Below are 55,037 nucleotides of genomic sequence, written 5' to 3'. Positions count from 1 at the left end.
GTAAAAGTGATATGCATCAGTTATAGTAAGTCACACCAAAATTATGACAAATTAATTAAGTTGTTGCAAAAAAGAAGTTATGATTGCGGAACAACTCTCCATGAAATCGTTTATAGTACTCCTTCGGTTGCATCATCAAGATTAACTTCAAGTCTTGAAGACAAATCTCACTTTGAAAAATTCGATTATTGTAAAGCTTGATAAATAGAGCTAATCCTTCTGGTGAAGTATGTGAGTTATTAGGCATCCCGGATTTTTTGTTAGTTTATTTTGCTGAACAATGGGACAAAAAATTAAGCACGGTATTACCAATATCCCATTCATAATAATCTCCAAACTGAAAAGAGTAACCCCGAAATATTGGGACAAGAAATTGCATAAAAAAAGACTAAAGAGAAGACTCTGTTTATTCTAAAAATTAGTTTGGTCAAGTGTATGGAAAATTCTTAAGTACTCCCAGAGTATGGATAAATAATGCTTTCTCCTCTCACATTTATGATGGACCTCACTATAAATTTAATGAGTAGACCCCACTATAAATGTGAGAAAAGTGAGCACTATTCTCCATGCTTCTAGAGTACCTAAGTATTAGTAAAAGTGGCTAATATAGTTAGCATTATTCATGATGGATCCCACTATAAATTTAATGAGTGGATCCCGTTATAAATGTGAGAGGAGTAAGCACTATTCTCTATACTTAAGAAATTATTTATGAGAAAAAAAAAAAAAAACAACTAATGTTTTGACAACTTTTTCTATTTTATATAAAAATAATATTAAAACATTCCTAAAACTATTTATTAACAATTATCTTAAAGCACCGTTAACATAATCCTATTTAAAATTACTAAATCTAGATCCTAATTATTGACCGTAAGCCGTGTAAAAATGCGGTCCTGTACTTTGAAAGTTGTGAAAAAAAAAAAAATATTCATCGCAAAATTCAAAAGGATTGAGAACTGTAGCAAAGAATAAAAAAATGGAGGCCACGTTATTATACAGGTGTCTGGAGTTTGGATAAAACTATTCCCAATTAATAAGAGATGATCAACACATGCAAAAGCAAGATCTTGTTTAATTGTTCTTAAAAGATTGGAAAGAAGATCACTTTAGGATTTGTCACATGAAGATCAAAGGAAAAAAAGAAAGAAAGAGGGAGAATTTGTAGCTAGGAAAAGGGTCCTCTTCACTTCTCTTCTCTTTAGTTGATCGGTTGTTACTTTTCCAATTAAAAGAATTAATTATATGTTGCTTTTCATAAGTCTTTTGGCTAAAAATTACAAAAAACAGAGTTTATTGTTGTTATAGGTACTGTTCAAAGTTTTTAGGTAAAATGAGGAGAGAGACTGAATTTCAACAACGGTGTTGCCGAAATTGCAAAAAAAATTACAATGTGTAAGGGGAGAGAGAAAATTGAATTTCGGTAATGAGATTACCGAAATTCTTGTCCTACCCGTACTGCCTTGGAAACCAATTGTGGGAGAAAAAAAAAAAAAAAAAGAATTGTGGCAACTAAGTTGCCGAAAATGAAGGAAAAAAAAAATGAGATGCTACATTCACAACATTTTTCACAATAAATTACAAGTGGTTAGTTGTTATTGGTTCAAATTTGAACCTGAACACTAAGATTACTTTTTTGCTCCAATAATAACAATCAGTAACAACCTGTCACTTAGAATTTGTTGTAAAAATGTTGTGAACGTATCATTTCTTAAAAAAAATTATGGTGCCGAAAGAGAAGGAAAAAAAAAAAAGTGGCAAATTGTTTTGTAGCAATGGCATTGCCGAAATAGAGGGAAAAAAAAAAAAACAATTTGCCACCTTTTTTTTTTTTCCCTTCTATTTCGGCATCACAATTTTTTTTTTAGAAATGATACGTCCACAACATTTTTACAACAAATCCTAAATGGCAGGTTATTACTGATTATTATTATTGGGGCAAAAAAGTAATCTTAGTGTTGATTCAAATTTGAACTAATAAAAACTAATCACCTGTAATTTGTTATGAAAAATGTTGTGAACGTAGCATCTTTTTTTTTTTTTTTTTTCCTCCATTTTCAGCAACTTAGTTGCCACAATTCTTTTTTTTCTCCCATTTTCGGCAATGTCATTGCCACAATTGGTTTCTATTTCGGGCAGGACAAGAATTTCGGTAATCTCATTACTGAAATTCAATTTTCTCTCTCTCCTGACACATTTTACTTTTTCTTGTAATTTTGGCAACACTGTTGTCAAAATTCAGTCTCTCTCCTCATTTTGCCAAATAACTTTGAACAGTACCTATAACAACAATAAACTCCGTTTTTTGAAATTTTTAACCAAAAGACTCACTTTTCGGTCTTAACAAAAGTTTTAGTCTTTTCATAAATAATAATAACTAGCATGTAATTAGATGTATTAAAAATTAAACATAATTTTCATTATAAAAATATAAATAATTAGTTAAATTATTTAAAAAATGGCATGTAACACATACATATATATAAATATATTTAAAATTAAACACAACTTTATAATCAAAATATAAATAATTAGTCAAATTATTTTTTTTAAAAAGTAAACACAATTAGTTACATATTAAAATTCTTACCTATATTCAATACTACTTATGATCATTTTTTTCTTCTAATTTAATAAGATAGAATGTGTAGTGGCATTTGTTGTGTGGAGATTTTTATTGAGTATATGTGATTGACTTTTTTTTTTTTTTTGTTAATTTTATAGTTTATTAATATTAAATTCTTAGTATTTTGCACTTATTAACTCACTTGGCACAAAAATTTAAAAACTAAAGTGGACATATGGCACAAACTTAAGTGGATAGTTATAGTGTGATCTCCACATAAATTTAAATTAGAGTCTAATTTCAAATTCTAATTGAACATTCTCTAAATTTTGTCTAATAATAATAATAATAATAATAATAATAATAATAATAATGGCATGAGAGTAGTTGTAATTTCGAATTAGGATAATTATATTTTTACATTGTACTATCAATGTAAGACTTAGATTGTAAACTAAACAAATGTGTACAATATTATCTCCTTTATTTACAATCATCACTACTAAATTGTCAAAGTTCTTCTAATTAAGCCAAATCCTATTCTATCTAGTGTGTAAAGTTGTGATTTACAACTATATTTTATGTTAGCTTTATTCCATGATAAAAAATGTTGTAAGTGCATTAAATTATGTCCTTGTATTTTGTGGGATTTTATTATTTTAGGTTTAGTATTAAGTTGGTGAAGAATCGAGCATGAAATGAAGAATCAGTGCAGTTTCACGACTAGCTCGCGAGTAGCTCGTGAGAAGGGTTCCCGCAAAAAGGGCATGTGAGACGCACATGACTGGAAGCTGAAGAGTCGTGTCAGGCTGTCAATTTCATGACTATCTCGCGAGAAGAGCCAACCCACGAGGTACCAGCGAAACTCTCTGCTTGGAGGATTTTAAGTGTAACTTTCTTACCCTTCACCCATACTATATATACCCTCATTACCCACAAAAGTATGAGAGGTTATTCAGAGAGAAAAACACTAGATATTGATAGGCCAAAAATATATTGACCCATTGTGATGAATTAACCAATTAATTAGCCAAGTTAATTAATAAATCTGATTAACATGCAATACGTGTGATAGCACAAACAAATCACCAACTAAATTAATATGCAGTGGAAAATAAATTTGACATGGTAATTTGTTTAAGAATGGGAAAAACTTTCAAGGCAAAAACCTCACTGGGTAATTTTAAGGTCACCATTCCCGAGAATCTACTATTTTCACAACAAGCGGTTACAAGTAAAGGAATCCCAGTACCTTATACCAACCTACAGTTAAACCCTTACCCCAATACCCAATTGGACTTGATCTGTAGTGACAGTCTCTCTTTTTAATGCATGGCTTTCAGTACGTTACTAACCAATTGATGCACGGATCCAAGTATGTGATTAACAACCAACTTGAGAAGGATGTTGGCTGCAAAGTTCTTCAGTTCATCAACACGATAAAGATCACGAAGTTCCTTGGTTACAAAACCCTACGGCGTGCAAACGTAGCAGCTTCTTAAAGAGAAAGATGAACTAGGGCAAATTGTCTTCGGTCACAATATGCTTGTGAAAAACCTTTGCATCAAGTTGAACTCACTTGCATTAACTGTGACGGCTCCTAAAATAATCCTTATATATGTTTAGGGTTGTGAGAAAAGAAAACCTAAACATGTATATACGGATTGGAGTGAAATTAGAATTGAAAATCTAATTCTCTTAAATCTCAATAGATAGGGTATCTATCGAGCAACTGAGCTTTAAAATCCAGCATTTCTTCACTTGATTTTAGGACAAATTTGCATGGCTTTAACACTTGGACTTAAAACCTTATTCCTTGAAGTATTAAACACATCTTAGATCTACCCAATTACAAGTAAAGCGTGTTTTGTCAAAGGATTAGCCAATTCTATATTGACATATGTTCCTAACATGATTCACATATGTCTTAAAAATCTCCCCTTTTGGCAATTTGTGACAAAACCACAATAAACAAATGAACATATGAGAGAAGTCATAAATCACTCAACTCATACTCACTTGTTGAATATAATAAAATCTATCATAACACAAACTCTTGAAAAACTTTACAAGAAGATAGTTCATGGCATGAAAGACTTTGACAACCTGTATTTCTGAAACACTTTAAACAAAACTCATCACGGCATCTTAATGTGAAACAGAAATAAAAGATTGCATACAATATATAAGAAGCATGTGCATAAAGAGAGAAAAGAAACAACACATGAAGAGATAGGTGAAACTGTAATAACAACCTCAATATTTATATATATCAACATAAGTACAAGGTTTGCTATCACAATATAAGAACAATGTATCTGAATAGTAAAGAAAAGAAAAGATGCAAAAAGTCCTCACTACATCCCTAAAAAAAAAAACACTCCCCCTAAAAAAATATATATATCTCCTATATTAATTCACCCCCTAAGAATATGACTACTCTCATACCCAAAATTACTCCCCATTTTTGTCACGAATGACAAAGGGCAAGTAACTCAAGTAGTCATCTCATTGTCACCGGAAGAGCTAGCATCGTTATCTTTATCCTTATCATCATCATTGTCATCAGAGCCACCATCTTCGTCCTCGTCCTCAGATGCATCTGGAGAAGGAGAGGGAGACGCCACGAAACCATCAGGGCAAGCTTGCCGTCGGGCAATACGACCAACACGGGTGTTCATTTAACACAACTCAACACTAAGTGTCTCAAGGCGAGCATCTATGCACTGAATTTGCGCCATGACCACCTCGAGGGTCACACCACTTGCCGATGAAGGAGCGGATGTAGAAGGAGCGGAAGAAGCCGAAGGAGTTGCTGTCTCAGTCTGTGGCCGCTTCGGTCAAAGCTGGGCCTCGCTCCGTCTAACAATAGCAACATCTATGGCACACATAGTAGAAAAGTGTGTAGACTCAGGATAGGAGACAGAAAAATAGCGGAGAATCCGCGTGATAGCCGAAGAGAAAATGAGCTTATCATAGGTCGCCGTATCCCTATAGACATCTATAAAGGAGAGTATGAAATGAGAAGGAAAATCAATGGTAAGTCCCTCAAGAAGGGATAACAAAAATCGAGCACGAGGCTCAGTGATAGAGTTATAGTGAGACAAAGGATAAAGAACAAATGTCATCACCATGTTAAGGAACCTCGGACCTTTTGCAAAGCCCGAGCAAAGGGTGTTTTGACGGTCACCTCAAGATGAAGGTGTCTCATAGAAGTGAGACGAGAGTTCGTCTTTGGACACAGTCCTAAGACACTCACAGCCGGGGTAGTTAGCAAACTCTACCCTCGATACATGTAGCACCTCGGATATAAGATCCGAAGTGACTACAAAGTGCGTACCTCGAACGCAAGTGATAAACTGAGGTACAGAATAGTAGAATCTGTGCATGCTTGGCAGAAGGAGAAGAAGAAGATGCTCTGGAACGAATAGGGTTCCGGGACGGAGTAGATTTTCGTTTAGGTGCCATAGAGCAACTAACCAAAAGAAAGAGAAAGAGAGAGGGACAAATAGAAAAGTACCAACACATTTAATATCAATAAGATAAAAAAATGGTACGTATGCATGAACCTGTGACATGCAAAAGTAAAAATATCATGAGCTCAGCCTAATCCAATCCTACCAGCACACATCTAAAATGCATGAATCATTATTAAAAATGCAAATGTGATGCAATGCAAGAACATTTAAACAAAACTCAACCCAAAAATTTTGCAAAAATTTCATCAATTTTGAAAAATCCCAAAATTTTTTCAAAAACCCCAAAAAGTTAGGTGAAAAAGATGAAATGCATGATTAAATGAGAGGAATAGAATCATACCGGAGGAGGAAAAATATCTTGAGGCCAAAAAATGAGTGAGGAAGATGAAGAGTGTTATTTGGAAGTGTTTGGGAAAGGGAGAGATAGTTTTCTATCGAGAGAGATCGGTGATAAATGAAGAAAAATCGCGCGGGCACTACATATAAAAAATACGAAGCTCGATGGATCGAGAGGTGTTGAGCTTTAAATTTTCACCAGATGGAGCTATAAAGGAACTATCGAGAGGTTTCCATAGTAATTTGACCTCGATGGATTGAGAAGCTATCGAGAATCTATCGAGCATACATAAACTTCCTCGATGGATCGAGAAACTGTCGAGCAGCTATCGAGACCAGTTTTCAAAAACCTCGATGGATTGAAATTACGATAACAGCTATCGAGGAAGGAAGCTCAAGAGGCTTGATAGATAGCCTAGCTGTCGAGAGGTGTCCAACAGCTGTCGAGATTGCTCAAAAACAGTCAAAGAAGCGAAAAACACAGACATGAACGCAATCAAGCATGTTACTCAACCAAAGATTCAAATAACATTTTAAGTTATCAAAATCATCTCTCAACAAAAAAAACGTCAAGCATTAGATCCAAAACACACACACACACACACACATATTAAACAAGTCTAAGCAATTTTATATTTCAAAAACAAGTTAAGATAGTTTAGTAAGTATACATTAACACATGTATTCCTTGTGATGGCCAAATTACATTGTACCTGCACATGTATCAAGAGTAGAAAAGAATATTGCGTGTTGTGTGTGAAAAACATTGCAAAATTGCATAAGTGTCTTCATGTTATGATGATTTGAGATATGAGAAAATCATTTTACTTACACACAATCATAAACTACTTGATGAGGACTATCACCTTCAAAGTACATCCTAGAAGACACGCTTGCAATCATATATAAAGCATTTTGATTCTTTTTACTTTTATTTTTCTTTGCATATTTTTCTTCTAAGCAAATCATGCATGGACATATAAGAGAGTGAAAAGAAATACTCAATTATGTTAAGCTTTTGACATTGCACTTTTGCTATGCCGAAGTATACAGATGTCATTTTATGATTGACGGGCAACAGTGGTGAGATGGTTATTTATGCCTTTCTCTTAGAATTTTCTAGTCCTTCCTATCAAAAAGAGTGATACGGGTGTTAAGTACAATAGATTACTTAATCTTACTCATCACAAACACAAGCTACAAAACTCACTTGCTTAGTTGTGCATAGAGATACTCATCTAAGCTGCAAATGATACAAAGTTTAGAAAACTTTGTTTCAATGGCCATCCAAAGTGCACAAGTACCAATGTATACCAAAACACACATTGTTTTTGTATTTTTCTTATTTTTCAATTTTTTTATTTTTATGAAAATCAAAATAAAGCAAAACTGAAAATAAACAAACAAAAACATGTTAAACAAAACAAAGCATAAAACTAGATGCAAATGCATGAGGAAGGAGGAGAAGAAGAGGAGATCAATCTATGGAGATAACACCAATGTTTTAGCGAAGGAATTCAAACCATTTGTTATCAAGAGGTTTGGTGAACAAATCAGCCTTCTGATCATCAGTGTGAATGAACTCAAGAGTGAGAGTACCATCTTCAACAAGCTCCTGAATGAAGTGATGGCGAATCTCTATGTATTTAATTCGAGAATGTTGAACAGGATTCTTAGAGATGTTTATGGTATTGGTATTGTCACAATAGATAGTAAGATGTTCTTGACGAATACCATAATCAAGGAAGAGTTTTTACATCTATAGAAGTTGAGTGCAGCAGCTATTGGCAGCTATGTATTTAGCCTCTGCAGTGGATAAAGAGATGAAATTCTGCTTTTTGCTCATCTAGGAGACAAGATTATTACCCACATAGAAACAACCCCCCGATGTACTCTTTCTATCATCAGCATTCCCAGCCCAGTCTGCATCAGAATACCTAGTTAAGACATCATTTTTGTCCTTGCTGTACCACACACCAAAGTCGGTAGTGGTTTTGACATATTTTATGATTCTTTTCAATGTAATCATATGAGACTTTTTAGGATTAGCTTGATATCTAGTACATACTTCCACACTGTAATTAATGTCAGGTCTACTAGCAGTAAGGTAAAAAAGACAACCTATCATGCTTCTATGTAGAGATGAATCAACACTTTTACCTAGCAAGTCAATAGTGAGTTTAACATTTGGGCTCATAGGGGTTCTAACAGAACTAGCAAATTCCAAACCAAACTTTTCACAAGATTTCTAGCATATTTAGATTGAGATAGGAATATACCTGACTCTTGTTGATGGATTTGCAATCCAAGAAAATGATTCAACTCTCCAATCATGCTCATCTCGAACTCGGCTTGCATAAGTTTGGAGAAACTATGAGCAAGTTCATCCTTAGTCGACCTGAAGATGGAGCAACTATCAACTCGCCGTCTTCCCTTTTGATGAAGAGAGTTTGATCAACTTTTCCTCTTGTGAACCCATGTGACACTAAATATTGTGTGAGTTGATCATACCAAGCTCTGGGCACTTGCTTTAAACCATAGAGTGCCTTCTTGAAGTATAACACCTGATTTGGAAAGTGTGGATCAATGAACCCTTTTGGTTGAGCCATATAGACATCTTCTTTCAGGAACTCATTCAAAAAATTAGTCTTTACATTCATTTGGTAAAACTTGAACTTTAAGTGACATGCCAGGGCTAGGAGAATCTTGATGGACTCCATACAGGCTACCGGAGCAAATGTCTCATCATACTCTACTCCTTCCATTTGAGAGTATCCTTGAGCCACAAGACGAGCCTTGTTGCAGATTACATTACCCTCCTCATCAATCTTGTTACAAAAGATCCACTTTGTGCCAATGACGTGCTCACCTTCCGGTATAGGTACTAGAGTCCAGACATCATTCCTTTGAAATTAAAGCAGTTCATCATGCATAGCCTCAACCTAGCTTTCGTCCTGAAGAGCTTCTTCAACCTTGGTGGGTTCAACCTGTGACAAATAACAAGAATATGACACAAAGTTACTAACACATTTATCAACTGTATGCTTTCTTAGTGTAAGTTCATTCATGTTTACCACAATAACTTCAGGAGGATGATTCAATTTAATCTTGAAGGAAGGTCCTTTCTCTTCATGGGATTCAGACTCAGGTGATAAATCAGTAGGAATGATGTTTTCTCTCATTTGACATTTATGAACAAAACTTTTAACTTTCACTATTCTCAGACGAACTCCTCTGCATAATTTCATTTTAAGACAGTCTAGTTTCTTCTTTGTCAAGCTAAGATCTTTTCCAATAATCATCATGATAGAATTCAAATAATTTTTAGACTTGCATTTTCTGATACACTCAAACAAGTAGAGATTAGAAAAACAAGATGTATTTAAAAATAAAGATCTTTTCATGTCGGTTGCAGCCATGACAACAGGGGTCAATGGATCACACAGTAAAGATTAACCCTAATTTGATTGTGCCTGCTCTGATACCACTTGATAGGCCAAGAATGTATTGACCCATTGTGATGAATTAACCAATTAGTTAGTCAAGTTAATTAATTAATTTGATTAACATGCAATACGCGTGGTAGCACCAACAAATCACCAACTAAGTTAATATACAACGGAAAATAAAGTTGACACGGTGATTTGTTTACGAATAGAGAAAACCTCCAAGAAAAAAACCTCACAGGGTGATTTTAAGGTCACCACTCCTGAGAATCCACTATTATCACAACAAGCGGTTACAAGTAAAGGAATACCAGTACCTTATACTAGCCTACAGTTGAACTCTTACCCTAATACCCAATTGGACTTGTTCTATAGTGACAATCTCTCATTTTAATGCACGTCTCCCAATACGTGACTAACCAATTGATGCATGGATCCAAGTACATGACTAACCACCAACTTGAGAAGGATATTGGCTATAAAGTTCTTCAGTTCATCAACACGATAAAGATCATGAAACTCCTTGGTTACAAAACCCCTATGGCATACAAATGCAACAACTTCTTGAAGAGAAAGATGAACTAGGGAAAATTGTCTTCAATCACAATATACTTGTGAAAAACCTCTGCATCAAGTTGCACTCACTTGCATCAACTGTGACGGCCTTTAAAATAATCCTTATATATGTTTAGGGTTGTGAGAAAAAAAAAGCCTAAACATATATACACGGATTGGAGTGAAATCAGAATTGAAAATTTGATTCTCTTAAATCTCGATAGATAGGGTATCTATCGAGCAGTTATCGATTATTGGGAAAAAAATTGCCTTTTAAACCTTGATAGATGCTATCTATGGAGCTTTGAAATCTAGCATTTCTTCACTTGATTCTTGGATAGATTTGCATGGTTTTAACACTTGGACTTGAACCTTGTTTCTTGAAGTATTAAACACATCTTAGATTTACCTAATTACAAGTAAAGTGCGTTTTGTCAAAAGATTAGCTAATTCTACATTGACATATGTTTCTAACATGATTCACATATGTCCTAACAAATATGTTTTCTACAACACAACACACCCATCTTTTAGAGAGAGAGCTACTCATCCTGAGTGAGAAATTATTGTAACCTCTTCTCATTCCCTCTCCCATTGTCATACTTTGAGAGGAGATTTGTACCCAAACACAACACATACCTATTCAGAGTGTAGAGAGTGTTTTGAAACTTGGGAAGCTTTGGGAATTTGGCAAAAGAAGCTGGTGAGGCTTGGCAGATACAATCGAGCGTATTGCGGGATCTGAAAATCTAGAAAAGACATGACTTCGAGAAGTTTGTATAGCAGAAGCTTGGAGGGCTTAAGTACATTGGGTAGACTAAGCTTGAAGGGTCTTTTGTTATTTGTGTACTCCAACTTTATTCTCTAATGAATCAATTTCCTTCTTAAAGTTTCTTCTCAAAACATAAATAAACAAATACTTCTTAAAGTTTTCCTCTAATTTTGATCAAAGAATCTTTTATTTGTAGTACCGATTCATTAAATCATCTAAGGATGAGGTTATTTGGTTTTTAGCTTATTTTTATTTTTGTACTATTCATGGGTCTCATTGTATTATTCAACTAACTTAAATTTATTTTTTTTTCTACATTTTTAGCAAAAAGTTTTCAATTTTTAGCTAAATAAGCTGTTCTCAAACGGACCCTAAATAGCTCAGTAAATTATGCAACTAAAATAATATGTGAATAGTCTTTTAAATTGTCATACAAAAGGTTGGAGGAACTTCCTACTAAATTAATTTGAAAAAAAAAAATTGTCTAAAGAAAATTTTGGTAAAATAAGCAAAATATGAATATTAAACATGTCAAAACACCCAAAGTTGCACATGTATGGTTCTACTAATCCAACTGTCAACCTAATTAAGAAATAATGCTATCAATAAAAGCGGGACCCAAGATGCAAAGAATATTTAAAAAAAAAAAAACATTTTATTTCACATTCCAACTCAAACAATTAATTTAAAGTTTTAAACCTCAACAAATCTGTTAGATTTCAATTAATTTAACTGGTAATTTTTAATTTATTTATTTTGTTAATCAAGATCTAAGTTAGAATCTTGCCTATAATTAAGAATAATCATCGTTTGTATTAATAAACGTGATAAATTTTAAATCATTTTCCAATTAAAATAAAAGCAACAAATCTGTGTAAAACGATCAAAAACTCAGTCATGGCTCCTGCAATGAGTGCCATATGTTGTCTGCATTTGCGCAACACACCAATTATGATTAATGACTTCAAAACAGACCTCACCTTGGAAATCCAATTTATGTAAAGCATGATAAATAGAAAAGCAATGCTACTTACCTTTTTAAAATTAAAAAAAAAAAAAAAAAAAAATCCGTAACATTTTTCATAATAATTGAGTTGACAATTTTTTACTAGTTCTTATTTGAACTTTTACTGATGTCATCTTTTTACTTACTAATTACTACTTCTAATAAACTGTTACATTAATTAGGTATGAAATTTTTTGTATCTATAAACTTTCTCTAATAAAACCTGTAAGTAGATCCCACCATTTCTCCACAATTATATTCTTCACGAAATTCATCATATGAAGCAATGAAAAACCAATCCTTTTCATTAAAAATAAATATAGTAGTAGTAAATCCGTGGCAAGATTCAGACATAAAAATTCACCCAAGTGAATTGTTGTGGAAACCAAGTGAATTGATTCCATTAAATAGTTGGGAATTTTTCAGAGGCTCTGACAGGTTTTTATTTTTATGTTTATGTATTTGTTTATTTAAGTTATGGTAAGCATAAGTCCCTAAAAAAAATAAAAAAGTAAATAAGAGAAACAACTTTGTAGCTAAACCCCAACAAAAAGAAATAGATGTCACTATGACCTTACTGATTGGAGAAGTGAACCCGAAGAATGGGTCAAGAAATGGCTAGAGAGAGAATTAGACCCATCATCAAGTTAGGCCTCGTCAATGGGCCGGGCCGGGCTGGCCTGACCCGTTTTTACTTGGCCCATGGGTCTAATGGGCTGGGCTTAACAGGCTGTTGACTAGTCAATGGGCTAGGTCGGGCCGAGCTGGATGGAAAAACCCTAGCCCATGGCCCTACCCATGGGCAATGCCCATTTGGGTTTTAGCGGGCTGGGCTAGTGAAGTGGGTTTAATGGGCTACCCATGGGCATTTTTAACAGGTCTTCAATGGGGTTATAAAAATTTAACCAAAAAAATTATAATTATATATTATTACAAACTATCAAATTGAACAATTAAATCTACTAAAAAGATTCTATTAAAAAAAATACTAAGACATACCTCTTAAAAAGGTACTAAATAAGATTAATTAACTTCTATTGATAAGAATAAATAAGTACATTGAATTAAATATCAACTCTTAAAGGAAATATTTGAAGAATAAAATATCAATTCTTAAAGGAAACATATGAAGAATCAAATATCAACTCATTAAGGAAAGAATTCTTCCAACCAACAGTAAGCCTTTTATTTTTTTTTTTTAAGGAATTTCTTCTATAATTGTAACTTGTAAGGAAAAAATTGGAATTTATCAAAGGAAAGAATGACTTTCTTTCCAGAGGCACAGAGGTAGGGCAACAGTCATCTTAGTAACTTTGTTTTAAAAATCAAAGCTACTAGACTAATACCAAAATATATATTTATTATGCATATTGTATCACAATCATTCCAAGTATTTAGTGGTTAGGTGTGTGGTCTCAAAGTTTTTATAATGTCTAAAGTTCAATCTCTCACCCACCCAACCCCCAAATTATTTTGTTATAAATTTTGGGCAATGAGTCAGGCTAACGGGTTATGCTACTGGGCTGGGCTAATGGGCCGGCCCACCGGGCGCCCATGGGTAAAGAAACCAACCCATAGCCTGTCCCATTGGGCTACTGGGCTACCCACGGGCTTCAATATTACTGGGCCGGACTGCCCATTAGCCTGGTGGGCTAGCGGGCTACTGGGCCAGCCCATGGGTCATGGGCTATTTAATGACTCTTACATCAAGTAAAGAGGTCAGTCAACAAAGTGACAAACAATTTACTGAGCATCGGCATCTGGAGATACTAAAGTGTCTATTATATATATATATATATATATGCTCAAAACTTATTTTATCTATTTTATATTCTTATTTTTCAACTCGCCGTCAGTTTCTATTTTTACATACAACTTATTAAAATAATATAAACTATACCAACAAATAATATAAACAAATCAATTTTCTCTCTTCTCTCCCATCTCTCTCTTCCTCTTTCACTCCATTAAAATATTAGTTTTTACTTTTACAACCCATGAACAATTGTATACATATAACCTTACTGTTTACAGATGCTAAAAAAATTTACATACCCATACTCAGGTGATGCTCTATTTTAGTGTCTTGGTTGCTAAAATAGCAATTGGGAGTTTTTACACCCCCAATACTGATACTTATGAGCTCAATATTGTTGGGTTCCTCTTTGTTAAGGGCATTTTTAGGGCTACAAAATTAAAATAAGCCAACGGCCCATAAGCTCCAAATACCGGCAAGATCAAGCTTAAATTGTGGAGAAGGCCCTTGCTAATTAGCTTGCGAGCTTAGCTCAAAATGGGTTATAACCAATGCCCAACTCATGACTCTTGGATTCAGCCCATTCGACTAATCAAATCAGCACACAAAGTTGGCATCTTACCAGAAAATTGCTGCTTGGAGCTTATGAGTTCAAACATAAGCTAAGAGCTGCTTAAAATTTCAAAAATGCTTCTAAGACATCTTTATTGGCATTTCATATGTTGTGGGCTAGCATATTATTATTGTGTATTTTGTTTGGTTACATAACAACCCTTAATGGGACGGATTTGCATTTTGTATTGACATAGTGGAAAGGTTCCTACCTCTCTTAACTGTTGAAAGATCATTTCAATTTTATATCAGATACATGTGTGAACTATCAAATGGATTTAAAGAACATATACGATAAAGAAAAAAATGTTCGGGAAAGCAATATGTCGAAAACAAAAAGCCAAACAACGACTCACAGGTTCTCAGGTATAAATACTAAGGATTAAGTGTAAACAAAAAGACACAAGTAAAAGAGCTTAACAGCAGGCCAAGCATGTTGATCCTTAGCAGTTTTTCATAATACATCAAAATCAAAGTCCAGTTCAAATATTACAGATTAAGTGTTAATCATCACTACTCTTCTTACCGCAGCTGGTATTGTCACTATCATCAAGAGAATTAATTTGGGATTCAGATCCTCTAGATTTCCTAGGGTACTCTATCAAATAGATTTTCTTAAATCTTAACTACTCTTTAATGATTTAATGTATTAGATTCTGCCATGTCAGCATTCCACTAACAATAATCTTAATTGTTTTGTTTGCAACATTATTTTATTATTTTAAGAATATTGTTAATGGAATACTGACTTGGCAGAATCTAGATTATTAAATTATTAAAGAGTGGTTAGAATTTAAGGAAATCTATTAGTAGATTACCCTAGGAAATCTAGAGGATCTGAATCCATTAATTTGAAAACAAAACCAATTAGCTCTAGTTCAATCACACTTTCTCACCTCCCTTGATAAGAGGATGGAGGATAAGGTTGTGGGGGTGTGGACCCACTAAGGATGAGTTTGGTTCAGCTTTTTCAAGTTGAGTTTTTTGAAAAAGTTGAGTTTTCAAAAAGTGCATAATGAAAAAATGATTTTTCAAAAAACTGAGTATTTGGTAAAAATTGTTAAAAAATGCTTTTTGAAAAAACTGAGTGTTTGGCTAGCACTTATAAAAGTGGCAGTTTGAGAGATAAATTACCAAAAATGACAATGTATATATAAGGAAGTTTATTTTATACTTAAATCAATATTGTGAAATTATTTTTTTCTCACTAATATTAGCTAATAATAACTTACCACTTAAGATTTATTGTGAAAGTATTGTGATAAATTATACTGATTTTAATTTGAACGTACTATTAAAATTATTTTTTTCTCACCAATAATAGCTAATAATAACCTACCACTTAAGATTTATTGTGAAAGTATTGTGAAAATATTGTGATAAAAATTGATACTGATTTTAATTTGAACGTACTATTAAAATTATTTTTTTCTCTTTCTAAAAAAATTATTTTTCTCTCACCAATATTAGCTAATAATAACCTACCACTTAAAATTTATTGTGAAAATATTGAGATAAAAATTGATACTGATTTTAATTTGAACGTACTATTAAAATTATTTTTTTCTTTCTAAAAAAATTATTTTTTTCACCAATATTAGCTAATAATAACCTACCACTTAAAATTTATTATGAAAATATTGTGATACCATTTCCTTCTTCTTCTTTTTTCTTCTTTTTTTCCCCTCTTTTTTCATCCTCCACACACCACATTTTTTTCTTCTTTTTTTTCCCCTCTTTTTTTCTCCTCCACACACGTACCCTTACACTTTTCTTTTTTTACTTCTTTCCTCTTTTTATCCATACCACTTCCTCCAAACTCCAAAACGTTCCAGCTCTCCTTCTTCTTCTTTTTTATTTTTATTTTTATTTATTTTTTCCTAAGCACTTCGTCTACAACACCCATGCAATTCTTCACCCTGATCTTCTTGATTCTTTTCTTTTTCTCTAAATTCAACTACTTACAAACGGGATGATTCAGATTGGGAAGATTGGATCAGAGCAGAGCAAACGCAGATGGGTACAAACTCCATTTGAAAGATTTTGCTATATTCTGATGTTTTTTTGTTTTGCATTTTGAGGAATCCTAATTTGCAAGGGATTGATTTTTTTTTTTTTCCTTAGCTGATTTGGGAATTTGTTATAGATTTTTTTTGTATTTGGATTTGGAAATTTGTTATTGAGAGGAATATTTTGATGTTTTTTTTTGTTTTGCATTTTAAGGAATCCTAATTTGCAAGAGATTGATTTTTTTTTTTCCTTAGCTGATTTGGGAATTTGCTATAGATTTTTTTGTGTTTGGTTTTGGAAATTTGTTATTGAGAGGAATGAGGAACTGTGCGTGAGATGAAGACATGAGCATCATCCTTTATTCTTCGAGTTAATTTGGTAATTGCTACAGTGCACATCTATAGATAGATGAGCACTGTAGCTTGAAGCTAAAAATTAAAAAAATTAAAAAAATTTATTCAGCCGGTACAACTTGCTTCTTTTTTTATTCATTCTCTCGTTCACTCCGGTCTCATTCACTCCCTCTTCATTCACTGAAGCTCAAGTCTTAAGCTCACTCTGACCGCTGCCGGCCTGACCATCATCAACGTTGCCGTCACCGATCGTCAATGTCACCGCCATCCACCATCCACCTCCCAAGCCGCCGATCAGCTCAGACCCGATCGTCACCATCGATCGTCAACTTCAACATCTGTTTCAACGCTGTCCTAAGCCGCCGATGAGCTTAGACCCACGCCGCCATTCGCCTCAGACCCATGCCATCGATCGGAGTGCTTGCTCGTGGTTGTGCTTGTTTGTGATTGGTGATTTTTTATATTGTTTGTGATTGGTGATTTTGCTTGGTCTGGGTTGAGGAAAAAGATTGGAGATTTGAGTTTTTTTTTTTCCCCTACTGTGGACTGGTGGTGGTGGTTGGTGCTGTGGATTTTTTTGGGAGTGAGATATATTATTTTATTGTAATGGTTATATTATTTTATTGTGATGTTTATATTATTTTATTATGTTAAAAGCTAAAATAGATTCACTGATGCAGTATGTGTGTTGGTAAAATAGATAAAGTAACTTTTGGTGGAACTAAAAAGCTAAATTTTTAACTCCACTGCTTTTGATGTTCTAAGTGGTTTATTCCATTTGAATATAGCTTATTTCAATGTGAATGATATATGTGAGTTTGGCGGGGGAATGGGTAGACTAGCAGTGTTAGGGGTAACTGTGTAGTAAGTTAGACAACGTTCCAAAGTTTTAAGAAAAATAGCATCTCGAGTTTTAGAAACTCGAGATCCATATTGAAACCCGAGTCCCAGAAACTCGCTTTGCGAGTATTTGGTTGGACGATTTGGACTGAAAATGCCACATAGATCTCGAGTATTTAAGACTTGAGTTCCATGCAAAAAAAATTTCCCCTATAGTGGTGTTTTTAAGTCCTATAGTGACGTTTTTAAGTCCTATAGTGGCGTTTTACTGCAACTTTTTTTTTTTTATAAGTGTGATCACCCCATACCAGGTTTAGGGAGCCCTATAGTGGCGTTTTTAAGCCTCATAGTGATGTTTTAAAGCCCTATAGCGGCATTTTCCTGCAAATTTTTTTTTATAAGTGTGATCACCCCATACCAGGTTCTGGGAACCCTATAATGACGTTTTTAAGCCCTATAGTGGCGTTTTTAAGCCCTATAGCGGCATTTTTCTGCAATTCATAGAAATTGAGTCTTTAAAACTCGATTTCCACGTGGATTTTTTTCCACATTAGACCCATCCACTAACAAATCGAGACTTAAAAACTCGAGTTTTATCTTGAAACTTGAGTTTTAGACACTCAAGATGCTAGTTTTCAGCATTGTTTTGAAATGTGATAACAAACTAAATTTTTTGATATTTATTGTTATTTGGAAAGGGTGTTCTGAGTTTGGCTCCAATTTTTCATTTTTCCAAAATTAAAATCTTTTGGATTTCTGATTAAAAAAAAAAAAAAAAAAAAAAAAAAAACCCTCAGATCCTCAAATTTCTCTCTCTATAACCCAGTCTCTCACCATCTCTCTCACTCTCTCCCACCCCTCACCCTCTCTTCGATCTAAAGAAGGCACAGCCTCCTAGCTCTGTCGTGAATCCCAGCCGCCACCACCACGATGGTGGTTCCCAACCTCTCATCCTTTCTCTCTCTAAACCCGAGCCAAACACTTCATATTTATCCGATCTGTCTCTCTCTAAAACCTAGAACTCAACTTCTCGATCTACTACCTAGGAGAGCCCCAAACGGCGCGTGGAACATGAATCGGTGTTGTGGAGGTTCGGGTCTGCAATCACATCCTTCCTATTGCCTTGTTCAGCTTCCAACACTGATTGTTGACCCTATTGCCGAGTTCCAAGAGCGTTCCTTGTGTTTAGTGAATAATTGAATTTTTTTTTTTTTTTTTGTGAGTAAAATTTGTTAAATAGAAAAGTAAAAAAGAAACCATTTTCTGTGGAATTTGGTGTAGTTAAAGAATTGCTACGCCAAATTTGAAATATAATTGGGTGTGTACCTTTGTAGATTGACTCAGTTGATTGCATTAGTTTGTTTTGGTGTCTAGCCACAATTTTTGGTTCTTGGTAGGACTTGAATAAGGTTTTCGTTTTGATAGATTAGACTGTCATTGGTGAAAGTTTGAAATTCTGTTTACCCTGTTCGTTTAATTAAGTAGAAGAAAGATAAACTTTTCTTTTCTCGTTAAGAATATAAAGAAAAGCAGACTAAATTTTGAGGAATTTGTCTTAGTCAATGAGTTATTTTGATGATATTCTTAGTGTTAATGCATAATATGTATTGGTTGTGGGTGCATGTTTGTAAATACGATCCAGTTGGTTGCACTAAGATGCGGTGGTATGGAAGTGTAGAGTTATTTATTCATTTGAGGGAGAAGAGTTTGGTGGTGGAAGTCACATTGACATAGCCGAATGAAGATGTCTGATATTCCATCTGGAGCATGATCATTCTGATTAATACATAATGGGTGATTAGACGTGAGCACAGCACTAACTTGGAAATTGGAAATTATCTGGCAAATTGGGGAGCATCCGTGATAGATGTTCCAAAAATTATGTCATTTTACCACATCAAATGCCTACTTTATTATTTTACAACATCTCATTTATCAGATATTTTATAATTCAATTCTATACATTAAAATAATATTTACTACACATTAAAATAATATTTACTACACATCAACACAATAAACAAACAATAAATAATATACCACACATCTTCCATACCGTGGCAAATTTGTCATGGTACTATTCAATGTTGCAAAAAATATACCATATCCCACATCTGCTAAATGGGCTCAAATTGGGTTTGGTGTGGGATATGTGCCAAATATTTAGCATTTGGCACATATCCCACATCTACTGTGGGTGCTCCAGTATTCATTGCTTTATAGTCCTTGCTAAATGTTCTCCTCTGAATGACTACTATTAAAACATAATTTTTTAATTAAAATTAGAAGTCCCCTTTTATTTTAGACTTCAGGATGTCTATCAGATATAGCAGTGTCCTTAATGGGCTGAATCTGTAGTGTTAGTGGCCAAGTAGTGTGGCATATTGATGAAAAAAGAGATTTTATTGCCATCATCTCATCATATGTTTTCATTTGGATATAGAGTTCTTCCATTGCATTGGAAAAGTTCTCATTTTCAATTATTTTTTCTTCTCTTTGCAGGCATGACAGGAATTGTGGATTATGCACACTGTGATGACATGAAGTATGCTGTAAGTTACTAAACTATTATTAATTGTGGATTAGAAATATATATTTTTTAGATTTCAATCATAATCTTTTAGCTTTAATAGTTGGTTCTCTCCTTTTTTGTTTTTGAAATTGTATATATGAGATTACTGTAATTAATTGTAATTGATTATTTTTTGGGTGGAACCATATAATTTTAATAATAAGATCCTCTCATCAACATGTTAAGAAATCTACTATGTTCATAGAAACACATTTTCATTATAAGAAGATGGTTACATAACATTGAAACTAAATACATTAATCAATTAAAGTGATAACAATAAACACCCACGTTCAAAACATAAGTTCAAACATCGCAAGCACAACTTCAAATATCACAAACAACAATAAGCATTTTTCTTAATTAATTCTAGAGAATGTCCACTTAGCCAGAAAAGCTTCACTTGAGCCAATGCTTTCTTTATTTACATATTAAAAAAGGTAACACGGCCTTAAATTTTCTTTAACTGCAACATCTACTCAACCTACAAAATCACACACAAAAATATCTGCCATAAGAAATATAGAGCAAATGTGTTTTAAAAATAAGTAAGTATGCATCTCACAAGTGTTGGTTTGGGCCGGTTACGAGTACATAGATACGACATTTCTTGAAAAATTAGAGCACAAACAAGTTGGAAATACAACAATTAATTAATAATATTTATTTTTAAGTAAATTTTATGTATTTTTTAAACATAATTTATGTTTATTTTAAATTTTAAAATTAAGTAACAACAATAAAATGTTAAAACTCACCTTTATTATTATTTTTTGATAGTCTATGTAAATGCAAATCCCTATCTAGCTCTATATATTGGCATAACTGGCTCAACAATATATTGCCTGCAAGCATTATTATAACCAATTTTTTTTTTTTTTTAAAGACTGATACATAGTCAAATAATGTCTATAACTCAACCCAAAAAAAAAAAAAAAAAAAAAGTGTATAAGAAAGAAAAACAGAGAGTCAAGTTGAGAGTGGAAGAGAACAAAAGCAAAACACAAACAAGAAAGAGAACACATCACAAATAAGAAAATCATCACATATACCCTGTGGTTGGCCTGCTTCTTGTTATTGTGGAGGTTGAGGTTGGGGTGGGTGATATTGTTGGTTGTGTGTTGCTAGATTTAGATCATTAGGGAACATATTTAATAGGAGAAATAATAGATTCCAATTGAGCATGAAATATAATAGAAAGTACATCATTCAATTTAAAAACCTAAGTTTACAAGTTTGGATAAAATTATATTATAATGATCATTTACTATTTTCATTATCAATTAATGTGAAATTTTACCCAAATGTATCCACTCAACATATTATATATATATATATATATATATATATCTATATATATATATGTATATATAAAAGTGTATGAATAACCTATAATAGAGAAATAACAATTAATTTTAATTTAAAAATTAATAAATTAGAAATGAAGAAAGAAGTAGATAAATAAAAAATAAATAAACAAACAAAAAAGGGATGGAGATGAAACAAAGAGCAAACAATTCAAATGGCTTTATGTGACCTTTGTGTTCTTTCAGAGTTTTAATAGTATCACAAAATCTAATGATAATTTTATATCTGAGTAAATTACAGTCGGCACCCTGAGGTTTGAGCTAATACCAAGCAGGTCCAAAATATTGCAAAAATAACCAATTTGGTCCCTAAACTATATGCTCTTGGAAATGAAATTTTTGTATTTAGCATATGGTTTAGGGACCAAATCGATTAGTTCTGAAATGTTTTGAAATGTTCTGAAATGCATTTTTGAATTACTTTTTGTGATTGGTGATACATATTTGTGAGCCTCATGTTATAAAATTTATAACATCCCTAACATCATTTATTCAAATATTTGTTTATTATCTTGAGGTGTCACTAACCACATTCATTATTACATCGTTTGTAAGTTTTTTTTGTAATAAAATTTGTTATAGCTTTAGCATTTTTTCCAAAAAAAAAAAAAAACATATTACAAAATCAAAAGAATGGATTTTTGTTATAAAAAAATCATGATATTAAACACTAGTTAAATATTATTTAAGTGATAACAAAAATGCCTCATTTAGATATATTGCCTTAGGCCTCCAAATTTGTTGGGCCGCTCTTGCTTTCACATAAGGGGTGAGCCTCAAGGGGGGACTTATGTATGGGGCTCACCCCCTTTTTTAGAGCCCATAGCACTGCTCTAGGGGTATATATGTTGTATATATAGGTATATACAAAGATAAGTTGTAATAATGATATAAGGTTTAAGGGTATTCATTTGTAAAATGAGTAAAGTGAAAATTCAAGTTCTGGAATTTTCTAAGTGAAATTTGAAATTCAGTATGTTCGGTCGATTGAAATTTTTGTTCAATCAATCGAAGTGGTGAAGGAGATTATCTTGGAGTCTCTGCTTGTTTCGACTGGTATTCGATTCTTGTTCAATCGATCAAGATTTGTGAAAACTAAATTTCTGCAGAATTTTTTTATAACTATTCTAATCGTTTGAAAAGATTTCAAGCCTTGTAAACGGTTTTATGAAACGTTTTAGCTCTCCATACGTACCTTTTGCAGGGTTATAACTCAATGGATATAAATAGAGGTTTATGTTCACTTGAAAATAATAAACATAAATAGAGGTATATGTTCTCTCCAAAATAGTAAGTTAAAAGAAACACAAGAAATTCTGTAGGTGTTCTCTAAAATTGCTATTTGTAGAACCCAATAAATTTGGTCGTATCATGAGGACAGGTTTGTAGAAACCTTTTAGCAACTTGCGTATGGAGACAAATATTGTCTAAGGATAACATTCAATTGTGCCTTCAAATCAATCACTAATTTCTATTTACTTGATGTGCTCATTTTGTTATTTCATTATTACTCTTTGATTTGGTGAAATCCCCAATAATGTAAGTATCTTTCTAACTAAAACAGAAAAAGAAACACATCAAAAATATGAAAATGATCACATACCCTGTGGTTGGGCTGCTTGTTGTTGTTGTTGTTGTTGTTGTTGTGGGGCTAGGCTGGGGCTGGAGGTAGGGGTTGGTGCTCAATTGCTAAATCATAACATCCATTTATAGATAGGAAGAAGAACCAGCAATTAAGGCTATGACGGTAAGTTCTATGGCTTGGGTGGGATTAAAAATGCCCATTTTCACTTTACGACAAATATATACAAAAATTAAGGGTTTTATTTAGGTCATACATTAATAAATTATTTTTAAAAATTTTTTATGAAAAAAAATATATATATATACTCATGTTTTTTGGAAAAGGATTGAATATTTCAGAAATAGCATAAATGTGTATTTCTCTCTTTCACATAACAATTGAACCCACAATTCATTTGAGAGAAATGAGTACGTATTTATGATACTCCGAGAGTATCCAATAATTACGCACATTTTTTTACTACTTTTTCAATTTTTCATAAAATAGTTTCAAAAATAAATAATTAATGTGTATCTTAAAAACATACATTAATCGAACTCAAAAATTAAAATATCACTTCTGTATGTATGTGCACGTATTGCGTGAAACAGTGATAGTGTGTAGACAACTGCGGCATTGTAGGAGGTCCGGTCAAATCTGGCTTTATTGCTAAGCAATGCCAACTATGTACAGAGATAGGTGGATAGATAGGACTACCAGTCCACCACTGCCGGATGCTCCATCAGGACCCTGTAGAGTGTGATTTAGATTGGTAATTGGCTAATCTTTTATTTGTATTGACAAGGACGTGAAAGTTGATTTAAATTAAAAGTTTCTATTTTTTATTTTTTCTTCTTCAATGAAACAAGGGAGGAAACTTCCTTGTAAATAATAGATATAGAAATCTCTCGTACACGGAATGCCCCCACCACGACTGATTGAAAAAAGGAAATTTAAATAGACATAGGCTCCGTTTGGATTGAATTTATTTTTGCTGAAACTGAAAACTGAAATTGAAAATATTGTAACAAAATAATTTTTAAATATATGAATAGTATTATGAGACCCATTTTTAATGAAAAAGTTGTTAAAAAGTGAAATTTGTGAGTCCATAAACAGTGCACGAGTATACTGTTCATAATTGACTTGGTCTAATAGTGCGGCTCGGAAAAAAAAAAAAAAAATTTCAAAAAACACAGGCCAGGATTTAGCAGAAAACGCTGAATTGAAACGGGCACATAGACTCATGACTGGTTACCACGAAAATGTTGTCTGTGTACTATCCCTCTTTTATCGATTTAAAAAATAATAATAATAATAATAATAATAAAAAGCAATGAAGTGAAGGACTAAGAAAGTAGCGTAATACTTTAATCAATGACTTTTGTTCCACGCTAAAAACCCTTTTTTAAAATAGTAATGTAAGAGGCTATTTGAGACTAACAAACTTTCTCAAAAAAAAAAAACTCATTAAATTTTTTGTATATTTTTTTTAGGTGTGAATTTTGAAAATTTAACAGTTAAATTTTATATTCGTTATGTTATTAACATATATATCAAATTTAGTTCAAATTGGATATTATTTACTTTTCGATCAATAAACTTGTTTTTTATACATAATTTTAGATCAAAAAAATTTAAAATTTTAACATTTATTTAATGACATAGCAATTAATCTTTGACTTTTTTGAAATTTTGTAAGCATAAATGATATAATAAAAAATATATAATCTAACAATAAAAATTTTAAAATTTACACTCAATATAAAAATATATTAAAAATTTAAAAGGTTTCTTTGTTCATTTGAGACTGCCCAGGAAGAGTACTTGAGTGGTTGACTTTACTTGAAACAGGGGATATTGAAGTTGTGGACACAAACTCACGGACGAGGAGAAATAGATATCTAATACCAATTGGATCCGGCTTTGTTTCAATTGGGTTTCGAGCATTACAATCAATCACTACTACTCTACTCTAATTTCAATTTCCAAATCTGTAAGTCGTCCTTTTTCACTCATATTCATCCCTTTTTATTTTTTTTCCTTTCATTTTTTTTTTCTTGAAATGAAAATTCCACATCAAACTGAGATTTTTTTTTGGTTTAAAAGGAAATATAATTAAAGACAGCCAAAATGGTAAGTTTGTGGCAACATGCCTACAAAAGCTTTCCCCATTTTTGTCTGCACTAACTAAGGCAGCAATTACATCAGTTCGGGGATAGTGCATAAATTCCCTAGTATTTTTTTCAAATCTATTAAATTATTGTTCTCATTTCCTATAGCTAAATAATTTTCAGTCATCCTTTCTTTGCAAAAAATAATAATAATAATTTTTTTTTAAAAAAAGAGAGCAAAGCAGGAGTCGTTGGCTTGTCTAAAACCGGAATGTTTTCAGTTTCAGGAAGTTTCGGAGCCCATTGCTACTGTAATTCCTTGTCACAAATGGGTAAGTTCTCACTTCTAAGTTTTAACACACAATCATCTCTTTTTATCATTATCCTTCCACTCCCCGCCTGAAATTAAAATCCCACGTCACATGTTTTCTTCTTCCCTAATTTAATTATTTTTTTCTTTATTTTTTTTCTTTATTTCTAATTGGTTGTACTTCTTTTATCTAAACTAGTTGAAAGCCTGTGCGTTGCATGATTTTATGTTTAAACGTGTAGAATATATATATAATTATTATAACCAAATAAGTAATTATTATAATGAAAGAAATAAAATACGTTGGTATAACAACCATCAAATATAAAATGATAGCACCTTAATACAAAATTATCTTCTAACATACCAATTGTGCTATAATATCATTTGTAGTTACATGTATCAAACTATTTGCATATGAATTTTATATCTAATGAATCTACAATATGAGTGATTTGCAGTATTGTTAACAATGATATTAATGATTAAAATCTTTAGACAAAGTAACATAAAATTGGCCACTTTTTAAAGATAGAACTATTTGAGGAATAAAACCTTTGTTCTAATTAAAAAAAATTGCAAAGTTCTACATCTAGATTACAAACCTTTCTTAGGATGCTTGAAATCTTTTTTGACAAACCTGAAAAAAAAAAAAAAAAAATCAAGAAGAAATTTAAATAGAGTTAAAAAAACCAAGTACCATATAGATTGCAAAATTGTATGTAAATTTAATAGTCTATGATTGGAAAGTTCTACATCTAGATTACAAACCTTTCTTAGGATGTTTGAAATCTTTTTTGACAAATCTGAAAAAAAAAAATAATAATAATAATAAAAAAAAAAAAATCAAGAAGAAATTTAAACAGAGTTAAAAAAACAAAGTACCATATAGATTGCAAAATTGTATGTAAATTTAATAGTCTACAATTGGAATTTACTACAACAACTTATATATTGGACAACAAAATAATTAAATTGGATCAAACCGTTAACATATGAATTAGATCAAACATAAGGAAATTACCCCCTGAAAAAAAGAAAAACATAAGGAAATTAGCTTAAACAAAAGGCAACAAATACATAAAACGTATTTAATTGATTATAATAAAAAATTTGAGTAAAAAATACATACCTACATGATTGTAGGTAGAAAAATGGAAGCCTAAATAAAAAAACTGTACAATAAGTTGGAAAATGAAAAACTACACCAACTAACGGTGTATATATATATATACGTACTCCACCTAGAAAAGGAGTCCAAGTAAAAATCAAATACTCTAAACTTCTTCTCCTTGAAGTTACCTAATCAAGAAGTTTAGGTTAATTACTGTAGGGGCGCGTTTTGGATCCTTGGCCCAAAGTGTGATTGGATCCAAGCCCAATAAGTCCAATACAATGAATTTGTAGAGAGTAGGTTGAAAAACTAAGTTCTAATGAATGGGATAACAATTAGAATGAATTTTAAAAGATAATCAAACAGAAAATGATTGGAGTTATTCAAGTAAATTTGTCCTCGGCACAATTCGAGGAGGTATGTTCTAGTATATATTGATTGAAAATGGTTACAGATATGGTTCAAGCTACTACAGTGCTTTTTTTTACAAATTTCCTATTCTTTCTTCATGAAGGGTCTATTCCATTATATAGTTCTCTTTAGACGATCTTGGTCCGTCCTCCACTTGTAGACCATCCAAGCTCCCACTTGAGTGCTTGTCCCATCGGACATCCTTTCAGGCTTTCTGTGTGTTGGGGTAGTCAATGTAGCACTGTTCAAGGGTCTTTTCCACATTAATGCAGTCAAAAAGTTAGTTGCAAAGCAATTAATGCGGTGGTAATAGTTCCCTTAGATATGTCTAAGCTCCCATCCCTCTAGTACGTTCATGTCGAACGTCACTATTACTAAAACTCCCTGGAAGGTCACCTTGAACATTATGATATACATTTGATCTGTACTTGGCTTATCTGAGAAGATAGTCCTCCTCAGCCTTCCTTCCCATTTGTAACCTACTCATAGGACCCTGAACTTAACTCACTCACCACTATTTACTCATCCTCGGATCACCCCACGTTCTCGGCTAAGGCCCAAGGCCCAATATATAATTTGGGTCTTTATCCCTACAATTACATATTAGTTTTTTTTTTTTTTTAATACTTTATCCCAAAAAAATAGTAAACGTCAATAGCTAGATTGTTATTAGATTTTTTTTTTTTTTTTTTTTTTTTTTTTTTTTTTTTTTTTTACGTTAAAGTTAATACCAAAAAAAAAAAAAAAAAAGAACAAAGAAAGATGGCACTAAAACCAAGTATATATTTAGCTGTCAAAGCATATCAATACAATTATTCAGAGTCCAAATCTTCTGTCCCACTTTTCCTGTTCCACTCTATACTCCACCAATAAAAACTTACCACGTGTTCACCTAATTAATTAAATACTACTATTAATTAATAACGGTAGTATTAATAAGTCAATAATGATAGTATTTAATTAATTAGGTGAACACGTGGCATGTTTTTATTAGTGGAGTATAGAGTAGAGCAGAAAAAGTAAGACAGAAGATTTGGATTCAACTATTCAAATACATTTGCGCTTATAAGTTCAATAAAAAATTCCCGAGATGGTTTTTCATATAAAAATTGCTGCTGATAAAAAAGAAGAAGATAGAGAGAAAGAAATTCACCTGTTGGTATGGCAAAGTCATCCTTCTTTGGAACTTAATTCCAGTCGGTGGAATCAAAGTCTTCTTTTATAGGGCTGGTCAAGGAATTTAATTCCTAAATGTGTAGTTAAGATTTGTATCTCTAGGAAAAGAGTTTATCTGAAGGAGGAGAAAGGGTGTTGCAAGTTACTTGTTGTACTTACGGAATTAAACTAAGGGTACGTTTGGTACATTGAATGGGGATTACGATAGGAATTGTAATCTTTATTACTAGTAATAAAGTGTGTTGTAATGTAATAACTAAACCTATTCATTAGTTTGGTTGTGAGTTTTAACATTAGAATAAAACTTAACATTTATTTTAGGAAATATCTTACTCATTCAATTATATCTTCTTAAAAATTGTTATTTTTAAATTTAAGAGAGATATGTGTTATTTTTTATGATTTTTATTTTTATAATTGTTAGATATATATGGAAAGTTTGTTTATTTGGAAATATATTAAGTTTTAAAATTATTGCACTTACTAAAGAATAGCTAATACAACCTTTTAAAGAGGAATAGTTATTCCTCATTTTGAAGAATATCTATTCATAAGAAATGACTATTCCTTCTAATAAAAACATAACCAAACTAAAGAATAACTAAATCATAGGAATAACTATTACATTACAGCGCCTATTACAGTCTACCAAACATGCCCTAAACTATTTAATGATAAAAATGAATTAGAGTCCTCGTAGTATAATATTCTTTTTAGTTCCTTAAAAATCTAAAAATTTAATAAAATTTCTGCAATTTGGTAAAGCCACCTGGCGTAACCACGGCGTCTAAGCCCAACTTTTATTATATATAATAATATGATATGATATGATATGATTTCCAACAGCTTCAATGAAGTGTAAAAGAGAGTCATCGCCATCACCATCTTCTTCTTCAACACGCCAGTGGAAATATGAAGTATTTCTAAGTTTCAGGGGTGAAGATACCCGCAATAATTTTACCGACCATCTATATACTGCTTTGACACAAAAGGGCATTATTACTTTTAGGGATGAAGAAGAACTCAAGAGAGGAAAATCTATTTCTAAGCTCTTCGAAGCAATAGAAGAATCACAAATTGCTATCATCATTTTCTCAAAAAACTATGCATCTTCTAGGTGGTGCTTGAAAGAGCTTGCCAAGATTATTGAATGCAGGAAAGAAATAGGGCTGATAGTTTTGCCAATTTTCTACCATGTGGAACCATCTGATGTTAAGAAACAAACAGGAATTTTTGGACAAGCCTTTATTGATCACCAAAAATGCTTTGAGGTTAATATAAAGGAGGTGGAAACGTGGAGAATTGCTTTAAAAGAAGTGGCTAATATCTCTGGTTGGCATCTACAAAATAGGTAATTTCCATAAATTTCAAATCATATACCATGAAGCATATAATTAGCTATGAGAATATGTCATAATATGCATGGATTGAACTACATCATGGTATGCTAGTTAAATTTTTGGGAACAGTAGAAGTGGTACTAAATCTGCTGATATATATAAATAGGAAATGTTAACGAATTCTCTTAAAGCAATGGTTCACAATCCATTTAAAGAATCACTTATAAATGGCTTGAGTTTGAGACACTGGCTTTTGGGCTTAGGGAAGCTCTGTGAAAAGATCAAAATGGAATTTCTTGATTCAAGAATATATATCACGCTTTGGGAATTATAAATCTGCTGACATTAATTGTTTATATTGTTTTTCTTAGATACTTCTTGTCAAAGCCGCCAATGAAAATCCTTGATAGGTACCATTTTTTTTAATGACTACAATTAAGGGAGCTTTTTTTTCTTTTCTTTTTTTTTTTTTTTTTTTGAGAATCAAGGAAACTAATTATACCACCATGAAGAGATGATGCATTATTAAGTGACGTGATAACTCAACATGATTAAATGGCCTATGGCTGGATCTTTTGCTTCCACTTATTTAAGTGGAAAGCTTTTCTCTTTTGCATTTTCTATTGTTTGATAAGGCATAAAATGTAATTTCTTAACTCAACATGATGCAACTATCCAAAATTACCTGTTGCCAAGTTATATTTTGAATTCAGGGTGGGCAAGCCAATTATTTTCATAAAGATTTAATTTTGGCTCATTCATTATTTAGGTTTTTAAAAAAATCTCAAACTTTGAGGAGTTTATCACTGATACTACGGTGTGTTTGAATGATATTGTCTCTTCAAAGAGGAATATCACAGACCTTTGGGCCTTGACTAAAGAAGTAAAAGCTCGTGTTTGTGTTGGCACAAAGGTATAAATCACTAAATTTTTTTTTTTTTTTTTTTTTTGAAACCAATACCTCCTCTTCACTCATTTACTCGGTATACAAAGCATTTCAATTGTCTGATTTGGAAAATTTGACTATTGCCATTGTTATTAATATTATGTACTCAAGTAACCTCAAAGGGACTTAAACATTTATATTTAGCATGTTCATCTTAAAATATTCCAATGAGGTTTCTCTTAGCAATCAAGCATGAAATGAGATGATTAATTTTTTGCTCAATCGATGTATCTCTAGATGAAATATAATTTGGATTTACTGGATCTAATATCGTTGCTAACCTAAGAAAATTAGCGGACTAATTCATGAAACGATAACTCCCAAGGAATATCCTTGCCAAATATTTTTCTTTCTCCCCTAAAGTTTTATAATTGGTTTGAACCATCACGTAATTATTTTCTATCTTCTTCGCAGGCCTGAGTCCGAATTTATCCAAGACGTTGTAAAAGAGATGATGGAGAAATTGAGTTCTAAATCCTCAAGCGTTACTAAAAGCTTCATAGGAATAGAATCTACTCTGGCGAGATTTATCCCTTCGTATTTAAGTTTTGAGAATAATATTTGCATGATAGGGATTTATGGTATGGGTGGTTTGGGAAAGACAACTCTTGCTAGAGCTGTTTATGATAAATTTCGCAGTCAATTTGAAGGTTCTAGTTTTATTGCCAATGTTAGGGAAGATTCAAAAAAACATGGTTTGCCTAAATTACAACAACAACTTCTTGCAGACATTTTGGAGGACAAAAGTATTCTTATAAGCAATGTTTATGATGGAGTTGACATGATCGAGAAAAGGTTATGTTGTAAAAAAGTTCTACTTGTTATAGATGATGTTGACCATTTGGAGCAATTAGAAAAATTGGCCGGAGGGCATGACTGGTTTGGATTAGGGAGTAGGATCATTATAACAACTAGAGATGAACACGTGTTAATCCAACATAGAGTGTGTAAAAGATATAATCCCAATGGATTAAATAATGATGATGCTTTAAAACTTTTTTGTTTGAAAGCCTTCAAAAATGAGCAACCCAAAAAAGGTTATATGCAACTCTCCCAAGAAGTAGTGGAATATTCTAATGGCCTTCCATTAGCTCTTGTTACTTTGGGTTCCTTTTTGGTTGGAAGAACAATAGATGAATGGCAAAGTGCATTGCCTAGTTTTAAAAAAACTAAAGGAGAAATATTTAATATACTTAAAATAAGTTACGATGGACTAGAGGAAATGTGGAAGGAGATATTCTTAGATATTGCATGTTTCTTCAGACATTGGAAGAAAAATCAAGTAATACGTATATTAGAGAATTGTGGTTTTAATGCAACAATTGGTGTAAGTGTTCTCGTGGAAAAATCTCTCCTTTCTGTGGATGGCAATGAATGTTTGGGGATGCATGATCTACTACAAGAAATGGGTGAAAAAATTGTTCGTTTTGAATCAAAGGGAAAGCTTGGAAAGCAAAGTAGGTTGTGGCTTATTAATGACTTGCTTCATGTATTGAAGGACAATATGGTAAGAAAAATGACAAAGCTATAATTTATTTCAGTGAATAGGATTGAGTAGGTATAGTAGCATAATTTTGTTCAATAAATTAATTCTTTAAAATAAAATTCCAATTGGTAAGTGGTTACCTAAGTATTTATGTAACAAAATCAAGAATAAAACATTCATTTACCATGCTATTATATTGTCAATGATGATTTCTTATATTTTGAAAACAATAATAATATATTGTCAATGATGATTGTGCAAATTACCAATCCTTTGCTTTTGAAATCTTAGGCAACAAATGCAATTGAAGCCATAGTTGTTCATTACAAGAAAGAGGATTTCAAATTTGAAGAATTTCTTGAAGTGTTATCAAAGATGTCTAATCTTAGATTGATGGTAATTGATAAGAAGGTCAACTTATGTCTTCCTAATGACCAAAGACATCTTGATGTTCCTAATCAGCTAAGACATCTTTCTTGGAACTTCTGTCCTTTAAAATGTTTGTCATTCAGTTCCCAACCAATGGAGCTTGTTCATCTTGAATTGCGGCACAGCTATTTGGAATATCTTTGGCAAGGAGTATTGGTAATTTGAATTGCGACATAGCTATTTATTATTTCTCTTTTCTTTAAGTGTAGCTACAATTACAAATACACTTCCAGTGTATTTGAGCCTCCTCCTTTCATTTATAAAGTTGTTTTAATTTAAAAGAATTCTTTACTTATTAAATTAATTTCTACGTTTAATGGAAACTTTTTTTTTTTTTTTTGTTTTGGGTAACAGCTTTCATCCAAGTTAAAGTTCATTGATCTTAGTTATTCCAACTACCTTATTAGAACACCTGACTTTTCTGGTGTTTCAATACTTAAGGGACTAAACCTTTCTTCCTGCCATCGATTGGTTGCGATCCACCCATCTATTGGACAACTCAGCAAGCTTAGGTATTTAAATCTGGAATGCTGCTGGTCTCTTACTGATCTTCCCAGCATGTCTGCTGAAATGCAGTCCCTTACTGTTCTTAATATTCAAGGTTGCTCAAGAATTGGTTCGTTTCCGAAATTTACTGGAATTATGAAAAGCCTATCGGAACTCAAATTGGGTTGGACTGCTATTAAGAAAGTAGCACCCTCATCAATCAAGTGTTTGACTACCCTTACTTTATTAGATCTAAGTTTCTGCACAGATCTCGAAAGTCTTCCTAGCGACATACATAATTTGAGGTCACTTGAAAAACTCGGTCTTTTCGGTTGCTCAAAACTAAAATCTTTGCCAAGGCTTCCATCAACCGTAAGAGTTATAGATGCTAAGCTTTGTTATTCCCTAAAATGGTCACTAGCACAGGTCAAACTGCGTAGCTGGTCACAACCTCTCTCCCAGTGGTGTCTGTATGATGAGCGAGACATTCTAGTGGAATTTAAAATATTGTTCCATTTCCTACAGGTAATCTCTCTCTCTCTCTCTCTCTCTCTCTCTCTCTCTCTCTCTCACACACACACACACATTGTTAAATAATAACAGTTAACAATAGTTGTGTTTTGGGTACAGCTACAGGGACTCCTTTGTCGTAAAACCGTTTATGGAACTTCTTTCAAAAGAGAAGAGGATGGATCAAGAACTAAATTTCTGATAATTTTTTTGTCATGTTTGATTCAAACAGTGAGGAATTCAATAAGCATAGAGCTGCCTTCAAATTGGTATAATAGTAAATGGATAGGATTTGCTCTTTGGGCATCACAATCAAATTATATATGCTTGAGTGATGTTATTAGAGCTCGTGTGATAGCCCTTGGTGATATGCCTCAGAATCACTGGGCCTTTGAACTTTTTACTACCATGATACGTTTTGAAAACGGTATTTGCCTATTATATTTGTCTCATGATGATTGGTTTTCTACTGTTGGTAATGGTAAATGTAGTCAGATTAAGGTTATATTTGAGACCGATAAAAAAACCATTGATGTGTTTGATTGTGGGGCTAGTTTGATATACGAGCAAGATGTGGAAGAGTTCAACTTAACAAATGCACAATGTTTGATTGCGAGCTTTGGGGGAGTACCTATCTATAAATTAATTGGTAATGACCATCTCAAATATCCTTCCCATTAATGTCTAATCCTATTCTATCTTATTTTCTTTCTAAATATACATCTGGTTTTGTCACTAGCAAGTAAGTTAAGTCATTTTTCTTTTTCTTCTTTTGGCTCACTGTGCGCAAGCAATCCCAATCACCCTATACTTTCTAAGTTCCTTAAAATTAAACTTAAATTTTTATTATTATCATACTAACTCAGGTTTTCACATATATGCAGTAGGTGATGATGATGAACTTTAAGGATTTTGCTAAGGTAGATGGTTTTGTCCTATTATGGCATCACATTTGTAACTATTCAAGTATTATGCTAATTTTCATATTCACCTTGTGTAGTGCTGGATAAGTAAGAGAAATTTTTGTCATAAATTTTTGAAACATCAAAACTTGAGACTGCATAGTACTTCCTTCTCTACCATGTCTATACTTCTTAATCATTGGTGCTATGCCTTCTAGAAAGGGCATGGAGGAACTGCAATTATAATGATTATTGATGAGTGAATTTTATTTTTTATTTATTATTATTATTTTTAATTATAATACCATACTAACTCAAGTTTTCACATATATGCACATGATAACAATTGATGTCACTAGAAGATGACGCTCATGTCCTACTTATACTTCGACTGGCTGCTAAATAGCGAAGATTTTCATAGCTTGAATTTCAGTTAAGGCTACTGCTATTGGATGTGCATAAGCAATTTTGTCAGTATTACTGTTTTTTTTTTTTTTTTTTAAGATAAAAATCCTGGTATGTTGTATTGAATTTATAAATGGTTTCTGCTATAATGATTTAGAAATGTATTTAAGTGAGATATCCTTGTATCTTGTTTCATAATGACAGTAGAGTGGGGTCTTTTCTTTTCTTTTTTTAAGGGGTTCTAGTTCGTATCAGTTATTAAGGCCCTATTTGGATTAGGGGTGTTTTAAGTCATATGACTGAGTTCTCATAACCGAGTTTGAGAATTACGTGGGACCCACACAATTTTGAGTGTTTGGCTTGATTTTCTCTCCTTGTTTTCATCACTTAAACTCAGTTTGGGTTGAGTGAGAGTGATGAAAACCGGAAACAAGAAAATGTTGTTTTCTGTTTCTGAGTTACATAACTCAGTGGCATTAAGGTAAATTTCCGAACTCTGTGGGACCCATTTCTTCTGTGCTGTCAAGTCAATTCAGAGCTACTGTTTGGTATTACCGTTGCTCTCTCAAAAACCATTTCTCACTTCCCTCAAAATATTTCAGCCAAAATTTTCCCCCTTTTCACTTGTCTCTCTCCGTTTTCTCTCACATTTCATCTTTGATCTTTCTTTCCTTTTATAATTTCTGTTTTATTGATTTGCACTTGGGTCTTTCTTTTCATTATTTGTGTTTTATTGAAGTAGGTCTTTCTTTCCACAGTTGTGGTATGAAATTTATGTGACCTATTTGTTTAATTGATGAACAAATATGGTGTTAAATTGCGAAAATAAAACCATTTTGCTTCTGGATCAAAAAATGAAAAAAAAAAAAAAACCATATTGCTTCATAATTGGTTGTAAATTAAGGAAAAACTGCCCATTTTTCCCTTGCTTTGCCTCGTTGGTATATAATTTTTACCTTCAGTCCACAAAGCACAGTCCTTTCTGGTGTGTGTGCATGTCGGCACGTGCTTTGCCAAAACAAACCACACTGCAAAGCACAACCATGAGTCACCCATGCCTTGGCTCTCCATTCTCCCAACCATACCTTTGCTGCAATAGCTTAAGATTACGTTTCAAATTCATTTGTTTATATCAAAATGCCATTTGTTCAATTTATTTTCCTGCCTTTAGAGATTCTTTCACCATCTACAACAAATAAGATATCAAACCTTGATTTGATGACAACTCAAGTATGACAGTGCTTACTTAGCTTGTAGAAGTTTGTGGTTCTATTACTCTGATTGTGTCTAATGTGTATAGAAGATAAAAAGGATGAGGTTTTTCTCTCCCACATTTTAGATCATTAATTTGTGTTGTATATTGAAAAAATTGATATGCAATTTCATCAAGTGCATCCTTTATTCTTGTAGTATCTCCTGTTTCCTATTATTATAGTAACTTGTGAAGAAGGTCTTGGTTTTGGCAATTTAACAATTACCAAAATTTTGTTGATTTCACTCACTTCATGTTTGGGTGGTCTTTTGATGGTTTTGGTCTCTTGATTTTCATATACGTATGATAAAAGGAAAATGTCTAAGCTTTAACTTAATTTTTGAGGTTTTGGATTAATTAGGAATATGGTTCTTTTCTTTTTTATTAAGAATACTGTTTTCATTCCTTTGTTTGGAATTAACTGATAAGTGATGACTTGATCTTAGCTATTGACACTGTATGATAGTAAGCATTAAATAAAAATAAAACAAATAGAGCACTGCATGTTGCTGGATAGAGCACTGCATATTGCACTATTTTACATTTCTTAGCTTTATTTGTCCATCCATTAGTTTTCTGTTTTTCAAAGTGACATAAACGTTTATCAAAATTATATTAAGAAATGAAAACTTCAGTAAAATACTGTCTCAGTTCCTCTTCTAATAGAAATGAAGTGGCCAATTCATGGAACTATATATATATATTTATATATATATATATATATATTAACGTCTCCGCAATTGTGTTGGGATATTTGTATTAGATGGCACAAGAATCTCAAAATGCTGAGGAGCCAAAGTGGCCTTATCACATTGAAAAAATCTTCATTGATATTATGGTGGATGACAACAAAAGGAGAATATGGAACATGGTATTTTTAAGGCTACAACTTGGCTATCAATTATGAATGCCCTAAATGAGCAAACGGGGACGAGTTTTCACATTAAGCAAGTGCAACAAAAGCATAATAGGCTTAGGCAAAAGCAGAGAAAGTGGAGCCAGCTTTTGAGCCATATCGGGTTGGGGTGGGATGAGACAACCCAAACGGTTACTGTTTTGGAGGAGGTGTGAGCGAATGTGGTTGCGGTATGTTAGATTTACTACCCTAATTCATTGGTAAAATGTTCGTAATTTTCTATTTTGTATTAGTATGATTTTGATGTACATCTTGTCATTTCAGGCTGATTCTAAAGCAAATGCATTACGGAAGAGTGGATGTCCTAGCTATGACAAACTACAGTAGCTGTTTGCTTCTAATGTTGCAATTGGTGCCTATCAAATTTCATTAAACACACCAGCCCTAGATAGTGATGAAGAGCGTGCCTTAGAGAAGGAAATTGCCAATGAGGCTCGTCGTACCTAGTTGGGTACCGATAACTGCTACAATCCTGACATGGAGGGCATAACCCAAGATGATCCCTTTGCTACGGAGCAAACCCAACGTGCAGACAAATGTCCCATTGAAGAGCCTACTGGCAAGGGGAAGAAGGTTGTCAAGAAAGCGTGAGATGACCATTGCTCTTCAAGAGTACACTGCATTGACAAGGGAACGGTTTAACAAGAAAATGGGCAAGTCTATGGGTAGCTTCGACCATGTTGCACAATCTACTACTGGTGGCGATCCTTGCTTCCTTGGGAGGGCTTTAGATGTGCTGAACCAGTACAATGATCTTGATGATGACACCTATATCAACATCTCCGAGGTTCTCCAAAAAAAAGAGAGATGAGTGGTGTTCATGGGCATGCTAGAACATAGGAGGAGGAGGTGGATGGAGCGTTATGCTCACAACCCAGAAAATTAATGGAGACTTATTATTTCTATTTTGTATGGATTATTGTGATTCAGATGTGAATCACTTATGTAACTTGTAAGGACTTTGTGTGTGTGTAGATGATCTTGGACTTTTGGTTGTATTTGCCTTGTTCAGCTGAACACTTTTACTTAAAGCTATTTTTGTTGTAATGGTAATTGTTGTGAACCATGCATGTGGATTTGATATGATTAGCATATGTTAGTATGTGAGCTTTCTCACTTGGTGATCTCTACTTGATGCAATTTACATTAGTATGTGGGTTTGGTAATTGCTGTTATGTACTTGGTGTTTCTTTTAGTATTGTATCATTTTTATGGTAATTGTTTTTTAGTACTTACATTATAAGGAGAGTTGTGCTAACATTATTGCAGCATCTTCAATACCACTTATTATTCCTTTTGTCAGTCTACATATTGCAATGAATTGGTACTAATGCTTTGGTTTTTGTAGGGTATAGGGTAGAATGGTCTCTCCTAATGATCCATTTTGGACCTTCGATTTTGACGATGCTTACTTTGACTCTGACGATGATGACATGGAAAGTTCTGGATGCGGTGATGATATGGATGTCAGTGACTGTGATCATGACATGGATGTCAGTGATTGTGATGATGACATGGAAATTGGTGTAGACACAGATTCAGACTATGATAGTGAGGAGGAAGAGTTTTGGATTGTATTTCCATTTGTTGGTGAGATGGTGGCTTATTTCCAGCGGCATTATGACAAGCGCCCAATGCGTACTAGCATTTTGAGTGGGAAATACTACATGGCTGAAGTGAGGGATGGCAATCCTACCAATTGTCATGACATGTTCCGCATGACATTGGACTTGTTCTATCATTTGGTGGATGAGCTGAAACAGCATGGTTACTTGAAGGAAGGGAAGGGGCGTGTGGACGTGCAGGAGGCTGTTGTCGTATTCTTGTACATTGTCGGCAATAATACTCGGATGCGACCTGTGGGTGACAGATTCTAACATTCCACTGAAACTATCAGCCGCAAGTTCCGTAGGGTGTTGCGGGCTGTCCACACCTATGGCCAACATTTAATCAAGCCCGATCCGAATGTGGTAGGCCTTCCAGAGTATATGCGGTAGAATAACAAATATTACCCTTGATTTGAGGTAAATCAATTCATAATACAAGTTCTTTCAATGAGTATGTTCACACATATTACTATTTTGTATTCCTTCATTCACATATAGAGATGTTGTTTACAAATAATTGGCTCTCTTCAATGTAGAGAAGCGTAGGAGCTATTGATGGAATGCATATTAGTGCTCGGCCTTCAAGTGAGAGAATCCAGCCTTGTAGGAGTTGCAAGAGCTTGATTACAACCAACATTATGTGCGCATGTGACCATGATATGTAGTTCACATATGTCCACTCTAGTTGGGAGGGAAGTGCCCACGACTCAAAGGTCTTCGAAGAAGCTATTAAAGATCCGAAGCATGGATTCCTATGACCACCAGAAGGTATGCATCTTTATGTTGCTGATCTGTTATGTTTTGATCTAATTCTGAATTCTGTTCATATTGCTGTTTTGTCCTAATTTTTTCTGTGCTGAATTCTGTTTTGTTCTAGTTTTATTTGATGTCTGTTGTTTTTTCATTCTGTTCTGTTATAATTCTAAATTCTGGTATGTTTTCTATTCTATTCTGATCTAATTTTGAATTCTGTTCATATTGCTGTTCTGTCCTAATTTTTTCTGTGCTGAATTCTATTCTGTTCTAGTTCTGAATTCTGTTTGCTATTTTTTCATTCTGTTTTCTGTTCTATTTTGTTCTAATTCTGCATTCTGTTATGTTCTGTACTAATTCTGCATTCTAATTCTGCATTTTTACACATGCCTAATCTGCTCACAACAAATTCTGCATTCTGCATTCTGCAAAAGATGTTCTGCATTCTGCATTTCTAATTCTGCATTCTGCATTCTGCAATATAATTCTGCATTCTGCATTTCTAATTCTACATTCTGCATTATAATTCTGCATTCTCATTATAATTCTGCATTCTACATTTCTAATTCTACATTCTGCATTATAATTCTGCATTCTGCATTTCTAATTCTGCATTATAAGGTTTTGTTGACTAGTGTGTTTCTATTTTCCTTTTTGTTGTGTCCCAAATAATAAACAGCTTTTGATGTAAAGTTTTATTTTTATTTTTTTCATATTCCTTTACCATCTATCATTTAATTTATATGGGGATTTATTATTTCAATATGTCATCTGCTAGAAATGGTGCATGCTTGAGAATTTTTTTTGCATTTGTGTACAGAGTATGGGTATGATATGTTTGAAGAAATGTTAGAATGACTAGAATTTATGTTGCGCTTATTGTGAGATTTTGTAATTGTCCCTAAAAAACAAAATGTAGCTCAATAGTCAGTTATGCTATGCCTTACACCTCAAAGGATGTTTTAAGTTCTACATATGTGTGAAGTTTTGCACTTCTTTGATAGGTATTGGCTGATAGAGGTGCTGTTTTTTTGTCCTAAAAATTACTACTAATACAACAGGTAGTTCAAGAAAAAATTTCAAAAATAATACTACAAAGGTTTAATCCCAACCAAAAAAACATGCCTTGACTGCCCATTCTGAATCCTAACATTGGCCAAGACTCTTTAGCTTCTATATGTTAGACCATTCTTCTTATCAAATTCATATTTAGGAGAAACCGTGATGACATATTACCTTTAGAATAGAATCTACTCCAAATTCTTTCCTCCAGTTAAGCATTTCAACCCACATATAGAGAGTTTTATCCATGTCAAACTTCCTTGCCTTTAGAAACCTGCAGCAAGATATCATTAAGTAGAATAAATAGGAAAACAAAAACATAACATGCATTAAAAAGTTGCACATTACCCACTCGATTCATAGAAAAATTCTAAATTTTTCCTAATGTTCCATGACTTGGTTATCACATCCCAAATTTCTCAATTCTCAAAATAAAATGATCAATTTTTTTTTTATTAGGAGCTTGTAGTAGTACTCCATAATGATAAGTGTATTGAGATTTCAAGTCAGCCAAACAAATAAAAATTTAGTGTATGCCTGTATACATAATTTTTTTTTAAAATTTTTTTTATGAAAGGTTAAATTTAAGGCATTAACTTTTTCAAGTAATGCTATGCAATTGCGTTTGTATTAGTTTTTTTCTTTTCTTTTCTTTCTTTTCTTTTTAATTAGCTTATTAGCTTATGTACAATAACTATTTAAACACTTAACTTTTTTCTAGCTATAACACTATAATTTCGCCAAATTTGAGGAAATTTGTAAAATAAGCAAGCTTGGCGTTTGACTTGGATCAGGAGCACTGTACATGACAGTGATACAACATGACTTGGATCATGGCGTTTATATAGATGCTGTTTGGCAGCATCTGTAGTGGATGGAGGTTGTATGTTGCAGCACACAGGCAAGACTTTATGGCATCACAACCTCCACTTGTCTTATTAAAATCAAATGCGAAGAGAGTTTGTTACATCTATTGGTGGTCTGCACCTATGTAATGCTAATGCCATTTAGTAATTCTTGTATATATATATATATAAAACATGCACCTATTACTAATTGAGATATGTTATTCTTGTAGGGTCCTATTACTTGGTTGATTCAGGGTACCCCATTGGTGCATCGTTTCTTCCACCACACAAGGCCACCCGATATCATGCTCAGGAATTCAGGAGGAGCAATAGGCAACCGGCATCGGAGAAAGAGTTGTTTAACTATAGACACTCTTCATTGCGCATGGTAATTGAGAGGAGCTTTGGAGTCCTTAAGGCATGCTTTCCCATCTTGAGTTGTATGGCAAACTATAAGGAATCTCGGCAATGTTTGGTTGTTTTTGCTTCTTATGCTAATTTTATATGTATCAATAATCGTAGAGATGAAATGTTTAACTCATGGGAGAACCTTGACGTTAATAGAGATAATGTACAAGCTGGGAACAATGAGAATTCTCCTGAGTCAAGTGCAAGTGCTGAAAGAAGGCATGTGAGGGAGATGTCTGATGTGGTGAAGAGGGCAATGGGTGAGTTTAGGGATAATGTGACTGCTCGCATGTGGGAGGAGTACGCATGACGACGGGGTTGATGGTGGGCACGTATACAAATTCACCGCTTTTTATTGGGACTTGTTATAGAGTTATTACCTCCGCCTATGACTTTTTGTGGCAACTTTTGTATAAAGTTAGGTACTGTGACTAGAAGTCCCTTAGATATATGATGAATTCTTTTAGATATTATGATGCATCTTTTTGTAAATTTACATTAACTATGAACAATGGTTACATGTTATGGCTTAATGTCAATAACCCATTGACATTTCTGATGTAATTCCTTTTGGCAATGTAAAAATAGATATATCTAATACCTATTGGTAATGTAAGTATAGGTAAACATACTTATATGCAATTATATGTACTTCCTTTTCGCAATATTTTGGAAAAGCTGGATTTCAAGAATCTCAACTATTAGCTATAGGGTCAATGAATATCATGTTAATTTTTTTATAAACAAATTTATTTATATTCAAGGACACAAAAGATGACACAAAGGATGAAGAATACCTAATCAGAACTAAGCAAGTAGTAGTCATGACTCAAGAATTTAACACAACAGCTTTAGACCAATCATTATAGGATTAGATGTAGTCCTAGAATATAGGAACTTACACTTAACCAATAATTTTCTCCTGCCATTTCAAGTTTTAAATCTGTGCATGAGTGCATCTAAGATGAATGGAAAATGCACATAATAAAATAATTTAAATCCTTCCCATCCCCTAAGCTTCTACTAGTCCCACTAAATAATTTCTCTCAATCTTCCCGCCTGTAAGGCAGGGATGTTGCCAATGTTCTTCCCTGACTCACAGCAATTAAAGTGAAAAACTGAAATTTGCTATAGCTTATATCAGCCACCATCTGTTCTCAATTATCCAATCAAAAGCACTAAAACTACAGCTAAATGCATCCAAAATACAAAAGAAGGTAGGCAATAGAGAATCAATACAAGAATATATATAAATCAATGGATAAAAGTATTGTGAGACTTCCATGGCATGGGTAAAATAATTGAGCATAGGAAAAACTTGGAAGGAAGATTTATAAAAGTACTCATACATACCATAAATGTTTATACTTACAATACAAAAATTGGTACATGAAGTTGTACCATTACAATACAAATGATCTCCAATTTTCACAATACAATTCTAGCTTATTACGCACATAACCAACTCATCTAGGTAAATACATTTGCCTGCTTCTAACATCCTCAAACCTAGTAGACAAAATAAGCAGTACTCCAAACATCACCCATGATATTACTAGAGCTATCTTGAACTTCTCCGCTTTCTCTTCGAAAATCTTGCGCGCAACCTTGGCTCTTTCAGCCTTTCGTTTTGCAGCTTCTCCCATTGCACGTGCTTGCTTCAACTCTTCATTAGCAAGTTCCACCTCATGCTCCAATCTTCGGAATTTTGCTAACACAATAGGTGCTGTTGTTGCGCCATGCGTGCAAGTGTTGGTGTCCAACCATTTGAAGAACTTACATGCACGGTCATCACCCTATACAATCAAATAAAGCAATTAAATAGTGTTTCAACACATTGGTGACTTAATGCACATAATCAATGTTTTACTAATTTTGGATGTGGTACTTACTGGTGACCAGTAGTGACAGCCATAAAAACTCCTACCAAAAGTATGAAGTTTTAGGGATGTCCTAAGGGTGCAATGGTCTAGGTCACACAGATGCCCACTGGTACTGGAGTAATAATTACTTGTTTCCAACATTGGTAAGAACCTGTCTCTATATCAATCACAAATACAAGAATACTTGAAACATTCTATACAAGCATGAGTAAAGCAATCCAAATCCACAGTAATAGGTTCTCCAAGTAGTTTATGTAAATCAAAAGAGAATGGGAGTTTGGGCTTAAGGAGGATAAAATATGTTAATAAAGACAATGTATATCCACTCCTAACTTGATTCAACCTAAGATACCAATACACTCTCCTCTCTTTTTCTTATGAATCCAAAAGACAATGTACATCCAAAATCATCACTCCATCCTCCTCCTCACCTCTCAAAATTCCTTTGGACAAAAAAAACAAGCTTGTTAGAGGATACATTGATCTCATTATATGCCAAATCAAATTTAACTCTTACAAGCTATTACTGAAATGAAATGCATATCATAGAACAATGCATAGAAATTTGATAGAAGATCCATCCAACTCACATTGCATATAACAAAACAATGCATATCACAGAACAATGCATAGAAACAGACAATGCATTCCCTTTTTTTGACAAAATACAAGATAGAAATTTGATTTGCCTGATATACATGATTCAATGATTTAACCATATATCAACAGTTCAACCCACCAACATAAAAAAGCGTAAAAAACAAAAAATCAAACCCACAGAACAAAAAGAGCATTTAACAAAATTGATTACCTAGTGTTTTACAAGCTTCTAAAAATTGTGGGTTTCAATATGGGTAGCGGGATTTAGTGAGGCAAAGTGGCTGGAGTATTTGGGTGAGTGTGTGGATTTAGGGTTTGATTTAGGGGGAAGAACTAAGGGTGAATCTGTGGATGAGTTTGCGTATCAGACTGGTTCCAAATCATGGGTTATGATGCCAAAGTAAAGCTAAGGCCATTAGTGCTTGGTGACTTGGTGTTAAGGAAGGTTCTGGGTGCTGCAAAGAACCCAGCATGGGGAAAGCTAGGACCTAATTGGGAAGAACCATATCACATCACCTTTGTGGTTGGTATAGGAGCCTATTTCCTTGAAGATTTAGATGAACATGTAATACCACGCTCATGGAATGTAAACAACCTAAAAAGGTATTATTATTAATGAAAATTTCCTTTATCATTAAATTCTTTTGTTGTGAAATAGCATCGTGCTTCATATTATCCAATCTATCCAAGTATTAAACAGAACCTAAGTCCTGCATGGCTTCTCGGACCACAAGCTTAGGGGAAATTAATCACTTTTGGCATCTATCCACGTATTAAATAGAACCTAAGTCCTGCATGGCTCCTCAGGCCACAGGTTTAGGGGAAATTAATCACTTTTGGCACCTATCCACGTATTAAATAGAATCTAAGTCCTGCATGGCTCCTCGGGCCACAGGTTTAGGGGAAATTAATCACGTTTGGCATCTATCCAAGTATTAAACAGAACCTAAGTCCTGCATGGCTTCTCGGGCCACAGGCTTAGGGGAAATTAATCACATTTGGCATCTATCCAAGTATTAAACAGAACCTAAGCCCTGCATGGCTCCTCGGGCCACAGGCTTAGGAGAAATTAATACTTTAGGGCATATACATAAGTGTTTAAACAGATCCTAAGATATGTCAGGTCTCTCGGACCACATGTTTAGGTGAAATTAACATTCCAAGGCATCCTTATAGATGTTAAGCCGAGCTCGAAATACAAGGTATATTACTTATCTCCTCTAGATTCAATACTCATTATATGAGGGTTAGTTCACGACATAAGTGGGTAATAACTCTCTATTGCTAATACTTAGATAGATTTCTGGAAATGTCAATAATGATTTGTTGTTAGAATATGTTGGAAATAGAGCAACAACAGTTTAAATTTGTTTGCAATAATAATAATAAGTACGAAAAACGCAAAAAGTAAAGATTCAGAGAATAGAAGGAAATGTTCATTCATTAATTTCAAGGAAGATATATTACAAGCGACGAAATAATCTCATGAAGAGAAAACAAGAGAAAATGAAAATCTTACAACTACTTCTTCTTTGGTAGGGGATCCTCCTTAGTAGTGGCAATCTTGGACCTAGCATCCCCATCTTTAGGCTTCTCAGCTACCTTAGCCTGGGAGATCACATCCCCAATAGTGAGGGTGTGTCCTCGGACTGAGCGTCACTGGCTGGAGGAAGGCCCTCCTTACCCATACCTGCTCTGGTAGAAGTCCCAGCATCAATAATGAGACCTTGAGTATTGGGAACCTGCTCAGGAGGGGGCAAGGGCAAAGTGGTTGAAGAAGGATCGGCTGGAATCTCTCTTATGTGTTCTGGAAAGTACACTTTCTTTGCCTTCCTTAGCTTGGAGTTTGCCGAGACCCCTGCACTGTTAAGTGCCTCATTCCAGGTTACAGTGCAGTAGTCCTTGCATACTTTGGCCACCTCCTCGGCCAGCCTCTGCTCCGTTTCGAGCATCCCCTGCTCATAGGCTGCTGTCTCTGCGGCTTTAACAGATTCTTTGATTGCCTGGGTTTCTGCTTTGGCTTTCTTTAGTTCGACCTTCAAACTTAGAACCATCGACTTCTCTGTGGCCAAATTTAGCTCAGTTGTATAGAGAAGCTTGTGCTAGTCCTCAGCCTGGGTCTCAGTAGTCTTAAGACTTGCAAGAGCGCTTAAACGCTCATGCTCGGAGGTCTTGAGCTTCTCGGCTAGCTGAGTCTTTTCCTCCTTCACAGTCCCAAGCGCTTTCTCTACTTCGCGCCGGGAGTGAGACTTAGCTTCAAATTTATTGTGGGCACTTCTAACGCATTCCTCGGCCACATAGACTTGTTGAGTGACCTGTATAAAAGCACCAAAGGGATTACATAAAAAAAAAAAAAAAAAAAAAAAAAAAAAAAAAAAACCCGAATGGAAAAGGGAAATGAATTAAGGTACTAATAGAACTGTACTCACCATTACGAGGTCTCTCTTTAGAGACATGAATAAGTCAGGTTGCCTCATCTGCCTTAGGGCTTCCATATCCTTCGGAAGGAGGAGAGGCTGCTCTAGGGCTTGGGCCAGTTGCGTAGAACGCCCCCTACTAGACTCCCTTATTGTAGAATCATAAGGGATAGGGGCTTCGTCCAACTTTATAACGGGTGCCCATGTATGCTGCTGTCGGCAGACCTCAGCATCGTCTCTGCTATCTACGGATTTAGCCCTCTTGTCTCGAGGGTCTTTGGTTTTTTGTTGTTTTGTGCCCCTTTGCAGGAGCATCTCCCCTTCTTCTAGCTCCTGAGGTGGTCTCTTCTTTTTCGGATCAGGATTGACATGTGGACCTAGATCAGCAAGAGGAGGAGGAGGGGGAAGAGGAAGGTTAGCAGAAGTCTGGGTCTTGGGAGCTTTGGGTAGAGTTGCCTCCTTATTCCTATTAGCCATCAAACCCCTCAAGCTAGGCCTCTTCTTAAGTTCCATGATATCTGCTTCTTCAAAACTTGTTTCAACCAGAGCAATGGTTCGTCCTGGCTGATGAGCTGTAGAAAGCCTGTTGGACTCGGTCTCAAAATCCAAAAGCTCCACAGGCCTCTTGGGTGTTCTCTCTTCCTCTGCAAAATGAAATCTATCTATCTCCTCCTCAAGTGACAAATGTGAGGAGGAGGCTATCCCTTCTGTTGCTGCTACGGCTGTGAATGGAACTTGTTGGAGCGATATTGCAAACTGTGGGGGGTTTTGTTGAACAAGCAATAACACAGGAGGGAGATCCCGCCTCGCTAGGAACCTCGGTTTGGAAACGTCTATCCGAGCGAGTCGGGGGTTACCTACTCTTAACGCTTGGCCTGCGTCCTGGTATATACGCGACAAGGGCTCGTAACCTAGGATGAGGTGAGCAGCCTGCAACTGATTATCCTTACTCACAAATGTCTCCGACGTTAGCAAAAAGTTGAGCCCGGGAACGTTGACCAAATTGAGCTTTGGAGAAACGTGATCTTTATCTGCAAAAAATTCGAGAAGGTAAATATTGTTAAACCAATAATGAACATTATCCGAGAAGACAGACTACCAAAAATGAATAAAGAGAGAGCTCAGAAAACTAAGGTCTCGGCCGAGAGACCTGATCCTAGGGTAACCCACCTGGTGTTCCTACCCTAACTGGGCAATGAAGACTGTCGTGCCATCCCCCAGAGACAACTAGATAATCATCTTTCATGCCTTTGTTGGACTTAGGGAGGCAGGATATCAGTCTCACCTCGTAGAACTGATATTTGAGGTAATATCCCCCTAAAAGGGAGTGACACTCGTACAAATGAGCAACGTCGTGCCATGTAAGACCGAGGTTTATCTGGTCGTTTAGCACATCTACACATCCTAAGACTCTAAACATATTGGCGGTGCACTAATGTGGGCATAACCTATGGTTAAGCAAATAGTCCTTAGTTATCCTACCCATGGGTAGCGACATTCCTCCCTCTATAAAGGCGATCATTGGAATGACAACTTCACCTTCTTTTCTATCCGTGAGTACATGGTCCGGGGGACAGTATTGTAGGCCTACTCCTGGGGGGATATGGTACTTAGCCCTAAAGCTCTCCATACTAGCCGGAGAGTCTACAAAATAGTTGAATCTACCCATTTGAATGAGAGGAAATGACATAGAATGAAGTTTCTAAAAAAAAAGAAAGAAGGCCGAGGAGGATGGCTGAGACTAAAAGGGAGAATATAAAGAAATAAGAACTTACGAGAATGGGTATGTTTATCTCTGTTGTTTTTAAAATATTTTTGAAGAAATCTTGAAGAAAAGGTGTCGGAGGCTTTGTAATTTGGAGCGTTTTGTGAGTTGGAGCGCTGGAAATCACTAGAAAGCTTGAAGATTAGTAAAGTAAAAGGAAAACAAGTTCCCTCGATGCTTTATTTAGGAAATGGAAATGAGTGAGAGTTATCCTGCTCAAATTTCCAAGAAAAGGCTCAACAGTTGGATCTAAGCTTCACCATTGAATCTGGGGAACAACACGCCGCCTGGAGCATTTAATGATGCTTCGTGGGTTGTGAAACATCAGAGATAATCATAAGGCACAAAAAACGAAACTTCCACACATGCGAGCAACAAAATCAGATGGTGTTAGTTCTAAAAAAATCAAAACCTCACTTTTCTCCTTGGATGGGGAAAAAACCGGGGTTTTGAGGGGCTATTGTAGGGGTAAGGGCCCAAAATCATATATTGGGCCTTGGGCCTTGTCCAAGGACATTGATAGGTCCGAGGAGAAGCAAGTAGTTGTTAAACATTCCCAATTAAAGTCTCAAAGATGGGGAACAAGTGAGAGGTTGTCCGAGGAGGAACTCCTCCTCGGATATGATAAATATAGTTCACAACATGTACTCCATCTGTTATCATAATCCTCCAAGAAGCTCCAATGATAGAGACACACTTCAGGAACATACAAGAAGGAAAGAAACCTAAAAACATGTAAGGGAAAGCTGCCATCACTACATTAAATGTACTGCAGCTACTTTTCTGACCACATTTATGTGGAGAAGACTTCTGAACAGTACTACCTCGGCTACCACAACTCATAGAAAACCAAAGAGGGTGTCTGATAGGACAAGTACTCGAGTAAGGGTTTAGATGATCAAGAAGTGGAGGGTGAAGATGATCCAAAGGAAGATATATAAGGTGAAAGACTCTTCATGAAGAGAGGATCAGGAAAAAAGAGAAGGAGAAGACTGTAAGAATCAAAATTGTCTCTAAATTTAACTGTGATCAATATACATAATTATGGCCTCCTCGGACTGAAAGTCTATTGATACCAATACATCTTGTTAGTGCCTGATTGTCATTTAATTCCATATTAGCTGTTGTTCAATTCATTAGGGCCTAGTTCTTTGACCCACTTTCTACAAATTTATTGTATTGGGCTCATTGGGTCGAGATCCCATATACTTTGGGTTTGGGCCACAAATCGGGACCCTACATATATCTTTAAGTGTATCCAAGTATATGTATGGGGTTACAAGTTAGTTTTTATAAAAGTCAATATTTTCTATTTATCCTAATTCTAGATTGCCGTATTTTGACTATTCTCCAATCAATGAAAAACCTAGAGGTGTGATGAGATGTAGCACAAAAAATCCACAAATGCATACACTTTTTTGTCATATATTTCCAAGGTGTTTGGTGAAAGAATACACTATTTTAAAAACATACTTTGATATTAACATGTGCATTTTTGTTATTATAAATTAAGTTTATAAATGAGTGTGTATGATCATGTCATGATGGTTTGTGCGCTCACAAACATATAAATCTCATCATACCCCTAGGTAAGAAAAGTACATAACATAGATAAACAAAATCATAGTAAATTTTTGTCAATAGATTCATATCTCTACCTGGCTTCGACATGATTTTTTTTTTAAAATTTTATTTTTTTTAAAAAAAATCCCTCAATCCACAACCAATTAGTGCATTGTTAAACCCAATCTCTTGAATGAAAAATGTAAATATCTGGAATGCACCATAAAAATATTTGTATTCTTCTTATCACTAGAAACATTTCTTGAAAAACATTTACATGTGAAAGAATTAAAGCAGTTGAGATACTTCTTATGCAGCCTATATAGCCCAACATTAGTTGTTTTACTTCTCAAATCATATACTAAATGATCAACTTGGTTGCTTTAAACCTTGTGGGCAAAATATATAATAGCAAATGTTTGAGTTGTCAAATACCATAGACCTCAAACTTTCAACGAAACTGGGGCTAATAAACAATTGTGGCAATAGGCTTTTGTAAAATATTGATCAAGGCCTGTAAAACGATAGATTAGAAAATGTTCAGTAAATCTTGCAATAACAGTAACCATTAAGCAACATCTTCAAAATTTGAATGCTACCTAAAGGAGAGGGAAAAAAGAAAATAAAGTTTCTTAACATTAGATTTAGGATTGGTATATAGTTGATAGTTGTACAGTGTTATAATTAATTTAATTAACATACAGAGTACAGACAAAGAAATTTGTCTTTGAAAATCAAAATCTAACCAAAGCGTAGGATTCATTATTGTTTTAAAGATTCAGTTAAAAAAAGACATTAGATTAGTTAAAGGAAAAAGGAAGTGGAATGGAAATTACGTGTACATTAGTAACAACATATTAAATTGATTATGGAGCACACTATTGTTTATGGCTTCCTTCCTTCCTTTCTTGACTTTGACACTGTATAAGAAAACAAAGTATTACAGTGTAATGAAGCTAGAGAGAGAGAGAGAGAGATGGTGAATCAAGATTGAAGAAATCTGAGATCTTTCATTAATTAACAAAAATGAATTACAAAAGGTTTATATAGCAGAATTAGCCAAAAGAAAATAAAATAACTAACTCTAAACTAATTCCAAAATATGCGGATCAACTATCTACCATTGATCATCACATTACACCACTAATCATCACACTGCACGTGTCCATACATACTAACCAACTAATTCAAGACTAAAACTACAAGTCGTATCTGATGCAGTAGCCGTTTAGTGAAATAGCAAATTCATCCACAAATGCTCTGTTCCAATACTCTGCCTCTCTGCCTGATCTGGTGACTCATCTTGAAATGCTTCCATCTAACTTCTTATCATCTAAACTTTGACATTCCCCCTCAAGATGAGAATCTGAGCTGTTGCTTGCATCTGTCTTCTTTGCATCTGACCCTTTATCACCTAAACTTTTACATTCCCCCTTAGGATGAGAAGCTGAGCTGTGGATATTCATAACATTTATTTTACTTAACAAGTATCTCAGTTGTGAACTATTAAGGGCCTTAGTAAGTAAGTCTGCTAGTTGTGTGTGTGTGGGAGTGAAGAACAATCTAACCACATTGTCTTGCACCTTATCTCTAACAACATGGTAGTCAACTTCTATGTGTTTGGTTCTCTCATGAAATACAGGATTTTCTCCAATATAAATGGCTGCTTCATTGTTACAAAATAAAAGAGCAGGTTAAGGATGATAGATCTCCAAATCCTTCAATAATGCTAGCAGCCAAGTCAGCTCACACACTATGATAGCCATAGCTTTATATTCTGCCTCAGCCGAAGATCTAGATACTATAGACTGTTTCTTAGACTTCCAAGAGATTAAAGAATCACCTAAAATTATACAATACCCTAAGGTTGATCTTCTGGTGTCTATACAAGATGCCCAATCAGCATCTGTATAAGCTTTCAAATGGAAATCTAAAGATGTGAATAAGAAAATTCCTTGACCTGGACACCCCTTTATATACTGCAAAACCTTGTAAGCTGCATCTAAATGAGGTTTCCTAGGTTTGGATGTGAACTGACTCAGCTTGTGAACCGAGTATGCTATATCTGGTCTAGTGATAGTTAGGTATAACAACCTACCCACTAACCTTCTGTAGACTCCAGGATCAGGTAACAATGTACCTTGAAGCTTGCTCAACTTCAAATTCTGTTCCATTGGTATTTTACTAGGCTTACAAGCTGACATTCCTGCATCCTTTAAAATCTCTAAAGCATATTTTTATTGGCATAAGCTAATTCCTTTATTTGATCTGGCTATCTTAAAACCAAGAAAATACTTCAAACCTCCAAGGTCTTTAAGTTTGAAGTGTTGATCTAAAGAAACTTTAAGTGCTTCAACTTCTTGAACATTGTTGCTAGCTATGAGTATATCATCAACATAAACCACCAATGCTATGAAAGAATTATCAAACTTCCTTGTAAACAATGAGTAGTCAGCCTTTGATTGCTTAAATCCAAGCTGCTTAAGAACAGAACATAATTTGGCAATGCCTGTTTAAGTCCATATAGAGACTTATTTAATTTGCAAACAACATTCCCCCTTTTGCTGTGAAAGCCTTAAGGGAGTTGCATATAGACTTCCTCATGTAAGTCCTCATTTAAGAATGCATTGTTGACATCTAATTTGACTAAATGCCATCCTTTCACAGCAGATATGGCAAGAAGAGTCTTAACAATAGTCAACTTGGCAACTGGTGAGAATGTATCAGTAAAATCCAATCCCTCTTGCTGAGTGAACCCCTTTGCAACTAGTCTTGCTTTATATCTCTCCACAGACCCATCTGCCTTGTATTTTGCTCTATAGACCCATTTGCATCCAATAGCCTTTTTGTTGGAAGGCAAAGGGGTAAGAGTCCAAGTGTGATTGGAAACCAAGGCTGCAATCTTAGCATTCATGGCCTCTTTCCATTTAGGATCCTTAACAGCCTCATAATAGAATCTTGGTTCAGGGATTGAGGTGATGAGTGAGCAAAAATTGGCATAGGAAGGAGAGAGATGGGAAGAATTAATGTAATCAGAAGAGGATATTTAGTACCTGACTTGTTGTTGAGATGAGTGGACTGTGTAAGCTCAGTTGAACTGATAGTGCTGCATTTATAGTCTTGCAAGTATGCAAGAGTTTTGGAAGGCCTAGAAGACCTTCTTAAAGAAGGAATGGAAGCAGGTGGAACAATTATGGGAGTGTGACCATGGGACAAAGAATCAGGTTTTGCAGAATTGCTATGATTAGAATCTGATATAACAGATTCTGGTTCTGCAGAATCTGAAATGATAGGAAGTATAGGATCCAATGCTTGATTAGAAACCTGAGTAGGACTACAAGTGGAAGAAGGCATGCCTGGAGAAGAAACAATAGGATCTAGAAACATGGCATCAACTGGGATTGCCACATTAGGACATATATGAGGGAAAGAAATGGATGACTGTGGTGAGGTGACAGAAGAAATGAAAGGAAAGACATGTTCATGAAATGAAACATCCCTTGAAATGAATATTTGTTTTGTGACCAAATTTAACAATTTGTAACCTTTAACACAGAAAAGATAGCCAATGAAGACACAAGGAATAGATCTAGGAGCAAATTTAGACCTATTGTGAGCTAGGGTAGATGCAAAACAAAGACATCCAAACACTTTTAAATGATGATAAGAAGGGGTTTTGCAATAAAGTTTCTCAAATGGAGTTTTATGGTCCAAAATAGTACTAGGCAGCCTGTTAATAATGTATACAGTTGTCAAAACACAATCCCCCCAATAGCAAAGTGGTATATTAGACTGAAATTTTAATGCTCTAGCAATGTTTAAAATGTGTTGATGCTTTCTTTCCACAACTGAGTTTTGTTGTGGAGTAGCAACACATGAGTGTTGATGGATAATCCCATGTTGAGCATAAAAGTCTTTTAGAAAGAATTCTTGAGCATTATCAGTTCTAATTACTTTGATATTGGTTTGAAATTGGGTAAAGATCATATTGTAAAATGAGATTAACAAAGGCCCAGTTTCTGTTTTAGATTTCATGAGGTAAACCCATGTGGACCTTGTAGCATCATCTACAATTGTAAGAAAGTATCTAAAACCATCATGAGTTGCTTTAGCAAATGGTCCCAATACATCACAATGTATTAAATCAAAGGCATGCTTAGATAGATGATTAGAATTGGGAAAGGGTAGTCTTTTAAGCTTTGCAATTGGATAAACAACACAATCTTAATTTGAATGAAAAGAGGGTACATCTGATATACAATAGGGAAGTTTGTCATCAGACACATGTCCTAATCTAAGATGCCACAAGTAAGGCTTATTGACATTAGAAGCATTAGAAACAGAATGAACAAAAGATTTGAAAACTGACTCTAGGACAGTAGTGGCTTCTGATGCAGACTTGCAATTCTCTGAAGTTTGTAGCAGGTATAGGTTGTTATGAAGCTTACCCAAACCAATCACTTTCCAACAAGTAAGGTCCTGTATGAAACAGTAGTTTGATAGAAAAACTAAGCAACATGACAAGAATTTGGTTAATTTGCTTACTGAGATTAGATTAAAAGAAAAAATTGGAACACAAATCACATTTTCAAGAATCAAGGTTGGAGTGAGTTGAATTGTGCCTATGTGTGTGACAAGGACTTTTTCACCATTAGGCAAATGCATAAAAGAAGATAGTGAACTAGCTATATTGGTAAAAAGAGATGTAGAATGGATGATATGATCAGTGGCTCCTGTGTCAAGAACCCAAGTTTCTGCATTGTGGGCTGTTTTGTTTGAAAGATTTTCAGCGAAAACTGAATTCTTCAAATTAAGGAAAACAGAATCATGGAAAGAAGCACAAGAAATACCTGAGAGAGCTGAATTGGCTGCATGAACAACCTCTTGATTGTTGGAAGGAGATGCATGTGAGCTCAGCATTGACAGTAACTGCTGGCATTGTTTAGCTGTAAAAGGGAAAGAGCTTGATTGTGATGCAACCTCAAATTGACCAGTTTCACCATCAAAGGTCACTTGATTTGCCACAGAAACTCTGCCCTTTTGCTTGTATCCTGGAGGAAATCCCACTATCTTGTAACACTTTTCCATGAAATGACCAAG

At 34.2% G+C, this 55,037-nt stretch overlaps 1 protein-coding gene across 1 annotated transcript; it reads left to right on the top strand.

Moving 5' to 3' along the window:
- Window positions 1–25,590: 25,590 nt before the first annotated feature.
- LOC126698259 (disease resistance protein RPV1-like) lies at window positions 25,591–34,952 on the top strand. The gene is made up of 8 exons (XM_050395364.1): window positions 25,591–25,680; window positions 29,206–29,710; window positions 31,060–32,152; window positions 32,423–32,716; window positions 32,915–33,571; window positions 33,677–34,205; window positions 34,441–34,476; window positions 34,818–34,952. The coding sequence occupies exons 1-7, from the start codon at window positions 25,620–25,622 to the stop codon at window positions 34,461–34,463; spliced, it is 3,162 nt and encodes a 1,053-aa protein (XP_050251321.1). The 5' UTR covers window positions 25,591–25,619; the 3' UTR covers window positions 34,464–34,476; window positions 34,818–34,952.
- The last annotated feature ends 20,085 nt before the right edge of the window (window positions 34,953–55,037 follow it).

This window comes from Quercus robur, chromosome 9 (genome assembly GCF_932294415.1).
Source record: "Quercus robur chromosome 9, dhQueRobu3.1, whole genome shotgun sequence".
Lineage (NCBI taxonomy): Eukaryota > Viridiplantae > Streptophyta > Magnoliopsida > Fagales > Fagaceae > Quercus > Quercus robur.
The sequence above is the reverse complement of the archived record's forward strand: the minus strand, read 5'-3'. Positions and strand labels throughout refer to the sequence as shown.

What these genes read in the sequence shown, in the direction of transcription:
- LOC126698259 (XM_050395364.1), top strand. Translation starts at nt 25,620, where the DNA reads ATGTTTTCAGTTTCAGGAAGTTTCGGAGCCCATTGCTACTGTAATTCC. An exon ending in TAATTCCTTGTCACAAATGG is followed by an intron (nt 25,681 to 29,205) that starts GTAAGTTCTCAC and finishes GATTTCCAACAG; the next exon opens with CTTCAATGAAGTGTAAAAGA. An exon ending in ATGTATTGAAGGACAATATG is followed by an intron (nt 32,153 to 32,422) that starts GTAAGAAAAATG and finishes TTGAAATCTTAG; the next exon opens with GCAACAAATGCAATTGAAGC.